At 37.0% G+C, this 72,089-nt stretch overlaps 1 protein-coding gene across 1 annotated transcript; it reads left to right on the top strand.

The window, feature by feature from the left end:
* Positions 1-37,047: 37,047 nt before the first annotated feature.
* Positions 37,048-43,023, top strand: LOC104249779 (ent-kaurenoic acid oxidase 1-like). The gene is made up of 8 exons (XM_070159751.1): positions 37,048-37,408; positions 40,170-40,647; positions 41,146-41,409; positions 41,506-41,595; positions 41,695-41,773; positions 41,862-41,968; positions 42,275-42,396; positions 42,644-43,023. Exons 1-8 carry the CDS (start codon positions 37,176-37,178, stop codon positions 42,750-42,752), a joined length of 1,482 nt encoding a protein of 493 aa, XP_070015852.1. The 5' UTR covers positions 37,048-37,175; the 3' UTR covers positions 42,753-43,023.
* Positions 43,024-72,089: the final 29,066 nt, after the last annotated feature.

Here is a 72,089-nt window from a genome sequence, read left to right as displayed (position 1 = left end):
TACTTGTTGAGTCTTCCTTAGGTAGCATATAGATGTTGCCTCATTAAAAACCTTGCTAGTAAAATTCTTCTTGGGATAAAAACCCGATCGAAGGAAAAAAGTGCAACGTATGCTTTTGGGACCTAAGGCCTTCGAGTTGGAAATCGCTTCGGCCATTTCGATCGGATAACTGCGTTCAGGTTAGTATAAAATGTAACTTTAAGGGGGAGATGACCATACCTTAGTGCTGACAGCGCTTCGAACCTTGATGTGATCCAACTGTTTGTTATGAGGACTCAGTACAGTCCTTCGTTTTGTTTAGTCGGGCGCCGAGAATGTAGCTTGTTATCTTACTGTTTGCTTATCCTTAGTCTCACTGGATGGTAGAGGTATTAGTGTTGGTGCCACATCATGTACCGTGAACATTTATTTTACTGCATGCTGCTCCCCGTAGACAGTTTTATCCCATCCTTTGTCGAGAATTTCATCATTTGATGGAGGGTGGATGGTACTGCTCTCATGCAGTGTATCCACGGACTTCCGAACAAGGTGTTGTACCTCATGTCTCCTTCGATGACATGGAATTTGGCAATTTGGGTTGTGCCAACCACATTGACTGGGAGGGTGATTTCCCCTTTTGTTGTTTCGCTCGCCATGTTGAACCCGTTGAGGACTCGAAAGGCGGACATGATTTGGTCAAGCAGTCCGAGCTTCTCTACCACCCTTGACTTGATAATGTTGGCTGAGCTACCTGGATCCACAAGTACACATTTAATTTGAAATGTATTTACAAGGGAAGATATTACCAGTGCGTCGTTGTGAGGCTGAGACAAGGTCTCGATGTCCTCGTCGCTGAATGTGATAGCATCCTCGGGTATGTAACCCCAAGTTCGCTTTTATCTAGTGATGGATATTTTTGTTCTTCTGATCATGGGTTCTTCGGGAGCATCGATGCCTCCCAAGATCATATGGATGACATGTTGTGGCTCATTTGTTTCATTCTTCTTGGTCGCCTCTCTTTCCTGGAACTGATTTTTGGCCCGGTCGCTAAGGAATTCTCGGAGGTGACCTTTGCTGAGTAGTCGGGCTACTTCTTCCCGGAGTTCGTGTTGTGGAATTCACACACTAAGTTATGGTTCTTTTGTGAAGGATCTAACTGTACAGGCCTTGGCCACCTGGTGTCTTTGATTTTACTGATGGCGAATACGATGTCTGTAACATCGACGTCGAAGTTGTATTCTGACAAGTGAGGTGCCTCCATTGGCCCTATGTGCCTATCGAATCCAGCTATGTTGACAAGTCCCCGAGGGTTCTGTCCTCGATCCATTCTTCGATCATTGCGGGGTATGTTGCGCCTCAGGGCGTTTCTTCTATCTTCACTGTATGATTGGTATCTCTTTTTATTCAGCTTCGACTCCTTCGTCGGGAGCCTGCTAGGATATACCAAGCCCGAGGGGGTTCCTAGTTGGTCGTCTTCGACCCTGATCTTTGACTGGTACCGGTTGTGGACGTCCGACTAAGTCACGGTGGGATATTCGACTAAGTTCTGCTTCAGCTGCTTCAAAGCTACCAAGCTCCGCTCGTTTAAACCTTGAGTGAAGGCCTGCACCGCCCAGTCGTCGAAGACCGGTAGTAGTTCCATTCGTTCCATTTGAAAGCGAGATACGAACTCTCGCAGCATCTCGTTCTCCCTTTGCTTGATTTTAAAGACGCCGGATTTCCTTGTAGCTACCTTGATGGCACCAGCAAGTGCCTTTATAAAAGAATCCGCCAGCATGGCAAATGAGTCTATAGAGTTAGGAGCTAGGTTGTGATACCACATCATGGCCCTTTTCGAGCATGTTTCTTCGAACTTCTTTAGCAGGACGGACTCGATCTCGTCATCCCTTAGGTCGTTGCCCTTCACTGCACAAGTGTAGGCAGTGACGTGCTCGTTGGAGTTCGAGGTTCCATTGTACTTCGGAAGCTCGAGCATTCTGAACTTCTTTGGAATGGGTTTTGGGGCCGCTTCCTGCGGGAATGGCTTTTGCACAAACTTCTTTGAATCTACATCTTTCTGAATCGGGGGTGTGCCCGGAAATTGATCGACCCTAGAATTGTAGGTCTCTACCTTCTTGTCATTGGCTTCTATCTTCTTCTCGCCCGACTCGATCCTCTTTGTGAGGTCCTCGTGTATCTTTACGATGGCGGGGTCAGCTGCCGACCCGTTGTTGCTTGATCTCTTTGGTACCTGCTCGCCTGGGGGAGCCATCCCCGGTAGTACCGTGATGGGAGTTTTCTGGTGACTTTGCAGCTGAGCAATCGCCAGCTGTTGTGCCTGTAGCATTTCAAAAATAACGTGAAGGCTAACCTCCCATTCTTCCATAGTTGGAGTTTTTTTAGCTTCTTGTTGGTCTCCTTGACGTACGCTCCTGTTAGTATGGGAGCTTATATCGATGTGTTGGGCATCGCGTGAGACCACATCTGCAGGGATTGGCTCTGGCGCGTACCCAGGGTTTAATGGCGGTGCGCCGATACCTGGAACAGCTACACCATTCTCCCCGTGGTCCTCAAGACCATTGTTTTTATATGCATTCACTGAGTTAGACATTTTGACCTGAAATCAAAGATCTTGGACAAGAAAAAGTGCGAAAGGTAACTTGAGTTATGTAGTAAAATCACCAAGAAAATTATCACTATTATTTTTAGCCCCACGGTGGGTGCCAAACTGTTTACTTTGAAAATGGTAATTACAATTAAATTTTATTTTGTGGTTCTAAAAATACATGATCTATTTTTATGCTAGTTGTTTAGGCAATAGATGCTAAGTGAGGTACTTGGAGACTAGATAAGAGCTTGAAAACAAGATAATAACCAAACCGAATGGCTGACGATCGGGGCCTCGAACTTGCTTATCGGGGTCTCGGGGCCGAGTATGATGTCTCGCTGAGGGTAGTCGATGGATGACTAACAGTTATAATAAAATCAATGATGGCTCTTTATGGACAATAATAAGCAATAAATGAATAACAATATTCTTGTGTATAAGTAATAAATACAAGTAATGATATTAAGATAATATGTTAGAAAGCAGAGAGAATGTTCTTGTGTATTCAATATTGAGCAACAGATGTTTACAAAATGAAAAGGATCTCCTCTATATACCAGGGGGAATTCCAGCATATTACAAATGCATTTATTGAAAAGATATAGGGCTGGTACAACCATTTAATGCCTTCATTCGGGTTTGAACTAGCCCTATAGGCTTTTTCATCTCTAATTACACGTCTTGCAAACTTTCCACTTTTTTGCCATAACCATCGATCTGAATTACCCCGAGGTCGGGCGGTTATAGCCCTTTGGGTGTTAATCTTGAGCCTATAGAAACGTGCTTATGAAGCGCCGTAGTGACCGAAAATTGGACCCTCTAATTTTACCTTATACATCGTCGATTGAAATTAATTTCATTGCGCATACGACAAACTCCAAGTTAAGGCAATACTACTTCAAGCATATATTCTAAAATATAAACATACCCAAAAACTTAATAAGATAAAACAAAAAATATAGAAATACAAGTCGTGTTAATATTTATTAACTCAATAAGTTAATGTTAATAAAATATATTTCCTTTGAGAGGAAGTTTTTAAAAGGGCAGGAAAAGATGGAAAAAACAGTTGGCTGAGTCCATACAAAATGCAAAACAATAAAAATACTCTTTTAAATAAAACGGTGGCCAGTTCTTGGTCAATATCTCTCTTGATTCTATCGACGGGTCTGACAGGATAAAGGGACCCGGAAGGAGCCCCAAGTTGATCGTCTTTGAAACAGATCTTTGATTGGTACCGATTAAGCACATCCGCCCAAGTAATAGCCAGGTACTCTATCAGATTCTGCTTCAACTGTTGTGAAGCTACCGAGCTTCGAATACTGAGTCCTTAGGTAAACGCTTGAACGACCCAATCATCAGCGACCTGTGGCAGGTTCTTCCGTTCCGTTTGGAATCGAGACAAGAATTCTCTGAGCATTTCGTTGTCCTTCTGCCTTACCTTGAAAAGGTCCAACTTCCTAGTCTCAACCTTGATAGCCCCGACATGTGCATTTATGAAAGAATCTACAAACATAGCAGATGAGTCAATAGAATTAGGGGTAAATTGTGCTACTATATCATAGCTCCCTTTGACAGGGTCTCTCTGAATTTCTTTAGTAAGACAGATTCAATCTCGTCATCCTCTAGATTATTCCCTTTGATGGAACTCCAGCATAATATGATGGAGTTCCGGCATAAGTACACTAGAACTCCAACATAATATACTGGAGTTCCAGTATAATATACCGGTCCAGCATAATATACTGGAGTTTGGAGCACCGGTGCTCGAGTCTCTAGTATATTATACTGGAGCCAACAAAGTATACCGGTCCAGTATAATATGTTGGAAGTTCATACACAGGTGCACCGAACTCTAGTATATTATGTTGGACCGGTCTCTGTTGCAGCAAAGTAGTGGCTATTTTTCAATGACTTGGCAAATGCTTGCTATTTTTGAATGACCAGTCCGAAAACTGGCTAAACCGTGCTATTTTACCTTTAATCTGTCTAGGCAGTGAGCCCAATTTAGCACATATACTGATTGGCCTCTCTAAATTAATGCTTAGTGAATCATAAATGCAATTCCGTTATAAGCAAAACTAAATCAATTTCACCAGTTCTATGCACCATTTGAGCCCAAACGGAAAATTCATGTAAAAATAGCACGGTATAGCCAGTTTTCGGGCTGGTTATTCAAAAATAGTCAGTGTTTACGAAGTCAATGAAAAATAGCCACTATTTTGCTGCAACAGAGACCAGTCCAGCATAATATACTGGAGTTCGGTGCACTTGTATATGAACTTCAGCATATTATGGTGGATCGGTATACTTTGCTAACTCTAGTATAATATACTGGAGACTGAAGCACCGGTGCTCCAAACTCCAGTATATTATACTGGACAATTATACTTGCTAGAACTCTAGTATATTATGTTGGAGTTCTAGTGTACTTATGCCGGAACTCCATCATATTATGGTGGAGTTCCATCATACTTATCCTGGAACTCCAGTATAATATGCTGGAGTTCAAGCATACTTATGCTAGAACTCCAGTACTCCAGTATAATATACTGGCGTATTTTTCGGGTTTTGAACAGTGTTTTCGCTCAAATTTATCTTTACATGAAAAATGGCTAAATTTCGATTATATTTGAAATTAGGCTATTTTTAAACGAACAGTTATAAATCTGGCTATTTCTGAATTTGTTGGTTACCTCAAATTCATAATTTGTCAGCTTATATCACTTTTTGTTTTATCAGAACTTTTACTAATTTATCCTAATAATTCTTTTTGTAATTCCCAAATAATCTTTTTTTCTAATTTGTCCTTTCCCAAAACAATACGTTCTAATTTTATTTTAATAGCTTTAGTGAACTTATTGTCATTTAATAAAAGCGCTTATCAACAATATCTTTTTGTCAAATACATCAATTACTTATTACTTCCTCCGGTCCACAATAAGTGACCGATTTGCTTTTTTATTTTGGTTCAAAGTAAGTGTCCATTTATATAATCAAGAAAAAAATTAATTTGTTTTTCCAAAATTACCCTTGTTTACGTATCCCTAAAAAATCATTTACTCCTCACATTTGAGAAGAGAAGTAAGTACTGCTATAACTATGGTGCAACATTTAATGAAGGGTAGTTTAGTCATACTAACTATTTTCGCCTAAAATTTAGTATTTCCTTAATGAATGTGTCAAAAGCAAATTGGTCACTTATTGTGACCGGACAGGAGTATTAGATTCAACACTTTTATCCAGATATATAATTACAAAAGGTACTTTTCAGCTATTAATATTTGTCAGCTACTTTCAATTTGTCACACTAAAAGGAGACGTTTTATTGTGTGTCTCACACAACTGACATTAGTTGTGTGAGACTCTATTTTCTCTCACAAATTTGTAAATCCTAATCTTATATTTTTGGATCTACAAAAAATTGTGTCCATAAAACTCTAAAATAAAAAAAATACATCATACAACTAGTGTTATTTGCATGAGATGCAAAATAAAATTTTCCCACAAAAAGTGCTCGAGGAACAAACGATGTGCCTTAAAGACCACAAGCTGGGCTAACTTCCAATCAGCGCATCACTTATCGATGTCACGAAAAGAAATCATTCAAATCAACATCAATAGAGGCGGGCCTAGATTTTCAAGCAACCAATTCGTTTTAATCTTCTTCTTTTCTCTCTTTTATTTGTCGATTGAAATTAATTTCATTGCGCGTTCCACAAACTCCAAGTTAAGGCAATACTACTTCAAGCATATATTCTCAAATATAAACATACCCAAAAACTTAATAAGATAAAACAAAAAAAGATAAAAATACAAGTCGTGTTAACATTTATCAACTCAATAAGTTAATGTTATTAAAATATATTTCCTTTGAGAGGAAGTTTTTAAAACGGCAGGAAAAGATGGAAAAAACAGTTGGCTGAGTCCATACAAAATGCAAAAACAAAAACAAAAATAGTCTTTTAATTAAAACGGCGGGCAGACTAAACCCCGTATGCAATAGGAAGCTTAAGTTTCTCTCTATTTTAATTTTTCCTAAACAACAGTTGAGATGTGCTGTGATTTTCCATTTTCAAGAATACGGATATACTACAAAACAGGTCTGCAAATATCTGAAAACCAGGAAAGAGACAAATTTGGTTGAATACTACTAGAAAACAATGTTTGCTTAAAAGTTTCGGCTGCCACTGGTTGGCTAGCATTAATTCTTCCATCATTTTTATTTTAGTTGTATATGCTGATATATAAATATTTTATTTACACTACAAGTCCAATTTAACATACGATAAGTAAGTTCCTAGTAAGATATTTGATAAACAAGGAAAGAGACAAGTTTGGTTGAATACTACTAGAAAACAATGTACGTATACTTTAAGTTTCGGCGGCCACTGGTTGGCTAGTATTTTTCCATCATTTTTATTTTAGTTATATATATGCTAATGTATAAGATTTTATTTACACTACAAGTGCAATTTAACATACGAAAATAATTTCTTGTTGCCAGTTACTAATATTTATCATAATAAAGATTTAGTTGTAATTACTTTAGTAGATACTTCCTTCGGTCAACTATAGTTAATTTTTTTGTTGTTTTCACACATATTAAGAAATTCACTTTTTAAATTAATAAAAAATAAAATTGATCATATTAACTGTTATTATCTCTTTAATTTATTTATTGAAAATATAATAAATACGCCGAGATTGTTTACTCCAAGAGCAACTTTTAAAAAAAATTAATTCCTTTTTGATATTTAAAATAAATAAATTTTATAGAACACAAAAAAATAAATTTTTTAATTAAAGTGGAGCGAAGGAAGTATCTGATTTGAGTAAATTTTGCAGATTTCAACAGCTACTACAGAAACCAATAGCAAATCATCCCTTATGTATGATGACTCTGCAGCAACATGTCTAGACACAATGGGCTGGCCAAATCTGACCAATAAATCTTGCAATATTTGTACATGGGTAGGAGTGGCAAACCGGCAGGTCGGGTCAGATATAGTTCGGGTCGAAAACGGGTAATAAAAAAATGGATCAATTATTTGATCCGACCCATATTTAATACGGATAAAAAACGGGTTATCCGACAGATAATATGGGTGCCGGTTATCCATGACTTATTGTATATGATCATTTTTTGGAGAATTCTTAGTCTCCCTAATTTGAGGAACCCCCGATTTGAGACTTTACAAATATAAAAGTTAGACTCATTTGTTATCCATTGGTTACTCATTGGTTATCCATTTTCTAAATTGATAATATGATTCTTATCCATATTTGATCCGTTTTTAAAAAGTTCATTATCCAATCTATTTTTAGGAGATAATATGGGTGATTAACTGTTTTCTTTTGACCAATTTGTTACCCCATACATGTGCAATATTTAAAGGGTAAAACTTGCTTGGCTTCATCTTCTTCCTTCAGGAGTAAGGATAGATAGTGATCCTTTACCATTTTCAGGTGACGTTTGAGGGGGTAAATTTTATTAACCGTTGTGTAGCTCGTTACGCTTGCACCTCGTATACCTTACATTTTGTATTGCTCCTACTACATACTCCATTTGGGGGGGAAATGGTGTCAAAAGTCTCAAAATCAAGCAGCTGCTAAACTAAACTGGCCATCTTTTGACTAGTCAGCTACTGAAACTGCTAATCAACAAAATATAGTACTAATAGTAGTTTTTTCAGGTTGGGAGAATTTCACTTACGGCAGTTTGAAATTCCAAATATTATTTTTTAACCTAACTAGTAACTCCAAATATTTTTTTTTATGTCCAAACACCTACTTATCTTCTCTAGTTTTTTTTTTTTTGGATGATACTTTTTGCATTCAATTTAACTCATATACGTTGATAGGGTAATGATGTAATTTTATTTTTTTTACACTATTAGTATATTTTAACATGTAGGAACAGGTAACATTATTTATTATTTGAAATTAGTTACTAATTCTTTATAGACACTCTTGCAGCCTAGACTAATGCAACATGCTTGCTTGCAAATATTGTAGGGAGTGCTAATAATCAGGAAACAACCAATTAGGCAAGAATACACATATCTGAATTAATCCTCTATCCAATTTGTAGTTTATGCAGAGGACAAGGGACATTGCCTTTCCTTAGAAGACTCAATGTGAATGGCTCCACTAGCACTTCTCCTCCACTAGCAAAATTCATTTTTCTAATTTTAAGTTTCTGTTTTCGCTTTGTCTTAAATATTTCAAGCTAAAAGAAAAGGGTAAAAAACTGCAAGCATAAATTATCGTATTGTTTATGGTCAATAAAATACATCTAAGTCGACATATCTTCGTGTATACATGTTCTCGCTAGAAAGCAATTGATAGAATAAAAGACATGATAGTAAACTCAGGTAGAACGACAAACATACCTTAATATTTATATATATTTAATGATTTTTTTTACTATAAAACAGGATCTAAGCAAAAATTTATCGAATTTATCCGAACCCATAAACAATGCACTAACTCCACCCCTAAACTCTACTACACCCGTGTGATTAGACCAAGTAATTGAATGATATACCGTTCTAGAGATACCCTTTGAAACTTTGTCATATTAGATCAACAACGTAACAATTACTTATCTTTGTTTTGTGAAGATAAAAGAAGTTATTTTCGACCAACAAACTTTGCCACTTTACATCAAGTACTAATTTTTTTTAATCAAAGTCAGGCTGTGTGGCCATGTGATACCCATGAAAAGCTAAATAGGGAAAGCTTTCTATCTATAGAAAAAGCAACAACATAGGTGGGGATAATATAATTTACAGTCACAATCACTAAAGCAAGATAGTAACAAAATCCTAGCAAGGATCTGAACTAGTACGAACACCCATTTTCCTGCCATTGCTTTAAGAAACAAATATTTGTGTCGCTGTGGTCGACTCTCGGTTCTAAAGATCGCAATCTTTTATAATAGAAAGAATTACCAGAAAATACACGTGACTTTACGTCATAACAAAAATAGTTTATATTTTTAAGTTTTACCCTATATAATTCATATTGTACATATTTTGAAAGTACTAGCAAATTCAAAAGTTGTGTTCTTACAATTATTGCTTTTATAAGTTATGGAGTTAAATATGTATTCTCACAACCATTGCTTTCACCCTCTCTTCTTCTCGCATCTTCTACATATGCTTCAAGGGGCCGTGTATTTTCTGCTTCTCCCCCCGTGTCACCTGGTTGCAATGTAAGAAAATTGAAAAGTAGAAGTCCACCTTTGAAGGTCATTCAAAGCTTTGCTTTCGAAAATATGATTTTTTGAGTTTGTTAGTTGTTTGGATTGGGTGTTGTTCCAATTGATTGCAAATATCAAAAGGAGTTCAAGATTTAAATTTGAAGTGATTTGGAGTAGATTTGAACAAGATTTGAGTTAAATTTCAGAAAAGACGAAAGGAAGAAGACGAAATCAGTTTTTTGTATAATAGTGTATATGAGTGTATAAATACATCTTATACACCTTTATACAAACGTATGTAAATAAACTTCTTCCACGATTTTCAGTTGCAATTCTTGTTCAAAACTAGTCCAAATCTCGATTAAATGATTTCAAATTTTATATACAACCTCCTTATATTATTTCTAACAAGTTTAAATGATACCCACTCCAAAATTCTCACGAAATCAAATTTGGAATTTAAACTCACATATTTAAGTTTGTTAAAAATCTAATTTTCACTATCCAAGTGGATTTGGTTTGTTGAACTAATATTTAAGTCACTGTTACTGATTCGAAAGTTAACTTAAAAGTTTGAGCAATCTTTTTTAAAAATTAAATAGTAATTTCGAGAACCTATTAGAGTTGAATGTTGAGTATTAGCCTATTATTTTTGGGCTAGTTGGTTGTAAATTAAAATATAGGCTATAAAATTAAAAAGTAGAGAACCGAGTTGTTCTTATGTGAAAATTTCCCTTTATAATATGACAGAAGTGTATTACTTTGAGCCCGTTAGGATTAGCTGATTATAAATAGCTGATAAGCTTGAAGTGTTAAAAAATATTTTTAAATGCTTAAATTGATTTTTTAAATAAGTATTTACGTGTTTGGATAAACGTACTAGACTGATAATAAATAATTGATGTGTTTGGTAGAAAAGTGCTGATAAGTTATTTTTTTTTATTAAAATGACTAAAATATCCTTAAAACTTTACAAAAGATCATAAATTAATTATATCTCATCAAAGTTTTAATTTTATACTATGTCCTTTTCCACCTTGTCATTATCCCACCAAAAAAGAGAAGAAAAAAAAAAAGCTTTAGAGACCAATAGGCTGGAGGAACGAAGCAAATCCCTTCAAAGCAAAACCTCAGTTGCATATAATTACTCCCAATCGTTTTTTTAACTATCCGTAATTCAGTATGTCAAAATTGAGAATTAATGGAGAGAGATTTGAGCTAAAGCTCAACTGCCATGACTGAAAGCCATAAAACTCAGAGACGGTGAGGAAGCTTTGAGAAAATTTCAGATTGAGAGAATCATTTTCATTAATTGGAAAGAAGAAGTAGTGCGCCTATATACAAGACATTATACCTGTACAACTGTCATCTTCCACTAACCGCCTAAACTATCACTAACCAATAAGCTGACATCAACTAACAACCTAACTAACCAATTGCAATAATAGCCATAGTCAATCCTAACTGTTATTGTGGCTTGAATTATTTCCTTGTATTTTTAGGAAACCTATAGTCCCTATAGGTTTAGGAAAACCCATTGTCCTAATAGATTTGGGAAAGGAAAACCTATAATCCTTGTCGAATTAGGAAACATTTCTCATATATGTTTGGGGCCTTTTGGGATCTATATATAAGGGTTGTAGTTGGGGATCCTATAGATTGTATTGTGCTTTTCTTCTCATTCATAGTGGAAAAACTCTCTCTTCTTTTGCCCCGAGGATTAGGCTTAGCCGAATCTCGTTAAATCATTGTGTTGATTTTTCTTCTCTATTTGCTTTGTGCGAGATTGTGTGCTAGTTAACCCACGATATTCCGCAATAATTGGTATCAGAGCAAGGTTCGGGTTTCTACACATAATTTAGGGTTAAGATGTCTTCATCATCTTCAACAAAGTACGAAGTAGAAAAATTTGATGGAGGTTCTAGTTTCAGTCTATGGAAGATTAGGATGAAATCATCTCTGGTGTTACAAAGATTATGGAATGCAATTGATGATGATTTTCCTGAAGATATGAAAGAGACAAAGAAGGAAGACCTAAAGGAAAGGTCTTTGAGTGCGATCTTCATGAGCATTACAGATAGCATTCTTCGGAAAATTGCTGAAGAAACTTCTGCAGCAACGGCATAGAAGAAGCTAGAAGATCTGTATTCTAAGAAATCACTGACAAACCGTCTCTACCTGAAAAAGAGGTTATACAATCTCCGTATGAACGAAGGTACACCTGTTAAAACTCACCTTGATAATTTTAATTCAATTATAATGGACCTGAAGAATGTGGATATCAAAATTGAGAGTGAGGATCAGGCCTTGATTGTGTTATGTTCTTTACCACAGTCTTATGATACTTTTGCCGATACACTGCTATATGGGAAAGATAGCATTTCACTAGAAGATGTTAGTAATGCACTAAAATCGAAAGAGTTGAAAAAAAGCTTTCTAGACAATAGAATTGAGGGCGAGGGTCTTGTGATTAGAGGAAGAACACAACAAAAGGACTTTAACAGGAAAAAGTCAACCGCAAGATCAAAATCTAGAGCAAGGAAGCAAAACTGTTATGAGTGCAGGTAGCTAGGTCACTACAAGAGAGATTGTCCTAAGCTGAAGGAGAAAAGAGGGAGGCAGAAAATAGATAATTCGGCAAATATTGTTGACACTGGAAATAATTCTGATGATAGTGATTATGTAGGGGAAGTTTGTGCTGTGAGTTCTAGTCATGGGCAAAATTCTTGGGTTTTTGATTCTGGTGCTACTTTCCACATTTGTCCACACAATAATTGGTTTGCAACTTACAAACAAATGTATGAGACTGTCTATATGGGAGATGATAATCCATTACCAGTAAAGGGGGTTGGTAACATCAAATTGAAAATGTTCGACGGAATTATCAGAAACATTGAGTGTTGGCATGTCCTCGGATAAAGAGAAATTTAATTTCTCTTTCGACTTTGGATGATCAAGGGTATAAATTTCACTCCAAGAATGGAATACTTAAAGTGTGTAAAGGCTCCATGGTACTCATGAAGGGTAAACTACATTCTAAATTGTATCATCTTCAAGCCAGTGTAGTTGAAGGGGAAGCTGCTGTAGCTTCTAGGAAAAGTGATCTGAATCAGTCTCAGTTGTGGCACTTGCGACTTGGCCATATGAGTGATAATGGATTGTGTTTGTTGAGTAAGCAGAATTTGCAGAATGGGTACAAAAATCAAGTTTTGAATTTTTGTGAGCATTGTGTGTTTGGTAAACAGACAAGGGTAAAGTTCATCAAGAAGGCCGAGCACAAGACTAGAGACAAGTTAGATTATATACACTCTGAATTGTGGGGTCCAAACAGAGTTCCCTCCAACAGTGGTGCCAGGTATTTTATGACTTTGATTGATTATTACTCAAGGATGGTGTGGGTGTATTTTCTGAAAATAAAAGATAAGGCATTTTCGACATTTGTTAAATGGAAGATGATGGTTGAGAGGCAAACAGAAAGAAAAGTTAAGCGTCTTCGAACTGACAATGGGTTGGAATTTCGCAATTCTAAGTTCGATAATTTCTACAGCAGGGAGGGCATAGTGAGACACCGCACTTGTGACGTAACACCACAATAAAATGGTGTTGCAGAACGTATGAATAGAACGCTTTGTGATAGGGCACGAAGTATGCTTTCACACTCATGTGTTAGCAAAGATTTTTGGGCTGAAGCAATCAATACAACTTGTTATTTGGTCAATAGATCTCCATCCATTGCTATTGTGTTCAAAACTCCTTTTGAGGTGTGGTCTGGTTCGCCTGTTGATTATTCAAATTTAAGGATATTTGGTTGTCCTGCTTATGCTCCTGTGAGGGATCAAAAACTTGAGCCCAGGGCAAAGAAGTGCATATTTCTAGGGTATGCAACTGGAGTGAAATGTTATAAGTTGTGGTGCACAGATCAAAAGACTCCAGGGCTAATTATCAGCAGGGATGTAACATTCAATGAATCTGCCTCACTGGACAGTCAGAGGGAGAAGGCAATAGCAGAAACAGATCGTGGTGTCAGTGACCGCATAGAGCTAGAAATTGAATTTCCACTAGCTCAGCCCAGTAGTTCTAAAGTAGAGGAAGTGCAAAATATTGATCAAGACGATAATGTTGATGCACATGCGCAATAACTATATAGCATTGCAATATGCAGAGAGAAGAGAATGATCAATCTACCACAAAGGTTTGCAAACGTAGTTGATGAGAATCTTCTTGGATATACGAATCCAGTGGGATTTGCTTTGGCAGTTGCAGAGACAGTTGATGCGTTTGAGTGTTATAGCTATCTAGAAGTTATTCCAAGTATAGAACCAAATCGACGGATTAGTGCTATGAGTAAAGAGATTGAGTCTCTTAACAAGTTTAGGTGTTTCCTAGACTTGGTTGATGCGTGCAAAAATGGATAGCGCCCTTGCGAGGGCTGAGGGCAAGGTAGAGAGACGTTGTTCCTGTTGATGAAGAGAATTCAAGCCAAGGGGAAGATTTGTTATTTGTGGCTTGAATTATTTCCTTGTATTTTTAGGAAACCCATAGTCCCTATAGGTTTAGGAAAATCCATTGTCCTAATAGATTTGGGAAAGGAAAACCAATAGTCCTTGTCAAATTGGGAAACCTTTCTCATATATGTTTGAGACATTTTGGGATCTATATATAGGGGTTGTAGTTGGGATCCTATAGATTGTATTGTATTTTTCTTCTCATTCATAGTGGAAAAACTTTCTCTTCTTTTGCCCCGAGGATTAGGCTTAGCCGAACCTCGTTAAATCCTTGTGTTTATTTTTCTTCTCTATTTGCTTTGTGTGAGATTGTGTGCTAGTTAATCCACGATATTCCGCAACACTAACAAATGTGGCTACTAGTTAAATAAATACAATACAACTTTGATCTTAACAGAGTAACTCTTCTCTCATTACACTTTTGGTCTAATTTTATGTCATTGTTATTAAAGGATCTTGTATATTCTTGATCCGTAACGAAACTTCAACTTGAATATAATTCTAACCATAATTAACATTTGAGGGGTAAAATTAGGCATTTCTTCTCGAAGAATTAGAACACGTAAAGTTGTTATATTTCTCGCTAGAGCTCGTTTAATGGTAGGGAAATTCAAGTAAATTGAGGTACATTGAACAAATGTAGACCTTTTCTCACAATTCTTTTAAACCGTGGACTGACTTTTTTTGGACAAACATGTCATGTTCTCTTAGACAAATTTTCGAATACAACAAAAAGTGAAGTAGTGTTTGAATTAAAATTCAGGTGTTGAAATTTAGACTAGAAAAATATGAATGTATCTATTATGAAAGACAACTAAGCTGGTCGCAGAAAACTTGAAAACCTTATGTCAGATGCAACAATACCTTGAACTTGGCTGCTAAACGGAGACATGAAAATGGTTAATGCATGGTTCCAATGTCATCGATTCCATGTTCCATTCTAACCACTTGATTCCCAGACTCTAGTTTCACTTTCCCAAAACAAAAACAAAAAAAGGAGAATATTAGCGGATATTTTGGTACTATAAGACAAACCGCTGTTTTATGCACTAACGGCGGCTCACAAAATCGCAGTAGATATATAATTGGCCATAAAGTCAATATGAAATCCTCATAATCAGCAATTACACAGAATAGAAGGGCTTTCCCGTCAAGTAAAATAAAATAGAGGGGTTGTTGCATCTGCGATGATTTTAACTGTCGCAACTATGCCTAAAGTTTGTTGGACTTTAAGCCATTGGGCTTTAAAGTAGAAGAAGTGCGAATTAGAAATGGAGGGAAATAAAATGGAGGGAAAATGAAAATTTGAAGAAGTGAACTTTTGTCTTGCACTTTGTCCCTCATTGGTGAGGGACAATCACATTTGTGTGATTATATATAGATTCACTTCTTAAAGCTCTTAAAAGGAGTTGAAGAGAATGAACCCTCGCGCCGTCGCTCGCTCAGCTCAGCTTCGGCTTCAGAATAATTAATTAAATGCCAAGTCACTGCTGAAAATACGCCAGAATCGCGATTCTGCCGTGGTCCACCGCGACAGGTTTATTCAGAGAGCCTCTCTAACTGCGGTTCTGCCGCGGTCGCGGTGGAACCGCGGCAGGTTTATTCAGAGAGCCTCTCTGACCGTGGTTCTGCCACGGTCGCGGTAGAACCGCGGCAGGCCGTGTATTTTCTGAAAAGGCACCTTTCCAGATACCTCTTCTGATATTTGCCTATAAATTCCGAGGCAAGGCTGCATCTTCAAGACATGAAAAAACTCCAGAACTTCTTTCTTTCTGAATAAACTGCATCCTAATTCGCAATCTCTTTCTCTCAAATTCGTAAGTGTAATTTTGCTCCGTTCTTTGAGTTCGTTGGTATACTGCAGTTTGTATTGCCACTGTTACAGGAAGGTTTATTCCGCTTAATCCTGGGAGGATTTAATCCATTACCTTAGCAACGTTGAGAGGGTTAAAATTCCTTAAGGACACACAAGAAAATTGTGGACTCGGAATAATTTTGATTCTTTATTGTTTTTTCTAGATTTCTTTATTATTCTAACAGTTTTGTTTTCTGATTTTTTAACACAGTAACGCTCACAAGCTTAAGGAATTTTACATTACTAACGTTTCTGTGTTGATTATTAAACTATTTTCTATATACTTTGTTGGAGACTAAAGCCTTGTTGCTTTCTACTCCTATAATTGTTTCTGTCCGGTTTAAAGTACATAAAAACTTTTTCGGAATAATAAACGTACGGATTTGAAGTATATAAAAACTTCACCATTATTACGTGTTGTATGGTTGGTTTGGTATTCAGTTTGAAGATATCAAAACTTCACTGATTTAACAAGTTCTGTATTGTTTTCAACTTTACAGAAATATGACGAATGAAAACCAAACTAATGGAAGTGTTGCGGGAACGGTTGCTACTGTTACGAGTGCTACTGCCTCGTCAAGCCATTCTACTCCTGCTCATGCTATGGCACCGGCAGAAAAACCCGGAAAGTTTTCCGGTATTGACTTCAAACGCTGGCAAATGAAGATGCTCTTCTATCTTACAACGTTGAGTTTGCAACGTTTCATCAAGGAGGATCCTCCGGTCATAGCTGAAAATACTCCGGATGATGAACGACTTGTTGTAACTGAAGCATGGAAACATTCTAATTTCTTGTGCAAAAACTACATATTGAGGTGTTTGGAAGATGGCTTGTACAATGTCTATAGTGTCATGGAAACTTCAAAAGCGTTATGGAATGTGCTTGAGAAGAAGTACGAGACTGAGGATGCCGGACTTAAGAAGTTCGTGGCTGCAAGGTTTTTGGATTTCAAGATGATTGAAACTAGGTCAATCATAACTCAAGTCCAAGAATTACAAGTCATTGTGCATGACCTCCTTGCTGAAGGTATGACCCGAGTCAATAATTTTATTAATAAGATTTATCTTATTACTAATTATGAGTTTTTTATTGAAGGTATGGTCATAAATGAGGCCTTTCAAGTCGCTGCTTTCATTGAGAAATTACCTCCGTTGTGGAAGGATTTTTAGAACTATCTTAAACACAAGCGGAAGGAAATGACACTAGAAGACTTGATTGTTCGTCTGAGGATAGAAGAAGACAACAAAAATGCTGAAAAGAAGTCACGTGGAAACTCAACAATTGTGGGGGAAAACATTGTTGAGGAGGCACCACAAAAAAAGAAAAGGAAGAAGGCTTCTGGACCAAAGAATTACCCAAGCAAGAAGAAGTTCAAGGGTAATTGCCACAACTATGGAAGATCTGGGCATAAGGCCGTGGATTGTCGTGCGCCCAAGAATGATAAGAAGAAAAAGAATCAAGCTAACATGGTTGAAGATGAAAGGGAGGACTTATGTGCCATGTTGTCTGAATACAGTATGGTAGGAAATCCAAAAGAATGGTGGATAGATTCTGGAGCCACCCGCTATGTTTGTGCTAACAAGGAGTTATTTTCTTCTTATGCCCCCGCAGGACCCGATGAGACAATCTTCATGGGAAATTCATCTACGACCAAAATTGAAGGAGTTGGTAAGATTACGTTGAAGATGACGTCGGGAAAAATAGTGACTCTAAATCAAGTCCTCCATGTTCCAGAAATTCGCAAGAATCTTGTGTCTACCTGACTTATTGTCAAGAATGGATTCAAATGTATTTTTGTTTCTAATAGTGTTGTACTTAGTAAGAACGATGTATATGTAGGAAAAGGTTACCTAAATGAGGGCCTTTTTAAGCTAAATGTAATAACAGTTCCTATCAATAAAGTGAATGTTTCTTCTTACTTACTTGAGTCAAACACTTTATGGCATTCGCGTTTAGGTCACGTAAACTTCAAAACATTGCGGAAGATGATAAATCTAGAAGTATTGCCAAAATTTGATTGCATTAATTCCAAATGTCAAATATGTGTGGAATCAAAGTATGCTAAGCATCCTTATAAGTCCGTTGAAAGGAATTCAAGTCCTTTAGACTTAATTCACACAGATATTTGCGACATGAAGTCAACACCATCTCGCGGTGGGAAAAAGTATTTTATTACTTTTATTGACGATAGCACGAGATACTGCTATGTTTATTTACTTAATAGTAAAGATGAGGCAATTGATGCTTTCAAGCAATACAAGAGTGAAGTTGAAACGCAACTAAACAAAAAGATCAAAATGATAAGAAGTGATAGGGGTGGCGAATATGAATCTCCTTTTGAAGAAATTTGTTTGGAAAATGGCATTATTCACCAAACAACTGCCCCTTACTCTCCACAATCTAATGGAATTGCGGAGAGGAAGAATCGAACATTGAAGGAGATGATGAATGCATTGCTAATAAGTTCTGGCTTACCACAGAACTTGTGGGGGAAGCTATACTTACAGCTAACCGAATAATCAACCGTGTACCTCATAGTACAACACAGTCCATTCCTTATGAGAAGTGGAAAGGAAGGAAGCCTAGCTTTAAATACTTCAAAGTGTAGAGGTGTTTAGCTAAGGTACAAGTACCTAAACCTAAAAGGGTTAAAATAGGTCCAAAAATGGTTGATTGTGTGTTTATTGGATATGTAACCAATAGCAAGACATATCGTTTTCTGGTTCATAAATCAGAAAATCCTGAGATTCACATTAATACGATAATAGAATTAGATAATGCTGAATTCTTTGAAACTATTTATCCGTATAAAAAGGGAAGTGAAGTGATCTGCCAAAAGTCAAAACGACCTTGGGAGGAAACAACATATGGTATGCCTAATGAAGAAAATCCGAGAAGAAGTAAACGTCAAAGGACATCTACTTCATTTGGTCCAGATTTTCTGACTTTCTTGTTAGAAAATGAGCCTCGTACCTTCAAGGAAGCAATGTCTTCCTCAGAGGCACAATATTGGAAAGAAGCTGTCAATAGTGAAATAGAGTCCATATTGAGCAACCATACTTGGGAATTGGTTGATCTTCCTCCGGGTAACAAAACGTTGGGTTCTAAATGGATTTTCAAGAAGAAAATGAAAGACGATGGTACTATTGACAAATACAAGGCAAGACTTGTTGTCAAAGGATTTAGACAACGAGAAGGTCTTGACTATTTTGACACATACTCGCCGGTAACAAGAATTACATCTATTCGGATGCTAATAGCGTTAGCCGCCTTGTATGGTCTTCAAATCCATCAAATGGATGTAAAAACAACCTTCTTAAACGGTGATCTTGAGGAAGAAATTTACATGAACCAACCTGAAGGGTTTGTAGTTCCGGGAAAAGAAAAGAAGGTGTGTAGACTTGTTAAGTCTCTTTATGGACTAAAACAAGCACCCAAGCAATGACATGCGAAATTTGACCAAACAATGTTGTCAAATGGTTTTAAGATTAATGAATGTGATAAATGTGTTTACATTAAGAACGTTCCAAATCATATAGTCATTGTTTGCTTATATGTTGATGATATGCTAATAATGAGCAAAGACATTGCCGACATTCAAGCTACTAAACGTATGCTTGCTAGTAAGTTTGATATGAAAGACTTAGGAGTTGCCGATGTAATTCTAGGAATTAAAATCCAGAGGACTCCTCAAGGTCTAGCTTTGTCTCAGTCACAGTACGTGAAAATGGTACTGGAAAAATTCAAACACTTGGAATTTAGAAGTGCAAGAACTCAAATTGACTTAAACCATCATCTTATAAAGAATAAAGGTGAAAATACGTCTCAATTGGAGTATGCTCGTGTGTTGGGAAGCTTAATGTACATCATGAACTGTACACGACCTGATATAGCTTGTGCAATAAGTAAACTTAGTCAATTCACAAGTAATCCCAACAAACATCACTGGGTGGCAATGAAACGAGTTATGGGATACTTGGAGTATACCCAAGACTAAGCTTTGCACTACAATAAATATCCTGCGGTTATTGAAGGATATAGTGATGCAAATTGGATAATCGACTCAACAGAAACAAAGTCCACAAGTGGATATGTTTTTACTGTTGGTGGAGGAGCAGTATCTTGGAAATCTTCCAAACAGACGTGTATCACTCGTTCTACAATGGAATCAGAGTTTATAGCTTTAGATAAAGACGGTGAAGAAGCTGAATGACTTCGAAATTTCTTAGAAGACGTTCCGTTCTGGCCAAAGCCTTTGGCTCCTATTTGCATACATTGTGATAGTGAGGCTGCCATAGGACGGGCAGGGAGCGTTATGTACAACGGAAAGTCTCGTCATATACGACGAAAACATAACACCGTTAGACAACTACTTTCTAGTGGAATTATCACCATTGATTATGTAAGATCAAAGGATAATGTGGCGGATCCGCTTACAAAAGGCTTATCTAGAGAGGGAGTTGAGAAATCATCTAAGGGAATGGGACTATGGCCGAGGACAAGTCAACATGGCGGTAACTCTACCTAGAATTTTGGATGTTCCGAGATCTAGGTTCAAGGAGCTCAAACAAAGTTGTGATTGACCGGTTCAACATTGTCAAAATAAAATCTTTGGTCCATTCTCGTGATGAAGACAATGTTCAGTAACAAGGATAGAACTTTACACGTTCTTTAATGATTACCAAAGTTTGATGAGGTATCTATCAAATAGTGTCTATCTAAAGGATTACACGTTTAGAAATCACCTACGTAAGTGTGAAGTGTAAGTCGATTCAAGGAGAATTCTGTAAGGCCAATTCTCTACGCACTTATAAGACCAGGCGGTGTTCATGGCTAAAACGAACACAACAATGAGAACCAAAAGACGGTTAAGGGTTGGTTGTGTGACATATGGTTGTCTAGGTATACACTAAAGTTCGACGGTTCAAAGATATCAAATCTACCGATTGACCGAGTATATCCGACATATGTTCACTACGGAAAGTTCAAAGGGAAACCTACTTATCCAGATGCAATTAATCCTTACTTGCAAAATCACATAGCTTTCATCTATGATCTTTCTTGATACAACCATTCCCATTCATGTGGGGGATTGTTGGACTTTAAGCCATTGGGCTTTAAAGTAGAAGAAGTGTGAATTGGAAATGGAGGGAAATAAAATGGAGGGAAAATGAAAATTTGAAGAAGTGAACTTTTGTCTTGCACTTTGTCCCTCATTGGTGAGGGACAATCACATTTGTGTGCTTATATATAGATTCACTTCTTAAAGCTCTTAAAAGGAGTTGAAGAGAATGAACCCTCGCGCCGTCGTCGTCGCTCGCTCGGCTTGACTTCTGCTTTGGATTTGTCAAATGATCGATCGATGAGATTATTTTTTGGACAAAATTTATTTAATTATTTAATAATTAATTAAATGTCAAGTCACTGCTAAAAATACGCCAGAATCGCGATTCTGCCGTGGTCCACCGCGGCAGGTTTATTCAGAGAGCCTCTCTGACCACGGTTCTGCCGCGGTCGCGGTGGAACCGCGACAGGTTTATTCAGAGAGCCTCTCTGACCGCGGTTCTGCCGCGGTCGCGGTAGAACCGCGGCAGGCCGCGTATTTTCTGAAAAGGCACCTTTCCAGACACCTCTTCTGATATTTGCCTATAAATTCTGAGGCAAGGCTGCATCTTTAAGACATGAAAAGACACCAGAACTTCTTTCTTTCTGAATAAACTGCATCCTAATTCGCAATCTCTCTCTCTCAAATTCGTAAGTGTGATTTTGCTCCGTTCTTTGAGTTCGTTGGTATCCTGCAGTTTGTATTGCCACTGTTGCAGGAAGGTTTATTCCGCTTTATCCTGGGAGGATTTAATCCATTACCTTGGCAACGTTGAGGGGGTTAAAATTCCTTAAGGACACACAAGAAAATTGTGGACTCGGAATAATTTTGATTCTTTATTGTTTTTTCTAGATTTCTTTATTATTCTAACAGTTTTGTTTTCTGATTTTTTAACACAGTAACACTCACAAAGTTGCCCTCAACGAATTCAAATAAATAGTATTTCAAATAAAAAATTTGTAGAATTATTTCTACTTTAATTTAAAAAATAGTGCAACATAAGATGTTGTGTTTTGTGTTTTAATTTAAATTTCAATTTAGTGGATTCATGGTCGAGGACAGTTCACGTGGACATGAAGTCGATTTACAATTGTGTTTTGTTATTTTAGTGTGGTTCAATCTGGAGAGTTTGTGTCTGGTCGGATTGATGATGTTGTCAGCCGCAATCTCTTGGCTAAGAATCGGTTGACCTTTTTATAAGGAAGCTAATCTGATTAGTTGATGATTTAATTAAGTTGACCTTAAGTCAAGAGTCTCGTTTTGAATAACGTATATTTATGTGTCTTATAGCATATTTTTGTATGTTGCTGGAGATATTATTGGTCACACCCTTACTTAATTTCCACGTAGTTTTTGTTTCTCTTTCGAAAGAAATAATAATAATAATAACGAGGAATATTGTGAAGAAGACGACCATGATAATGAAGAAGAAGAAGAAGAAGAAGAAGAAGAAGAAGAAGAAGAAGAAGAAGAAGAAGAAGAAGAAGAAACACATAGCAGGTTACATAAGCATAGGGAAAGGGCCTGCACTGGACAAAGTGATTATATATGCTCAACTAAATTTTATCAGGAAAGCTATATTATTGGCTAGTTGTGACTTGTGAGTTGTGAGCTTATCATGAATTCCTTCATTTTCATATTTTTAGTTGTAATTCTTTTTCTTGTTTCACTTTTTATTAATTCATTCGCACATTTAATGTATCTCTTTTACCTGGATTGACAGAATTGCAAACAATTAAGAGCTTGTTTGGAAAGCGACCTTGGAAATGGATTTAGGTGTAATTGGGTGTAATTACACAGTTTGACATATTTATTTGGCCAAGTAATTACTTGGTCAACATGGAATTGGATGTAATTGGAGGGGTGTAATTACACTCTCCAATTCTCAAGGGGGAGGTGAGAATTGGTGGTAATTACACTGTGTAATTACAAGATTGCTTTTTAGTTTCTTTCCTTTTTGTTTTTATTTTAATTTATTTTCTTTATAACTTTTTATTTCTATTTGTTTAATTTTTTAATTTTATTTTTACTTTTTAATTTCTTTTGATATTTTAAAATATATTTTTCTTTGTACATTATTTATCTTTTATTTCTCTATCTTTACTTCTTGTGATTCCATGTAATTGCTTACTATATTTTATTTTTTATTTATTTTATTATTCTATTTTTTAAAATTACACCTCCTAATATTAGAAATAATGAGTCATTAACAAACTTGGCATATAATGAGTGATGCAATTAAAGTGAAATTTCATTGTTGAATGTGGTTATAAACTTATCATGTTTCCTAATTATTAAGTTTCACTGGAACTTACTATTATTATATTGAAATTTGATATATATTAAACTGTTTTATTTTTTTGAATTTTAAAATTGTGTTATATTTCATGATTCAAATTTACTTGTTTTAGTAGCATTGACTCACATTGCATGCTGTTCATTTTTTAGTTAGAATTGATAGATTAGTTTTATCAAACATTTGAATAGTGTTATGACATTATATTTGTAAATATTAATTTATTTTATCAAACATGAATTCCATGATGTTCTTACAAAACATATATTTTTTTTTATTTTTGTAAGTATCTAAACTAAATATTATCAATTTAAAATATATATATAAATTATTTTTACAATATTAGTTATAAATATATGATTACTAAATTAATGTATAGGCATATATTTATTATATACATCTTAAATACAAAATATAATATCATTTATACTTATAAAAATTTATAGGCATATATTTATTATATTAACTTTTAAGTTTTGATAATTACTTAATTTAAAATTTAATCTAACTATGTAATTACACTTGTGCAACCAAACAGTAAACTTGTAATTACACTATGATAAACAAATAGATAGTCGTAATTACACAACTGTTTAATTACTAGGTTGTGTAATTATTACCCTAGTAATTACACCAATTCCAATTACAAGGTGACTTTCCAAACAAACTCTAAGTGATTGGGTTATTATTATTATTATTATTATTATTATTATTATTATTATTATTATTATTATTATTATTATTATTATTATTATTATTATTATTATTATTATTATTATTATTATTATTATTATTATTATTATTATTATTATTATTATTATTATTATTATTATTATTATTATTATTATTATTATTATTATTATTATTATTATTATTATTATTATTATTATTATTATTATTATTATTATTATTATTATTATTATTATTATTAAAAAGAAATAATTTAACATTTTTTTGTCTCGGATGAAATTTGAATCCAAATTGTATATGGTTAAAATCGGGCCTCTCTAACTTCGCATGGCTAATCGAAACTGGGGTGGCAAACCAAGGCCTGGCCTCGCCTTGCATCAGACCATGACACAGAGATGGATCGCTAAGATCACGAGTCGATGATCGATCAAGATCGAGACCAGCCGTGATCGAGATTGAAGCAAGACGGGGACTGAGCGTGATCGAAGAAAGCCTATTAAATCGAAAAACATGACACCGAGATATCCACGACCGGGCAAGGATTGTGGCAGAAATCTCGGCTATATCAAGTCAAGACCGAAAATTTAGCCAATTATGGGATTTCCTTCTGTATTTAGAATTGTACCATAAGTAGGATTCATCTACTATATAAAGAGGGTGCTAATCATTTTGTAAGCATCACATTCACGCATAATAAAGTACTACATTACTTTTTCTCTCAAGCTCTATTGTTCAGTTCATACTTTTTATAGCATACACTGTTGGTTCAAGAGCGATCTAGCTCGAAGGCCACAACCATTCATTATATTGGTTTGCTTTATTTTATAGTTAATTTCTAATATTAATTCTCATATTTTTCAGTTTGTGTCAAGTGAAACCACATATCCTTAAAATCACTTATAAGTTTAATTGTTATCCAATTTTAAGGGTAAACAGTTTGGTGCCCACCGTGGGACTAAGGATAATAGTGATTACCTGGTACAAATTTCGTAATACACGCACTATTTTACGCTTGTTCTTCGAAGTGTCTTTGGTTACAGGATTAAAAGATGTCAAACTCTCAATCAACACCTCAACATATTGACAATGATCTCATCCACCATGGCAAAAATGAGAACATTGCACTAGGAAATGTTGCACCCCCTACTGGCCTCGAAGGAGTTCCGACTGCAGACCCAATCAATGTCAGTTTGCATATAGCCATCAATGGAAATGTAGCCGTTGATCCTGAAAGCAGCGTTCATGGGGGTACCCGATCAGCTACTCAGAGCGCGTATGGAGGGGTTAGCATGCAGGTAATCTTCAAAATGTTGCATTCCCAGCAGGCAGCAATAGCTCAGCTCCAGAATCAGAACCACACGTCGAGCAGGGTCGAACTCGAGCCGTCCCAAGAAATTGTACACATGGTCGAATCGAGTTCAAGAAAATCGAATGAGAAGGAATCAGAGACAAATCCTGCTATCCTAAATATGCTCGAAGAGTTGACGATGTGGATCGAGACATGAGAAAAGAATATCGAGGAAACTGATAAGAAGATGAAAACCTATAACTGCAGGGTAGACCAAATCCCGGGGGCACCTCCGACATTGAAAGGACTATATTCTAAAAAGTTTGTGCAAAAACCCTTCCCTCAAGTGCGGCTCCGAAGCCAATCCCCAAGAAGTTCTGTATGACCGAGATTCCTAAGTATAACGGGACGACCGATCCGAATAAACACATCAACTTGTATACGTGTGCCATCAAAGGAAATGACTTGGAAGATGATGAAATTCAATCCGTATTGCTGAAGAAATTTGGGGAGACTCTATCAAAGGGTGCCATGATATGGTATCATAATTTACCGCCCAATTCTATTGATTAGTTTGCTATGTTTGCAGATTCCTTTGTAAAGGCGCACACCAGAGCCATTAGGGTTGTAACAAGAAAGGCGAACCTATTTAAGGTAAGGCAGAAAGATAACGAGATGTTCAGGAAATTCGTATCTCGGTTCCAAACAGAGAGAATGGATTTGGCACCGGTCACCGATGATTGGGGTATTCAAGCCTTCACTCAAGGTCTCAACGTTCGAAGTTCCATAGCTTCACAGCAGTTGAAGCAAAATTTGATCGAGTATCCAGCTGTCACTTGGGCCGATGTACACAATCGATAATAGTCGAAGATCAGGGTCGAGGATGATAAATTGGGGACTCCTTCCGGGTCCGTTTATCCTAGCAGGCCCATGGATAGAATCAAGAAGTATATCGGTCGAGAGCTAAGGCCGAGTAGAGATCGATATCAACCGTAAAACGAAGACCGAAGAAACAGCGGGTCTAGATGAAACTTTGCACGGAATAAGAGAAGAAATGAACAAGGTTAAAGTTCACGGGGACTCATGAGCAAGGGTGGTTTTGACAGGGATGTCGGGCCTAAAAAAGCTCCTCGATTATAGATGCATTAGCCATCGTATCAGCCCTCGGACATATAAACGATACTAGATGGCCTCGACCTCTGCAAACCGATCTGGCTTAGAGAAATCCCAACCAATATGCAAGTATCATGGCACACATGGTCATAAAATAGAATATTGCAGGCAGCTAAGGGAGGAAGTAGCCCGATTATTCAACGAGGGGCATCTTCGAGAATTCTTGAGCGATCGAACTAAGAATCACTTCAAAAACAGAGATTCTAGTAGGCAAAACGAGCAGGAGAAGCCACAGTACGTGATTCACATGATCGTTGAAGGGGTTGATATTCCCCAAGGACCAGTATTTAAACGCACAAAGGTATCAATCATAAGGGAAAAGCGAGCATAGGACTACTTACTAGAGGGGACCTTATCTTTCAATGACGAGGATGCAGAAGGGATCAAACAACCCCATAACGACACACTGGTAATAGCTGTCCTAATGAGTAAAATTCAAGTTAAACGTGTTTTGGTTGATCCAGGTAGCTCGACCAACATTATTCGTCAAGGGTCGTAGAACAACTCGGCCTACAAAACCAAATTGTGCCCGCAACCCGAGTACTTAACGACTTCAACATGGCAATCGAAACCACCAAAGGTGAAATTATTTTTACAGTAAACGTGGTCGGGACCATCCAAGAAACAAAGTTCTATGTGATCGAGGGTGACATGAGGTACAACGCACTGCTCGGAAGGCCTTGGATCCATAACATGAGGGCAATACCTTCGACCCTTCACCAAGTTCTGAAGTTCCCGACATCGGAGGGAGTCAAAACAGTGTATCGCGAACAATATACCGCCAAGGAGATGTTTGCAATCGATGAAGTAATACCTGTATCGGCACTTTCATCAGCAAAGGGATCAGATTCAAAGGGAAAATAGGAGGAAAAATAGTAATCACAACCTCTAGCCTCGACCCAACCGGAGGAGCAAGGAACTTACAAGGATGATGATTATATGATACCTCGATCCTTCATAATCCCTGATGATTCTGACGCCACAAAATCAACGGTCGAAGAGCTAGAACAAATCATACTGATCGAGCATCTCCCGATCGAAAGGTGTACCTGGACACAGGGTTAACTCCTAAGCTCAGGAAAAAACTTATTCAATTTTGTAAAGCTAATATGGATTGTTTTGCATGGTTCCATCTCGATTTGACATGGATCCCACCGGAGATCACTACTTATAAACTAAGCTTTAAACTGAAGTTCTACCAAGTGAAACAAAAGAGGAGGCCTCAGTCTGAGGTAAAATACGCTTTCATCAAAGATGAGGTAACCAAATTTCTCAAAATAGGATCCATCCGGTTAGCGAATGTAATAGTAATCCCTAAGAAGGGAAACAAACTTAGAATGTGTGTAGATTATAAAAACCCGAATAAAGCATACCCCAAGGATTCCTTTCCTTTGCCTAACATCAATCGTATGATTGATGCCATGCCCGACCACGAGACTCTCAGTTTTCTCGATGCCTACTTCGGGTACAACCAAATAAAAATGAACCCGGAGAACCAGGAAAAGACCTCGTTTATCACTAAGTATGGCACCTACTGCTATAATGTAATGCCATTCGGATTAAAAAATGCTGGGGCAACTTATCAACGCCTCGTAAATCAAATGTTCGAACAACAAATAGAGAAATTTATGGAAGTTTATATTAATGACATGCTAGTTAAGTCTCTGCGAGCAGATGACCATTTGAAGTATTTGTAGGAGACTTTCGATATATTGAGGAAGTATAATATGAATCTCAACCCAGAAAAGTGCGCGTTCGGGGTTGGCTCGGGCAAGTTTTTTGGCTTCATGGCGTCCAATCGAGGAATCTAGATCAACCCCGATAAAATCAAAACTATCGAGGATATCACAGTCGTGGATAATGTAAAGGTCGTGCAGAGGTTAGTAGGGCACATAGCCGCCCTAGGGAGATTCATTTAGAGATCCTCATATAGGAGTCATCGATTTTTCTCACTACTTAAGAAGAAGTTTTGCATGGACCCCGGAATGCCAACAGGCCTTGGAGGAACTAAAGCGGTATTTATCGAGCCCACCACTGCTTCATACCACGAAAGTTGATGAACAACTTTACTTGTATTTGACAGTCGTGGAGATAACGGTAAGTGGATTCCTTGTCTGAGAAGAACAAGGTATGCAATTCGCTGTCTATTATATTAGCCGGACCTTAGGTGAGGCCGAAACTAAGTATCCTCATTTAGAAAAGTTAGCACTCACTTTTATAAGCACCTCTAGGAAATTAAAACCATATCTTTAATATCATCCCATATGTGTTGTAACAATTTATCCCCGACTCGTCCTCACTATTATGAAGGTCTTAGAATACCTGCTCGGCCATCTTAGCATGCTCATCTCGAGCCGCTACCAAGTCTACCTAAAGCTTCTCACTGAAAAGCTTGTAAGTATCGCATTTCTCAGTGAGGCCCTGGACCTCAACCTTGCGTTCCTCTCGAATTCAAAAAAAGGCCTCATGATGCAACACCGAAGCCTACAATAAAGGAAGAAAACGTTAGAAATATCTACGATTCAAAGTTATAAAGAGATAATGGAATGACCCTCGAACTTACCTAATTCAAAGCATGCTGGGCCTCGTTGAACAAGCAAGCAACTTCCACTTCATCCATCTTGGCTTGGTCCTCTTCAGTGACCAAGCATCAGAGATAGCTAGCCACCCCCACGGGGGCAGAGAAAACTCGAGCATCCTCCGGGACCGAGATGATAAATGGCTACTTACGCTCAGAATCGACACTGGGGGCCGGGAATTGATTGGTCAGTTTAAAGCTCGAGGAAGCCTCACTCGAGCTCTTCCTCGGTACATCCAAGTCACCCAGACCGGTGACATCTTCTACCTCAGCAAAATAACCACAAAAATAATCTTCCTCTCTGTGGGCTCCTTCCCCATGACAAGTCTCCACAGCCTGAGCGTCACGTATCATCGAATCAAAAACTGGAGGGAACGAAGGGGAATCCCCGATCTCTATTTCCCCAAGTGTGTTTTTCGAGGCATCGCCTCCGTTCTAGGAAGCCTCGAGCCTGGTTTCTACACCAGCTTCGACCACCTCCTCAGTAGCCTCCCCACCTCAGTGAAGCACCTTCGGCTTTTTCTAGCTCGGGGACCTCATCAAGACGAGGCAAAACACTTTTGGCCCCTATCGGCCCAATAGTTCTTTGAGTTTTGATGTTAGTTCGCACACGGGTCACCAGCCCGGAGTCTTCTTCTTCTTCGTCCTCTTTAGCCTCATCCCTTAGCTATTTGACTGACTCCATACTTAGGCGGATGATGTTCCCCTTGGGTTTACAGGGCCTCTTCGGCTTTTTCTTTTTCAGGCCCGGAGAGCTCGGAGCCCCTTTTCTCTTCTTCTCCTTGGTCTGCTTCGGGGCAGGTGGAGGGGAAAGCGCCTCTTCTTCAGCAGAGGGGGGTCTCATTGGTACATCTTTCCCTAGGCCTACAAAAGGAAAAAGATGAGTAAATACAATGCAAAGTCTGAATGGAAATTGTTCTAAAAAGAGAAGATTACCATGGTTACGGGACTCCCATTGGCCCTTCGATATTTCTATCCAAGCACGCTCGCAATATGACCTCTGCGACACTAGGCCCCTAACCCACTGCTCAAGATTGGGGATCACCTCTGGAACAACGGCCACAACTACAACACAAAGGCTTAGATGAGGAAGGAAGATAAGAGGCAAAATGGAAAAGTTAGATATTCAAGGTGAAGCAATACTTAGGATTCATGCTCCATTTTTCAGGGAACGACATGTCTTCGGCAGGGATTAGGTCCGAAATCTTTATTCGGACTAATCAACCCATCCAAACTCAGTCTCGGGTCTCGTCTACGCTCGAAAACAGGGGTTTGGTGGCTCAGCGGTAAAGCTTGATCATGCCTCCAAGATAAAGCCAGGGGCTGTAGAGACGCATAAGGTGATCGAGGGTAAAGGGATGCCCCTCGATCTTGCTTACAAAAAATTGAAGGAGGATCACGATCCTCCAGAATAATTGATGGATTTGGATAAGAGTGACGTCGTACCTCTTGCAAAAACGACGATGATAGGGTATAAGGGACCTACCATGAAGGGGTAAATATAGACACTTAGATACCCCTCCACGTGAGTTGTGATGGATTCCTCGGGGGTAGGAACTACTACATCTTTGCCTACCCAGTTGCACTCCTCTTTCACCTTCTCGAGGAGATCTTCTATAACAGTACATATGTACCTCGACATCGGTTCGCATCGACCCGGTGTCGAGGGTGTATTCTCCACCTTAAAATCAGCAGCAGTGGCACACTTTGTCAGAACGAAGTCCTCAAGGGAATGCTCCGCCGCGACTACGACACCGGCGGGATTTGATGAGGAAGCATTTTCCTTGTATGGGACAGTTTTTGAGGTCTTCACCATTTTGTATCAAGGATCGTGGCATAATTCTCGGCACGTATCAAGTCAAGACAGGACATTTAGCAATTCATAAGATTTCCTTCCGTATTAGAATTGTACCATAAGTAGGATTCCTCTACTATATAAAGAGGGTGCTAATAATTTTGTAAGCATCACATTCACGGATAACAAAGTACTACATTACATTTTCTCTCAATCTATGTTGTTCAGTTTATACTTTTTATAGCATACACTGTTGGTTCAAGGGCGATCTAGCTCGAATGCCATAACCGCTTATTATATTGGTTTACTTTATTTTATAGTTAATTTTTAACATTAATTCTCATATTTCTCAGTTCCAAGTGAAACAACGTATCCTTAAAATCGTTTATAAGTTTAATTGCTATATAATTTTAAGGGTAAACATTAACTTTTCATAAATTACACTAAGATATGCATTAATGACCCAACATCCTTGAATAAATCGTATACTTCTGATTAGTATTGATATTGGTTAAACTTTGTGAAAGAAGGAATCTTTGTTACGCTGCATCTTTGTGCCCTCAGCTTGTCCCATTTGGTGCTTTTATTATATGTTTCACTCATTTAGTTATATGTTGTACCTTACTTTGCTTAAATTGATAGATGGAAGAATACAAGAACGTTAGGCTAAACCAGGAAAGGAAGCGGACGTGTTCAGAAATATAGCTGACCGTTTTGCAAATTATTTTGTTTCATCATCTGTCACATTTAAGTTATTTCAGTTAGGTTCATTTTCATTACCTTTAGGCGCAACAACATTAGACGGAATATTTTGAGCATAAATATATTCTAAACTATGACCTAGTTCAAATAATTTTAGCGTAATCATTTGTAAAGCTTTGTGTTTTTATCCTCTAATACATCGTACAATATAATTTGCGTAGTTTCACCTCGCTCTCGTATTTCTAGGAATGGACAAATAAGCGACTAATTGTCCGTTTACATATATAGTTACAAATTTAATTCATACTTATTATATTTCTTGTTTTATAGGGAGCAAATATTTCATAAGATTTTCTTTTGATTAAGTAGCAAATATAGATGACTTTAGACATCAGAGGCGGATCCAACAGGTTTTAAACTCTAGATCTATTGGTTTAATTTTTAAAGCTTTTAGCATTAAACTCATTAAACCTTTAAAGTTATAGGTTCAAATTTATAATTTATTGCAATTTTAGTGGATTAACGTATAAATTTATATTACGCATAAAAAATATTGGGTTATGATGAACCTGCTACGCTAATACTAGATCCGCCCCTGACCTTCGTTCCCACAGCAGGTATTTTTCCTTCGTCAAGCGTACGTACATAGACCAAAGGTGTATGGCTAGATATTTGAATTGACTTTGTCTATTTTATTTTTGAAATTTATATAATTTTCATATAATTACCTATTTTTCTTCTTAATATAATTAAATCTGTTTTCAAAATTTAAAAAATAAAATAAAAAATACACGGGGTTTAGGGTCTCTGGGATAATAAAACATCCTAGATTCTGTGTGTCGTTTATTGAACGGTAACCAATCTGATAAAGAGATGAAGATCCTTAGGTAGGATGTCTTAATTTATTATAATGAGGAAATGTTGTATTGAATTCTTTTTCTTCATGTAACGTATTTAAATATCTACTTCAAGACCATTTATTAACTTTTTCATTTTATGGGCACCAGCTAAAAGGAGGAGAAAATAATGATCAACTCGCCTCTAGATGATGGAGCTGGAGTGAAAGTCGACAATAAATTAATGGATGCCATCTCTGCCGACTTGCAATCGGGGTTTAGTTTTAATTAAACGTGTAAATGTGTTAGCGGGGTTGTTTTATTTTAAAGAATAGGTGAGTTTTAATTTGACCATGATATTATACGCTTATAAAGTGTTAAAGTTGCTATTTTAAATTTCAAAAATTGGTCAGGGTCATATTCAAGTCAGAAGAAAATTGAGGGTATTTATGGATTAAAAGGATAACGGAAGGTATTTGTGACCATATTCAATACTTTAAGGGTATTTTTTGACTTTTTTTTCCCCTTTTCTTTATAAGCATTTGGGGTGGGCATAGTTTGGGCAAATCCAAAATCCAAATCCAAATCCGAATTTTTTAAATTTTCGGTTTGGATTTTCGGATTACGGTTTGAATTTTGGATTTAATTTTTAAAAATTTTGGATTTCGGATTGGGTATTAGATTTGGTAGTTCAATTTTTGGATATCCGAAAATCCAAAATTTTTATACTTTATATTTACTCCATTATCTATATGTTAATAGTAATAAGTTCAATACCCTACCTGTTTGAGCAAAAAAAGTATGAGACCTTTTTTTGTTAAACTAATTAAATAAGAAGATGAAGGGTAAATCCTAGTTAAGGATAATTAATCCTAGATCCGAAATAAATAATATGAATAGAAAAACATAGATGAGTATAAGTGTTGACAGTGATTATGGCCAGATTTAATAGCATAAAGAGAGATGCATTAAGTAACATTAAATGATAATAAAATGTAAATAAAGGAAAAGAGTCACCCAATCTTAAGTGAAGCAGATTCTCTTTCATTTGATAAAGACGAATGATAGACAAATATAAGAACCTTAGGACCCCTTTTTGGATCTCCTCAAGGTGTGGGATCACAGATCCTCTAATCTCTTTTAAGAGGAATGTTTACATGTTTTCTAGAGAGGGGGAGAGAGAGCCCCTTTTTGAGAAGTCTTCTCTTCCTATTTATAATGGGTATCCATAGAAAATCCTAAAAAAGTACAATTAGAGGGAATATTCAATTTGAGGATTCCAAAGCAAAATAGTTGTTTCGTCACTGCCCGACCTCGACCTTATTGATGATTGTCCGACCTCGACCTTATTGATGACTGTCCGACCTCGACCTTATTGATGATTGTCTGACCTTGGCCTTATTGTCTCCGCGTGCTGAATTTCTCTAATCTAATTTTGACCCATACACTACCCATAAGATATTATCTCATATATTCAACATTAATTACTAAGTTACTGTTAGAATACTTTCTATTTGAACATAATTTTATTATTGCTACTTCTTATCAGCCGTATTAGTGTTTCTGTTGAATTTTTTAATAATAATTTCATTATTTGAATATTTTATTTTGATGATTGTGGCAAGAATGAGGAACTTTTCAGGTAATTTAATATGAGTACTTCATTTGGATATTTATTTTTTGTAAAAGTAGAAACATCTCAACTAATACGCTCAAAATAAAAAATCCATAATATCCAAACCGATTAATCTGAAACTGAATTTAAAAAATCCGATCCAATCCGAATTTATTTGGATTGGTTTTGGATTGTTATTTCTTCAATCCGAAAATTGAAATTCTCATGTGCAATTCGAAACGCCCACCTTTAATAAGCATCATCACACCGACCCTTTTCCGTTAATTTATAACTTTAGAATAATGAAAAAAATTGAATGCCTATCCGTAATACGACCCATCTTTTAATCCAAAGTAATCTGATTAAAGCTAAGAAGTGTAGTCGTCATAATTTTAATGTCCATATGTCGTTTGAGGTCTTTTTTACTAATATGCACATTCACTTTTAAGTTGGTGATTAATCATTACACGACTTACCTGCTTTTGTGGGTTATCGAAATACTCACTACAGTATTGCAATCTCAACCAGCTATGAATGTGCTTTCTTCGCTAAATTATTTTATTTTTGTTCAATCACTCGATGTTCTAAATTTACGGGACTCAATTAATTCGAATTTTTGTCAGTAAACTCATTAAGTGGATTAAGCACATTTAATGCGAAAGGTTCTTTATTAACTATGAAGTGAAGCCTTTTTATTATTAACTCTATGTATTTTTTCTAAATTATCAAACATAGATATTTGAAGACAAAGAATCACGCTCAATCTCACTTCCACTAAGTTTAGGGAAGTTGAGGTTCTGAGGGTAGAAATGACATAATGTAGCCATTTTAGATGGCTGCTATTTAGAAATTAATCAATGTATCATTAATTTCAGTTTTTTAATTTTATTGTTCAGGACACAATTAGTTCAAATTTTCAGAAAAAATAAGTATTAGCCAGTGGCGGAGCCGCATGCACCCTTGACTTCTTGGTGAATTTGTTTCTTTATATTTTGACTCCCCTTAATAAAAATTCTGACTTCGACCACTAATATTAGCTAATCGCTAATTAGCAACCCAAAAAAAAAAATGACTATTTGAGTTCTTCCCCAGAAGGACAACAGTATGATGTAGCCAAAGTTGGCAAGGTAAAACACTTCTTTTTTTAAAATAAAAAAAATATTTTATAACTATATGATATTCGTAATTAATTGATTCAATTAATTCAATTCGTACCGTTGAGAAGTGTTATCTAGGGGTGTACATAGGTCGGGTTGTTCGGATTTTACAATTACTCAACCAAACCAATTGTGTCGGGTTATTAAATTTAAAGACCAAACCAAACTAATAAAACTCGAATTTTTCACTCTCGGGTTTTCGGGTTTTTTTCCCGGTAAAATCTTCGTAGAACAAAACATATAAATTATGCTCAAAATATTTCTTTAATCCTAGCAAGATACAACTATATAAAGTATTTTCCAAGAAAATAATACAAAATATGAGATGTGTCATGGCATTATCCTAAAATATTCAACAATAAAGACAATAAAATTATGTAATATAAATATTGGTAATTAAAAAGCCATAATAAAAATCAACATAATCTAAAAGTACTAAGTCGTGCTAAAATAAGTAGACTAATAAGGGAGTATTAATTACATCATGACTAAACATTAAAGAAAAAATAAAAATAGGTTATGCATTTTTATCTAAATTATTGCAAAACAAAAAATAGATATTCAATATATTCCCGTTCGTAGTATTGAATTGAATATCTTTTGTTAGCATTAATATTGATTTAATTTGGTTTGAGCTTTGTTAGCATTATTTAATTTATTAATGTTAATGGCTATAAAACTTATTGGAACATTCAAAAGTTCTAAGTTCAACCTTGAAATAATACCTTAAAAGATAAATTATGAAAAATTTAAAGAAATGTTTATAAATTACATGACAATAAGTATATTTATATATTAAATATATCTAAAATTTATATATATGTAATGTCGGGTCGGTTTGGTTTCGGTTTGACTTTCTTTAGTTAAAACCAAACCAAACCAATTATGGTCGGGTTTTTTTTTCAACACCAAACCATAGTCGTTTTCTCGGTTTGACTCGAATTATCGGGTTGGTGCGGTTTCCTTTGTACACCCCTTACCGCTTGAAGTAAAAATAAATTGAAATAAGAAATTTCATTCATCCGATATAAAATTCCACGCTTAAGTGGCAAACTCATAAGTTCCTATATTCAAAGTAGAAATAAAGAAGATAGAAAGTAGAGCAAGCTAATGACAAGACGACAACACTGAGTAGAAAATAGGCCGGCAAGAAAGTCCTCCTCCAAACACTTCCATTGTCGTCTTCTATATATTGAGGCTGTATTTCGTAAATTTTTCTTCAAATAATTATTTTTCACCCAATCGGAAAATGACTATTAATTCTATAATTTTCTTTTACAAACTATTATTAGTTAATTATTACTTTATTGTCAGTTTTTTTAATCAAACACCTTTTTTCATATTAAATTATACGATCATTTTATCTAAAAGTTTAAATAATTTAAAATAGTACATTTTTCATTTTAAATAATTATTGTGTCTTCGTCACGTCTCCTCACGTACTATCTTCTTTTTATACCATATTTCTCTTCATATTCTACCAATCAACTTGTTGATATTTTGTTATAAATTGTAAAAAGATGAAACTTCAGATTTTCTTATCGCATTTAAATGACTTTTGACACGCACTAAAAGAAATTACGAAAAAGATAAATCCCAAAAGTCATTTTTGTAATGTTAGAAATCCCCCTTGTCATGTACACTTATATATAGATGCAACATAGGGACCAACATGATGAGAGGGATATGTCTTTGAATCTCACACTAATTCTTTCTTTTCTCTCAACCACCACCTCCTTTCTCAGCCTTTGAAAAGGAATAAAGAAAAAAGTAAACTCCATTATAGTTCTCTCTCCAAGTTATTAGAATGGCCTTTGGATTGATCATGTTGGGGAGCATATTGTGTGTGATTTTGGGGTTGAAATGGCTTCTTGGAAGTGTAAATGTTTGGTACTATGAAAAATTAAAGTTAGGTGACAAGAAGAGTTTATCATTGCCACCAGGTGATTTAGGTTGGCCTTTCATTGGTACTATGTGGTCCTTCCTCAGAGCTTTCAAGTCCAGCAATCCTGATTCTTTCATCTCTTCCTTTGTTTCCAGGTCATCTCTCTCTCTCTTCCAAATTTCAAAACCTCTCTATAACAATATTAGTCAAGTTTTTTCGGAATCGTTATTTATGTTATGTTATAATATATATTCTTTATAACAACACTTCACTGTAGCAGCCAAAATATATCGAAACAATCGAGGCTGTTACAGAGAGATTTGACTCTAGTGGATGTACATTTCAAAATTCACGTTTAAATTCTAAATTCGTCATTGAATAATACAACCTTTTTTTTTCTTCTCTAGACCAAGGAAATTAAACTCCACTCATAAATTCAGAAGTCTTGAATCTGAATCATCAGAGAGATTATTTCCTTTTGGAACTCTTTATAGAATTTTATAAAATGTTAAACTAATCATATATCTCGTGAATTCATCATATTAGTAAAGCTTGTCCATTTCCTGTAATTCTCATTGGTAAAAACCATTTGTCTCTATTCTAATGTCATCTAGTAAGAGACAATAGTCAAAGGGAAACAAACAAAAGAAGAAGAAAAAGAAAACTATTGCAAGCTTTTCATTAAATCGAGAAAAGAGGCAGAGGCAACATTTTGTCATTTTACCTGTCACTTTTCTTTGGCCTTGCAACAAGAAAACGACATTCTCTATAATTTAATTTCTCTCCTTTTCCCTTTTCACTATTGTCCAATTCTCACAATTAAAGTTTGGTTACAACTAGGAGTGTACAAAGGTCCGACAAATCACACTAACCCGATAGTCCGAATCAAATCAAGAAAAAAATTCGGCTATGATTTGATTTTATTTAGTTTGGCGTTAGAAAAAAAACTCGACCATAATTGGTTTGGTTTGATTTTAACTAAAGAAAGTCAAATCGAAACCAAACCAACCCGACATTACATATATAGAAATTTTAGATATATTTAATATATAAATATACTTATTGTGATGTAATTTGTAAATATTTCTTAAAAAAATTCATAATTTTATCTTTTAAGGTATTATTTCAAGGTTGGACTTAGAACTTTTGAATGCTCCAATAAGTTTTATAACCATTAATATTAGTAAATTAAATAATGCTAATAAAAGCCCAAACCAAAATCAAACCAATATTAATGTTAACAAGAGACATTCAATTCAATATTACGAACGGGAATGTATTGAATATCTATTTTTTATTTTGCAATAGTTTAGATAAAAATGCATAACCTATTTATTTTTCTTTAGCGTTTAGTCATGTAATTAACACTCCCTTATTAGTCTATTTATTTTAACATGAATTAGTATTTTTAGTTTATGTTTATTTTTATTATGGTTTTTTAATTAGCAATATTTATATTACATAATTTTATTGTCTTTATTGTTGAATATTTTAGGATAATGCCATGACACATCTTATATTTTATATTATTTTCTTGGAAAATACTTTATATAGTTGTATCTTACTAGGATTAAAGAAATATTTCGAGCATACGTTATATGTTTTGTTCTAGGAAGATTTTACCGAAAAAACCCCGGAAAACCCGAGAAAAATCGAGTTTGAAAAACCCGAGTTTTATTGGTTTGGTTTGGTCTTTAGATTTAATAACCCGACACAACTAGTTTGATTTGGTAATTGTAAAATTTGAACCAACTCGGCCTATGTACACTCCCTAGTTACAACTGTAAAGTAGTAGTTACTAGTAAAGAAAAACACATTCTTAGAACTTAAAAAAAAAGTGAGCGAAAAAAAAGAAGAAAAGACTTGTTTGATTTTGGTATTAATTATCTTATTATTTATGTCAAAACTTTTCAACCCATTGAATTTTGAATTTCCATCAACATATTTTGACGTTCTCTTTTATTAGACCATTATTTTTATCATAGTCGAATTTATACGATCCATATCCACTATTTGGATCTCGAGAAGATAAGAATAACTGTACATTTTCATGTTTTAGTATTCCAGTAATAGACATCCTGGGATTGGAAAAAGAAATATCTATTTGATAAAAATATTCGAACATACGATTTCTCAATAAACTCTCACTTAATTTTTCCTGTTGAAAAACACTAAAATCTTATCTTTGAACAACAATCACACAAGTATAGTCTATTCGTTAGTTAGTTTCCACTACTTTGGTGGACAACTTTACAAGATAACAAAGTGCATGTTACATAGATAGGGTATGAACACCTGCTCCCACTAAGCCATTTGCTTTTTGAATACCTCGGAAAAAAGGATTCTTGTATTCTTTTGATTTTACACTATTAAAAACCAGTTTGGTGCACTAACATGGGTCTATTGTACACACCATTAACCTTCGTTTCTGCATGAGACTGTTTCAGTATTAATATATTAAGTATATATCGTAGCACGTATCCTGATTTATTTTTTAAAAATTACTAATCCTATTTATTGTAGACCGTTAGTTGGAGTTACTTTTTATGTGAGATTATTTTTAAACTATCAATCTAATTCACCAAAGAAAAAAAAAACTCCTTTATAGTAGAATCCTCAATTTGAAAATAAAAAGCTAATGCATTGATGTTCTTATAGTTCATTTTTAGGTCATTCCGGTGTGAATTCCAATTCATCTTTTTGCAGGGCCGAAACTATATGATTCAAAGGAGTTCAGTATCACTTTCATCGGAAAATTATATTGTGCATATAAATAATAATCTTATATATATTTATATATTGTTAAATTTTCCGTAGTGTAATAGCAAAAGTGATTCACAAATGCAGCTTTCTAGCAATTTTCTTTTTGACACCCCTGTTAAAATTCCTGACTCTGCCGCTAATTGTATATTGTAGATTCGGACGAACAGGAATGTACAAGACATTGATGTTTGGTAGTCCAAGTGTTATTGTCACAACACCAGAAGCTTGCAGGAGAGTTTTAACCGATGATGAAGCCTTCAAGCCAGGATGGCCTACTTCTACAATGAAACTCATTGGGAAAAAATCGTTTATTGGCATTTCATATGAAGAACACAAATGGTTAAGGAAACTAACTGCAGCACCTGTTAACGGGCACGAGGCATTGTCAATGTACATAAAATATATTGAAGAAAATGTAATATCAGCATTGGATAAATGGGCATCCATGGGACAGATTGAGTTCTTAACACAATTACGAAAGCTAACTTTTCGGATTATTATGCACATTTTCCTTAGCTCTGGAAGTGAACAAGTTATGGATGCCTTAGAAAGGGAATACACAACTCTCAATTATGGTGTTAGAGCTATGGCTATCAATTTGCCAGGATTTGCTTATCATAAAGCACTCAAGGTACCCTTTTTTCTATCTTTAAATAATATTAGAAAATGTCCCTAACTTTTTCACATTGACAATTGTCTCGTAAATGATAAATGTTTTGCGGGAAAAATCATCTATTTGTTAAAACATTCTTTGTACCAGTGTTGTCAAAGGCTCATTTAAGGTGCGCTTGACCTCTTAAGCTTAGAAAAGCTCAAGGAGGGCGCTTCGGCTTAAGTTGCGCTTCAGTGTAGGCAAGGCACTAAAGCGTGCACCTCAATGCCCATGAGTTCTATCTTAAACTGGACAGTACTAAATAACAAATATTATCATCAAATAAGTGTATTAGCTGTTGTGGAAAACATTAAGAGTAAATTTGTTTCTTTTTCTTTAATTACATATGTATTTTTATTTTTTTTTCCTTAGTTATGCTTTTTTTTTATAAAATCCGTACTTTATTTGCGCTTAAACCTGGAGCTACTTTTGGAGCTTTGCGCTTTTGATAACACTGCTTTGTACTATCTATTTCAGGCGCGTAAAAAGCTTGTCGAAATCTTCCAATCGATCGTGGATGACAGAAGGGAGAGGAGGGAAAAAAGAGGGCCAGGAGAGAAGAAAGACATGATGGATATTCTTTTAGAAGTTGAAGATGAGAATGGAAGGAAATTGAATGATGAGGAGATTATTGATGTTTTGGTAATGTATCTTAATGCTGGTCATGAATCTTCTGGTCATATTACAATGTGGGCTACCTATTTTCTTCAAAAACATCCTGAAATCTTCAGAAAAGCTAAGGTAGCTAAAAGTTTCCATTTTTGGAAACATTTTTCAATTTTCACATTGAAAGTGTTTTCTGTTTCCTAAGAAGTCATATTTTGGATTCAAAAACAGGCAGAGCAAGAGGCTATTGTGAAAAATAGGCCATCTGATCAAAAAGGTGTGACACTCAAAGAAATTAGGCAGATGGACTACCTTTCAAAGGTAATTCTTGTGTTTTCCTTTTTACATTCTTGGATATAAGCTCTGATTTCTCAAGCCAATCTGTTAATGTAATGAAACCATTTTGTTGCTCCTTTATAGGTGATCGACGAAACGCTTCGTGTGGTTACCTTTTCCTTTGTAGTCTTCAGGGAAGCAAAGAAAGATTTCATGATTAATGGTTAGTTATTATACATCATTTCCTGATATGTTTTTGTTCAAGTATAATCAATTTATGGCTAACACAACTTAACTGTCTTGTTTTCCAGGTTATACCATTCCCAAAGGATGGAAAGTTTTGGTGTGGTTTAGGTCTGTTCATTTAGATCCTGAAACCTATGATGATCCATTGGAGTTTAATCCTTCTAGATGGGATGTAAGTTTGAAAAACCCTTCTGCTTTACCTAAATGCCACCACCTCTGGGGAAAAAACTTATCCACACTCGATGTTTGTGTTTACAACAATCTTATGAATTTATGACATGTGTTTTTACATACATTTGTTATCACTTAAAGTACACTTCTTTACCTGAAATTTATACTTAAATATGTAAACTAATATGGTTTGGCATAAACACCGAGTGTCGATAAATTTTTGACCATTCCTCCGAAAAAGAAGAGCGTTTTAACTTGATTTAACTATCATACATTCTTTAAAAATGTATGCCTTGTGAATCTTTAGGATCTTACACCAAAGGCAGGAACATTCCTTCCTTTTGGAGCAGGAAGCAGATTGTGCCCAGGAAATGACCTTGCCAAGCTTGAAATATCTATTTTTCTTCATTATTTCCTTCTAGATTATGAGTGAGTTAAATCTTCTTCCTTTCCTTTTTTTTCCCTTTTATTTCCCCTTCAAATCTGGTTTTGAGCTATATTGCTCGAACTCTCCGAAAACGTCACCGGGTGCCTGTCTGATCCGCCAAAAGCAGTGTAGTTTTGGAGGATCCGACACAGGTGTGGCAATATTTTGGAGAGTCCGCAACATAGGTTTTGACCACTTAAAAATCTTTTTGGTTGATTATTGATTGGTGATTTGCTGTTTTTGTTGCAGGCTTGAAAGGGAAAATCCTTCTTGCCCCTTGATGTATTTGCCTCATTGTAGGCCTAAAGATAACTGCTTGGGCAGAGTAAAAAGAGTCTTATCAACTAGAAATGCATAGGTCCAACATTGAACAAGAAAACCACATTTCTCTCCCTCTCTGTTATTTAGAATTTTTGCTGGATGTGGAAAACTACACCAGCAAAGCAAATGCTTGAAAATAGTTAGGAACCAAAAAAAAGGGAAGTCCAAAGAAATTCAGTCATTTTTCCTTTCTTCCACATTTCTTGCTCAGTAGAATTTTGTATACATTTTAGCAAGAAGATCATATAGATAGTGTACATGATCTTCCATTTTATTAAGAATGAATAAATGCAGAAGAAAAGTTGGTCACATTTGCTGGACTAATTCCTTCTTTGGTAATACTGATAACAATTAGTGTATATATATATATATATATATATATATATATATATATATATTGCTTTCTATAGCACAACAAAACTCAGGAGTCTTTTTTGAGCATATTGTTGAATGGCAGAAATCCCACATTGGTGAAGTACCAATTTTGGTTGGTACTTCACCCGATAAAAGAAGGCCTAATGTTTAGGATTTAAATACACCTCTCATTTGCCTTTTTATTTTCTTAAGGCATTTGTATCTTCTCTCTTTAGTATTATTTCACTTGTTATTTTGGAGTGGAATAAAATATTGGTTGTGTCCGAGGAGTAGGCAAAATTGGCTGAACCTCGTAAATTCTGGTGTTTCTTTTATTATTGCTTTATTGTCTTATTTATTATTTGGTGGCTGTCATAATTTTTGGTATAGTAGTTGTGACTTATTCACACTATATACATTTGGCTTCCGCAACAATTGGTATCAGAGCCAAGGTACTGTCTAAGTATGCTCTGTGGTTGCAGCATAGTCTGATCTTCCACATCAGAAAAGATTTATCTTGGTAACTGAGTCAAGGTTCTGTCTGAGTATGCTCTGTGGTTGCAGCTTAGTCTGATCTTCCACACCAGAAAGGAAATAATCTTGATTTGTGTCGTCAGCTATTAAATAATATTTGTGTCAAAGATGGGAGACAATAAACAAGAAGAATCTACATCAAGTGTCAACAATACGTCATCATTGGCATCTTCGCTTATGACAAGAATTGTGTCAAATGCGAAATTTGCGGTAGAAATTTTTGACGGGTCCGGACATTTTGGGATGTGGCAAGGCGAGGTTCTAGATGTCCTTTTTCAACAAGGGCTAGATCTGGCCATTGAAGAAAAGAAACCAGATGTTATTGGAGAAGAAGATTGGAGAATTATCAACCGTGTTGCTTGCGGTACCATTCGATCCTACCTTGCTAGAGAGCAGAAATATCCATACACAAAGGAAACTTCTGCAAGTAAATTATGGAAAGCACTAGAGGATAAATTTTTGAAGAAAAAGAGTCAAAATAAATTGTACATGAAGAAGAGACTGTTTCGCTTCACCTATGTTCCTGGTACCACAATGAACGAACATATCACCAGTTTCAATAAGTTGGTCACAGATTTGCAAAATATGGATGCAACTTTTGATGATGGTGACTTAGCCTTGATGTTATTGGGGTCACTTCCTGATGAGTACGAGCACCTTGAAACTACTCTACTCCATGGGAATGACGAAATTTCTCTCAGAGAAGTTTGTTCGGCTTTGTATAACTATGAACAAAGAAAGGGAGAAAAACAAAAGGGCGGAGAAGGAGAATCACTGGTTGTGAGGAGTCGTCCTCAAAATCAAATGAGGAAAAAGAAGGGAAGATCCAAGTCAAGATCTAAACCCAGCAAAGATGAATGTGCCTTTTGTCGAGAAAAGGGGCACTGGAAGAAAGACTGTCCGAAGTTGAAGAATAAGGCCAAACATAACAATGGAAAGGCCATTATGGATTCAAATGTAGCTGATTGTGATGATTCAGACTTCTCATTAGTTACAACAGAGTCATCAACATCATCAGACATATGGTTGATGGACTCGGCTTGTAGCTATCATATGTGTCCCAACATGGACTGGTTTGTGGAATTTCAAGAAGGAGAATATGGAGTCATCCACACAGCGGATAACAACCCTCTTACCTCATATGGCATTGGTTCAATACGATTAAGGAACCATGATGGAATGATCAGAACATTAACAGATGTTCGATATGTACCGGATTTGAAGAAGAATCTCATCTCTGTGGGAGCCCTAGAATCAAAAGGGTTCAAAATCATTGCAGAAAATGGAGTGATGAGAGTATGCTCCGGTGCACTAGTGGTAATGAAGGCTAATCGGAAGAATAATAATATGTACCGCTATCGTGGCAGTACAATTATTGGGACAGCGACAGTAACATCCAGTGACGACAAAAGAGGCAGAAGCAACCAGGCTATGGCACATGTGCTTGGGATATGCTGGAGGAAAATCCTTGAAAACTTTATCAGATCAAGGATTGTTAAAGGGAGTAAAGGCTTGCAACTTGGAGTTTTGCGAGCATTGTGTCAAAGGGAAACAGACAAGGGTTAAATTTGGTACAACGATCCATAATACTAAAGGCATTTTGGATTATGTACACTCTGATGTTTGGGGTCCTTCCAAAACACCTTCATTGGGTGGGAAGCACTATTTTGTAACCTTTGTTGATGATTTTTCCCGAAGAGTGTGGGTGTATACAATGAAAAACAAAGATGAAGTGCTGGGAATTTTTCTCAAATGGAAGACGATGGTGGAGAATCAAACAGGCAGGAGGATCAAGTGTATTCGCACAGACAATGGAGGTGAATACAAAAATGATCATTTCAATAAGGTCTGTGAAAATGATGGCATCGTCCGACACTTCACTGTTAGACATACACCACAACAGAATGGAGTGGCAGAACGTATGAACCGGACCTTGCTGGAGAAGGTACGGTGTATGTTGTCCAATGCTGGCTTGGGCAAAGAATTTTGGGCTGAGGCAATTACATATGCATGCCACCTCATTAATCGTCTACCATCTGCTGCTATTGATGGCAAGACACCATTTGAAAAATGGTATGGAAAGCCTGCTGTAGATTATGACTCTTTGCACGTGTTTGGCTCAACTGCATATTATCATGTGACAGAGTCAAAATTGGATCCAAGGGCAAAGAAGGCTATTTTTATGGGAATTACTTCTGGAGTCAAAGGATATCGCTTATGGTGTCCTATGACAAAGAAAGTAATATTCAGCAGAGATGTTACCTTTGATGAATTTGCTATGGTAAATAAGGTAACAGAAGATACCAAACAAAATGAAGGTGCTTCTAAGCAGGTGGAGTTTGAGGGAAAATTTATTTTTCCTACACAAGAAGCAGAGGAGGAAACAAATGAAGATTACCCTCTGGAAGGAGAGCCAGTAGAGGAGATTCCAACTCAGGAATCTCAACAACAACTTGAATCAATAGCAACCAGCAGGCCAAAAAGGACAATAACGAAACCTGTTCGTCTCATAGAGACGGTTGCTTGTGTAACCTCAATTGTAGCTGATGATGTTCCTACCACTTATAAAGACGCAGTCCAAAGTTCAGAAGAAGATAAGTGGAGGATTGCCATGAATGATGAAATACAGTCCCTTCATCAGAATCATACATGGAGATTGGCCAATCTCCCGAAGGGAAAGAAAGCAATTGGGTGCAAATGGGTATTTGCAAAGAAGGAAGGATTTCCTAACCAAGTAGATGTTCGCTACAAAGCAAGATTGGTGGCCAAAGGATATGCTCAAAAGGAGGGAATTGATTACAATGAAGTGTTTTCTCCAGTTGTAAAACATTCCTCCATTAGAATTATGTTGGCTTTGGTAGCACAGTTGGATTTGGAACTAGTTCAGATGGATGTAAAAACTGCGTTTTTACATGGAATCTTGGAGGAGGAAATCTACATGACTCAGCCAGAAGGATTCAAAGTTGTTGGAAAAGAAAATATGGTGTGCAAACTTGAAAAATCGTTGTACGGATTGAAACAATCTTCTAGACAATGGTACAAGCGATTTGACGAGTTTATGTTGCGGCAAGGGTACAAGAGAAGCAAATACGATCATTGTGTATATTTGCGCAAGCTTAAAGATGGTTCCTTTGTATATCTTCTCCTATATGTTGATGATATATTGATAGCTTTGAAGAATTTGGAAGAAATTGATAAGTTGAAAATTCAACTGAAGAAGGAGTTCGAGATGAAGGATTTGAGTGAGGCAAAGAAAATTCTTGGCATGGAGATAATAAGATATAGACGTTCAAAGAAACTCTGTTTATCTCAGAAAGAATATTTGAAAAGAGTACTGCAACGTTTTGGCATAGATGAAAAGACTAAGCCAGTTAGTACTCCACTTGCTCCCCATTTTAAGCTAAGTAATACTATGTCGCCAAAGGATGAAGCTGAACGAGAGTATATGTCAAAGGTACCATACGCAAATGTTGTTGGTAGATGGATGTATGCAATGGTTTGCACAAGGCCTGACATTTCACAAGCTGTTGGAGTTATTAGCAGATATATGCACAATCCAGGGAAGGAGCATTGGCAAGCTGTGAAGTGGATTCTACGGTATATTCATAATACTGTAGATGTCGGGTTAGTTTTTGAGCAGGAAGACAATCAGTCTGTAGTTGGATATTGTGACTCAGATTTTGCGGGTGATCTGGACAAACGAAGATCAACTACTGGTTATGTGTTTACTTTTGCAAAGGCACCAGTTAGTTGGAAGTCTACTTTGCAGTCAACAGTTGCTTTGTCTACAACAGAGGCAGAGTACATGGCTATTACAGAGGCTGTGAAAGAGGCAATTTGGCTTCAAGGATTGCTAAAGGAGCTTGGTGTTGAACAAAAAGGTATCACAATTTTTTGTGATAGTCAAAGTGCTATTCAATTAGCGAAGAACCAAGTTTATCATGCAAGGACGAAGCACATTGATGTTCGGTATCATTTCGTACGAGAAATCATAGAAGAAGGTGGAGTCACGGTGAAGAAAATTCATACTACAGAGAATCCTGCTGATATGCTGACAAAGGTGGTGACTGCGGTCAAGTTTCAACATTGTTTGGATTTGATCAACATTGTTGAACACTGAAGATTGAAGATGAAGACACAACCAAAATTTGTTATTGAGAGAGAATTGAAAATGTGGAATTTTGCCAAGGTGGAGATTTGTTGAAGTTTGGCAAAATGCCAAAGTCCCACATTGGTTGGGAGTTAAGTTTGGGGGGGATTTTTCCCCTATAAAAGAAGGCCTAATGTTTAGGATTGAAACACACCTCTCATTTGCCTTCTCATCTGTTTAAGGCATTTGTATCTTCTCTCTTTAGTATTATTTCACTTGTATTTTTGGAGTGGAATAAAATATTGGTTGTGTCCGAGGAGTAGGCAAAATTAGCCGAACCTCGTAAATTCTGGTGTTCCCTTTATTGTTGCTTTATTGTCTTATTTATTATTTGGTGGCTGTCATAATTTTTGGTATAGTAGTTGTGACTTATTCACACTATATACATTTGGCTTCCGCAACAATTGGTATCAGAGCCAAGGTACTGTCTAAGTATGCTCTGTGGTTGCAGCATAGTCTGATCTTCCACATCAGAAAAGATTTATCTTGGTAACTGAGTCAAGGTTCTGTCTGAGTATGCTCTGTAGTTGCAGCTTAGTCTGATCTTCTACATCAGAAAGGAAATAATCTTGATTTGTGTCGTCAGCTATTAAATAATATTTGTGTCAAATATGGGGGACAATAAACAAGAAGAATCTACATCAAGTGTCAACAATACGTCATCATTGGCATCTTCGCTTATGACAAGAATTGTGTCAAATGCGAAATTTGCGGTAGAAATTTTTGACGGGTCCGGACATTTTGGGATGTGGCAAGGCGAGGTTCTAGATGTCCTTTTTCAACAAGGGCTAGATCTGGCCATTGAAGAAAAGAAACCAGATGTTATTGGAGAAGAAGATTGGAGAATTATCAACCGTGTTGCTTGCGGTACCATTCGATCCTACCTTGCTAGAGAGCAGAAATATCCATACACAAAGGAAACTTCTGCAAGTAAATTATGGAAAGCACTGGAGGATAAATTTTTGAAGAAAAACAGTCAAAATAAATTGTACATGAAGAAGAGACTGTTTCACTTCACCTATGTTCCTGGTACCACGATGAATGAACATATCACCAGTTTCAATAAGTTGGTCACAGATTTGCAAAATATGGATACAACTTATGATGATGGTGACTTGGCCTTGATGTTGTTGGCGTCACTTCCTGATGAGTACGAGCACCTTGAAACTACTCTACTCCATGGAAAGCGAAGATGATTGCTAATTATCGAGGCTAATTAAATGAATAATATAGGATATTTGATTTGCCTTAAATCTAAACATTGCACATCTAAACCTAAATGATATTGCAATACAACGTAGTGATAGTACCTAAAAAGGGAAATAAACGGAGAATGTGTATAGATTATAAGGACCTAAACAAAGCATGCCCAAAGAATTCTTTCCCTTTGACTAATGATCGACACAATGGTCGGGCAAGAGATACTCAGCTTTCTCGATGCCTACTTCGGGTACAACCAAATTCGGATGATCAAGAAAAGACTTATTTTATAACAATGTTTAGCACCTACTACTATAACGTAATGTCGTTCGGATAAAAGAACACTGATGCCACCTACCAACGCCTAGTAAATCGGATGTTCGATGAACAAATAGGAAAATCGATAGAAGTTTATATTGATGATATGTTGGTCAAGTCCCTGCGAGCAGAGGACCATTTGAAATATTTGCAAGAAACCTTCGACATATTAAGGAAGTACAACATGAAGCTAAACCTGGAGAAGTGCGCATTTTGGGTCGGTTCGGGCAAGTTTCTCAGATTCATGGTATCTAATTGAGGGATAGAGATCAACCCCGACAAAATAAAGGCCATAGATGACATCACCCTAGTCGACAACATCAAGGTGATTCAAAGACTGACCAGGTGGATAGTCGCATTGTGTTGGTTCATCTCGAGATTGTCAGATAGAGCCATCGATTCTTCTCACTACTAAAAAAGAAGAAGAATGTTTCTTGGACTCCAAAATTCCAGCAAGATTTAGAAGACCTCCAGTGATACCTGTCGAGCCCCCCTTTTCTACACACTCTGAAGGCAGACGAACAACTGTACTTTTACTTGGCGGTTTCCGTGGTGTCCTAGTCCGAGAGGAAGAAGGTATATAATTTTCTATTTATTATTTTAGTAGAACCTTAGGCGATGCCTAAACAATGTATCCTCACCAAGAAAAGTTAGCGCTCGCCTTGCTAAGCTCTTCCAGGAAACCAAAATTATACTTTCAATGCCACCCCATATGTGTCGTGACCTCTTACTTGTTGAGGAATGTCATGCATAATCCTGAGCTCTCAGGATGGCTGGACAAATAGGCCGTAAAGATCAGTGATCGCAGCGGACTCAACCTAAGGAAGAGTGGACGCTAATACTTTTACCCAATTGTGGTATCGGGGTCAATTTTCCACAGGGAGCTTCAATTTGGAGTTGAGTGTTTGTATGGTCTAGGACTATGTTTTAGCTCCTAATTGATCTTCCAACATTTTTTGTTTTCTTTTGATTATCAACTACAAGTTTAAAGCTAAGTTAGGCTAAGATGTTGATTCTAAGTTGTATGCAATATAGAGAAAGGCACTAGGGTCGTGGCATGTACCTAGGTGGTCAACTAACGGGTAGAGATTCCTAATGCAAGAATGATGAATATGGGACTTATGCTATAACCGTTGCACTTTTGCACCCACTCTCACACCTCTCGGTAGAGAGAGTGATTTTGCCCAATTGACTCTCTCGAGACCAATTGGGTAGGCCAATTTGCCCAAGCAACTTATGGTTCAAGTTGGGTAATTACTCTCTCGAGGTTTAACCCGTTAATTGGGACTACCATTCTCATGGGTCCATCCCAATTCCTTGTTGGAATTAATCTTGGGGTCATAGACTCTCTTTCTCAAGAAGAGTCAAGACTCACTACGCTAGACTTAGTGTTTGCAACCACCAAACCTTAATGAAAACATAAGATTAATCCAAATAACAAATACCCAACATCATTCATGTACTAAACAATCACATCCATTAATTACCCACACTAGGGACCCTAGCTAATGGGTTTAGCTAGGCATAATAGAAACAGAAATTGAAGAAATAGTAGATAAAATTGACATAATAATTAACTATAATGTTAATCTACTCAAATCCACGTTAATACTAGAAGAAATTGCCCAAAATAGGCTAAAACTATGAAGTCTCGAGTTCAGCTGCTATCTGATAAAAACCAAAAAAAAACTCTTCCTCTAAAAAGTAAAATGTCCTATTTATACTACACAGGAAAAACCGGACAAAAATACCCCTGAGGGTCTGGCGCGGACCGCGCACAAATGACGCGCGGCCGCGTAGGGGTTTGGGTCTTCATATCTTGCTTATGACACTAGGGACGCGGACCGTACAAATGTGACGCGTGGCCGTGTAGGGTGTTTTAGTCCAAATTCACCCTCTCTGAACTTCATCCACGTGGACCGCACTGATTAGGTGTGCGGCCGCGTGGGATTTTGCCTTAAATGACTAAGTCTCTGACACTCTTGGGCGCGGACCGCGCATCTTGACTTGGAAATTGCATGGTCTCTGAACTATCCTGCGTGGCCGCGTGGCAAAGTAGTGCGGACCGCACAGGTTGACCTTGAAATAACCCAGCCTCTGAACTCTCCTGTGCGGCCGCGTGACACATCAGTGCGGACCGCACAGGTCATTTTGTTCCCCACTTCAGTTGTCTTTTGACACTTGGTAGATTTCACTCCTTTTTGAGCCGATCTTTGGTTTTTGTCATCTTGTCGCTCAAACCTGCAATCAAGCGCAACTTTTAAGCATTTTGGGACTAATTTATGGCAGTTAATGCACAAAGCTTAGGTAAGAATGGGTATAAAACATGTAGAAATCACAGTTATCAACTCTCCCAAACTTAAACCTTTACTTGTCCTCAAGCAAATAAAATGAGACTTACCCCTCAATGGAAAACACCCAAGTAATTCCTGTTTATCCTAGGGTAACCTCAACAAGCATCAATTGGGACTAACAATTGCCCTCAATGCGAATGCATCATTAACACATTTAAACTTTGAAAACTTCTGGATCAAGTGTGACACAAGAGCATCAAGAGTTGACACATTTCATCAAGGAACCTTTCTCAATTTCTTTGGTCATTGTGGAACCCAAACTCACACATCCTCGACTTTCCCTAAGTGAACCTCACCTTTTTAGAGTATTTGCACACAAATCGAGGTGAATGGACTTCTCTCTCATCTCTCACAAAGAAAAGGCCCTAAGTCCGGCTCTAAGTACCATATGCTTGCCCCTTATGTAAGTATCCACTAATGTAGGCTTCCCTCAACTCAAGATCATATAGGGCTTTTGAGGAGTCATTGTGAAGGCTTTGGGTAAAGGTAGGACATGTTTTTGTTCAAATGAGTTCAATCTTCTCTTAAACACTTCTTTTGATTTATTTTGGCACACTTTTTTGACTCAATTGAGTAATTCACTTCTTTCAAGGGGTTAGAGAGACGCATTATCACTCTTTCTTTTGCAATTCAAACCCTTTCTCCTTTTTACCACTTTTCCACACCTTTTTCACTTTTTTGTTGTCCTTGGATTCCCTTTTTGGTTCTTATTCATTTTTGTCTTTCTTTTTGTCTTTTTCTCTTTTTCATTGCCTTCCTTTTCTTTTGCTTTTGCGCCTTTTTACCACATTGATGCCTTTCTTGTCTCTCCCCCCCCCAAACTTAGACATTTGCCATTTACTTAAGGGAAGATTTGGGTGCCAAGAGAAGGTCTCATTAAGAACGGGTATAGGCTTGTAGCTTGGTTCATAAAAGAAAAAGGTTTAAGGCTCAAAAGGGGTGAACTAGGGATTATTTCATTGGTAGGTCATGGAAATTGTTCAAATTTTGCATTTTGGATCAAGGAGAGCCTATAATCACGTCTTAAGTCAAGTTCCACCTATGATTTCGCCTCAACAAATATTCAGGGCAAGTTCTAGGCCATCGGCTCGGTACTTGGGCTCACAATTCGAATTCTCACTACACACACTCAAGGATTGCCAAAGACTGAGTCGAGAGCCCACAACAACCTTAGATATGATTCAAGCGCACAATGGCCCAATATGACCACATGATGATTGTTTGGTCAACACAAGAGTCTCAAGGCCACAACTTTCACCATCCTAAACACAACATAATGTCTTTGACCATAGGATCAAAGGCAAATGTGCTAGGCCCAAGTGAAGCTTTGCCTGAGATACCCTTAACTACTAAAACTTGAAAATCAAAAAGAAAAATCAAAAACGGACTCAAACCCTTAAGAAGGTTGTCACGCCATCTATCATTGGGAAGAGCCACCCGGTTCGCACAATATTCTATCCTTGGAAAGAACCGTGGCATTAAGAAAACCAAGGGCTTATTACAAACGGCAAAACAAAACAAAAAGGCTACGAGCCTAACTTTGCAACTAAAATGAAATTTTTTTAACGAAAAATAGAAAACCAAAATGAAAACCGAATGAATATGTACGAAAGGGGAGTAGAATATACAATTACGGGAAATGAATATATACATAGAGTTTAAGAGCATCTAGAATGAACAGTTATATACAAGCCATTCTACAACTACGAATGTGCTGAAAGTAAAAGAATATATACAGTAATCCAACAGTCAATCAAAATAGTAGGGTCACACCCCCACGAATAAAAGCTAGCATTGTCCCCAATGCTAACTATCAAAATAAGCACCAAAATGAAAGAAAGGATATAGAAAGGCCCCTCAAGCCTCATTCGTCACCCTGTGATGGTCAGTGGCTCCTAAGTCCTCTGTACTGGCGGGGACCTCAGACTGGTCCCCGGCCTGCTGCTGCTATGCTGCTGGGACAGGTGCCTGCTCAAGAACTGGCTCATCAACTGGTGGGGCAGTGAAGGGACTCTTCTGAACCGATGCTACCTCAATCACAACTCCCTTAATGCTAGGGAGTTTCCTTTTTTTCCTCGGCCTCTGCTCCTCCTCCTGTACCTGTGCTACTGCTGGCTCTACAGCCGGATCCCCAAATAGTAGGTCAATTGGCAACTGATCCGCCATGAGCTTGTCCACATCCACTCTAAACTGTGTCACTGACTCCTTGGAAGCCTTCTGCTTCCTCAGCTTCTTGTGCTCCCAAGTTTCTCCAACGCTTTGCCATGTGTCCCAACCGCCTTAGTCAAGGCATCCTGAGTCACCATCATCTTTTACTGTGAGGTTCATCATCTCTTAACCAGAGTCACGCGGACCGCGCACAAATGTTGTGCGGCCGTGTAGGGCTAATTTAACTGAGCCGGGTGTTTGTTCAATTAAATCCAATTTTTGTTCACCTTTTTGGGTCCTAAGTGTCCTTACTCAGTTATTTAACAAGATTCCATGCCCATGATTAAACTAAAACACACAAAAATCTAAGCTAACAGTTAAACTAAGAAGAAAAAGACGAAAGTAAGAAGTTACACTAGTAGAGAAAGCAATTAAACGAAACAAAAATTAGACTATGATTGAAATGAATGAGAGTTGTTACCAATGATTAATGAATGTGTACAATTAGTCTTGATGAACAGTGAAAACAATAGCTCAGGTGTAAATTTGGCGAAAAGGTTAAAATGAGGCCCAAGGCCTCTATTTATAGAGAAGCCCTGGGACACAGTGCCTACCTACCAGCGCGGTCGCACAAAAAGGGACGCGGACCGCGTTGGATTTTGCATCCTACACATTAGCTGTTCAATCCACGCGGACCGCACTGTTTTGGTGCGCGGCCGCGTGGAAGTCTTCAGAGACTTGGTACTTTCAGCCATCCCAGCGCGGACCACACTGCTTTGGTGCGCGGCCGCGTGGGAACTTTGTCAGAGAGCATGTAATTCTGGGTCCTCCAGCGCGGACCGCACAGAAATGTCACGCGGCCGTGCTGGGTCTTCTGGGCCTTAACCCTTCAACTGTTCAAACCTACGCGGACCGCACTGTTTTGCTGCGCGGTCGCGTAGGCAATATTCAAAGACTGACCATTTTGCACTTTTGCCCTGCACTGGTTCAACATTATCCCTGCAACACTTCATAAACTATCAGCTCAAAAATCCTACTCTACAACAGAAAAACAAAGAAAAAGAAAAAGACATGGGTTGCCTCCCAAGAAGCGCCTGATTTAACGTAGCGGCACGACGCATGTTACCATCACAGTCATTTCAAATGAATGAGTGCCACCACATGGCTGTCATCAATCTTGCCCAAATAGTGCTTGACACGATGCCCATTGACCCGGAAAACTTCACCATTCTTATTTTTGAGATCAATGGAACCAAAAGGAGTTACACCAACCACTTCAAATGGGCCGCTCCACTTAGATTTCAGCTTGCCCGGAAATAACCTCAATCGGGAGTTGAAAAGAAGAACCATGTCACCAACTTTGAATTCCTTCCCTCGGCCATACTTGTCGTGAAGGTACTTCATCTTGTCCTTATACAAGGACGAGCTGGAGTAAGCATGAAACCTAAACTCATCAAGTTCATTCAATTGCTCAACCCGGAAATTTGCAGCGACATCCCATTTTAAGTTCAACTTTTTCAGGGACCACATAGCCTTATGTTCCAATTCTACCGGAAGATGACAAGCCTTCCCAAACACCAACCGATACGGCGACATACCAATCAGAGTCTTGAAAGCTGTACGATAAGCCCAAAGAGCATCATCCAATTTCTTCGACCAGTCGGTCCTATTTGCATTGACAGTCTTGGACAAAATACTCTTGATCTCACGGTTGGACACCTCAACTTGACCACTCTCTTGAGGATGATAAGGAGTGGTTACCTTTTGATTTACCCCGTACTTGGCTAGCAAAGAGTCAAAAGCCCGATTGCAAAAATGAGAACCCCCGTCACTGATGATAGCACGTGGAGTGCCAAACCTCGTGAAGATACTCTTTTTCAAGAACGCCACCACACTTCGAGCTTCATTATTCGGCAAAGCTATGGCCTCAACCCATTTCGACATATAATCAGCCGCTACCAAGATGTAGGTGTTGCCATAAGAACTTACGAATGGTCCTATAAAGTCTATCCCCCAAACATCAAAAATGTCAACCTCTAGAATCGTGTTAAGGTGCATCTCATCTTTTTTCGAAATCCCTCCGGCACGTTGGCATTCATCACATCTTTTCACAAAGTCACCGGCATCCTTGAACAAAAAAGGCCAATAGAAACCACAACTCAACATTTTAGACGCCGTCCTCGCCCCGCCATGATGGCCACCATAGGGCGAAGAGTGACAAGCTTCCACAATATTCAATTGATCTTCTTTGGGCACACACCGGTGAATTACACCATCGGTGCAAATTTTGAAAAGATACGGCTCATCCCAATAGTAGTCCAAACAATCCCGCTTGAGATTCTTCCTTTGGTTTGAAGAGAGCTCATACGGAACCACACCGGTAACAAGATAATTGGCAATGTTGGCAAACCATGGCATGTCTAGCATTGAAACCGAGAGGAGTTATTCATCCGGAAAAGCATCATTTATCTCAAGTCCGTCCAAAGGCCTCCCTTCCTCCTCCAATCGAGACAAGTGGTCCGCCACTTGATTTTTACTACCCTTTCTATCAACAATCTTCAAATCAAATTCTTGAAGAAGAAGCACCCATATCATTAACCTCGCTTTTGAATCTTTCTTCGTCATCAAGTACCTAAGGGCAGCGTGATCAGTATGAATAATCACTTTGGCCCCCATAAGGTATGGGCGAAACTTCTCCATGGCAAAAACAATGGCAAGCAATTCCTTCTCGGTGACCGTGTAGTTCCTTTGAGCTTCATTCATTGTCTTACTTGAGTAGTACACCGGATGGAACATTTTGTTGATTCTTTGGCCCAAAACCGCCCCCACCGCAACATCACTAGCGTTGCACATGAGCTCAAAGGGCAAGCTCTAATTTGGTGCGGTAATGATGGGGGTAGTCGTCAACTTTTGCTTTAGAAGATCGAAAGCCTCCATACATCTCTCATCGAACACATATTTGCCATCTTTCTCTAGCAATTTACACAACGGGTTAACTACCTTAGAGAAGTCTTTGATGAATCTTCGGTAGAAACCCGCATGTCCAAGAAAACTCCTCACCCCTTTGACAGAAGTAGGGGGAGGGAGCCTTGATATAACCTCAATTTTCGCCTTATCAACCTCAATCCCTCTTTTTGAAATTTTGTGACCCAACACAATTCCTTCTTCTACCATAAAATGGCATTTCTCCCAATTGAGAACCAAGTTTTTGTCTTCGCATCGGGCCAACACACGATCCAAGTTTTGCAAGCATTCAACAAATGAGTCCCCAACCACACTAAAATCATCCATGAAGACCTCCAATATGTCCTCCACCATGTCGGTGAAGATTGCCATCATACATCGTTGGAAGGTCGCCGGTGCATTACATAATCCAAATGGCATTGGAGAGAAGGCGAATGTGCCATAAGGACATGTGAAGGTTGTCTTTTCTTGGTCTTCCGGGGCAATGAGAATTTGGTTATAGCCTGAATTCCCATCCAGAAAATAATAGAAAGCCCGACCCGCAAGACGATCAAGCATTTAGTCCAAGAACGACAATGGGAAATGATCCTTTCTAGTCACCTTGTTCAACTTCCGGTAGTCCATGCATACCCTCCAACCCGTCACAGTACGAGTCGGAATAAGTTCATTGTTGTCATTGGTCACCACCGTCATTCCTCCCTTCTTTGGCACACATTGTACCGGAGAAGTCCACGAACTGTCAAAAATTGGATACACCACACGGGTGTCAAGCCACTTGATGACTTCCTTTTTGACCACCTCTTGCATGGCCTCATTGAGTCTCCTTTGATGTTCAAGAGATGGCCTAGCATCCTCCTCCAATATTATCTTGTGCATGCAAAACGCGGGGCTAATACCCCGAATATCCGCCAAGGTCCATCCAATCGCCCGTTTGCGCTTTTGAAGAACCACCAAAGTGGCGTCAACCTGCACGTTAGTCAAGCAAGAAGAAAGAATAACCGGCAAAGTGAAAGCATAGATTCATTTTGGTTACAATTGATTACTTCACCAAGTGGGTGGAGGCCGTCACTTTCAAAGCAGTCACCAAGAAAGCAGTGGTAGATTTCGTTCACTCCAACATCATTTGTCGCTTTGGTATCCCAAAGATCATTATCACTGACAATGCAACTAATCTAAATAGTCATTTGATGAAGGAGGTATGCGAACAATTTAAAATCATGCATCGCCATTCTACCCCTTACCGACCAAAAGCCAATGGAGCCGTTGAAGCGGCAAACAAGAATATCAAGAAGATTCTTCGGAAGATGATCCAAGGTTCCAGGCAATGGCATGAAAAGCTGCCTTTTGCTCTTTTGGGATACCGCACGACTGTCCGCACATCTGTTGGTGCAACTTCGTATCTGCTTGTATATGGAACTGAAGTTGTAATACCCGCTGAAGTCGAAATTCCCTCTCTCTGAATTATTATGGAATCAGAGATTGAAGACACTGAGTGGGTCAAGACCCGATTAGAACAACTGATGTTGATCGATGAAAAACGGCTAGCAGCAGTGTGTTTTGGCCAGTTGTACCAGCAAAGAATGGCACGCGCTTACAATAAGAAAGTGTGCCCAAGGCAGTTTGAGGTAGGCCAGCTGGTGTTGAAATGCATCCTTCCGCACCAGGTGGAAGCTAAAGGAAAGTTTGCCCCGAACTGGCAAGGACCCTACATCATCAAGAAAGTGTTACCAAAAGGGACCTTGCACTTGGTAGATGAAAAAGGACAGGTACCAGGCATGACTATTAACGCAGATGCAGTCAAAAGATATTATGTCTGATATATACCCACTGTAGAATTTCACGTATTGATTTTCTCATATTGAAGTGATAAAGGCTATCATTTGCTCGCTACTCCAAATAGGTGTCACCCTTTTGTTAAGCCTTTTGATCCGTATTTGTCTACCTGTGTACTTGGGAAAAAAAAGCAAAAAAGCCAAAAAAAAATCCTTGCATTGAACTACGTAAGACCTAATTCTGAAAGGATACGTAGGCAGCCTTACCTTGGGTTCGGTCCCATCAGAACAAAAAACCCATATTTCTAGTACTCCAAAACTGGGGCAGAAGTTTGTTTTATTTCACGTTTTTTCTAAAAAACGGTTTCCAAAAGTTGTAATTCGTTTCAAGGTTCATTTCATCTTTTTACCTTTCAAGAGCTTCTGATCAATGTGTTTGAGAATGTTTGAAGTTCACATGCCAAGGGCGTTGGGTAACCTCCCTCATGCAGTATCTTAGTCAAAAAAAAAAAAAGAGTCTTATCAGTGAAAACCCGTACGGGCACTATAAGGCAACAGTGAACAAAGAGATGAGAGAGTCTTATTGGTGAAAACCCAGATGGGCACCATAAGGCGACGAGTAGTAGAGAAATGAGAGAGGTTAGTTAGCGAAAACCTGCAAAGGGCGCTAGTAGCCGAATAGGGTCTTCGATTCTCCGGCATGAGCACAACCAAGACAAATTCAAGATGAGCATTTGCGGCAGATTTTGAGAATTAGACAGCTTAGACAGATCAGGCGTCCAGCCCAAAATGCATGTCATCATTGAAGTCAGTACATACCTCCAGATAAGTCTCCATATTCCTTTCCCCGAAAGGGACACATTTTTTTTAAGCACAGTTCTTTTTCGCTTCCAATTATTATTCTATTTTTACCCATAATTTTTTCTTTGAGTCCCTTTCGGTCTAATCCTGTATCAAAATCGAACCAAAGAAAGGGCTGCAAAACTGGATACAGTTCCCTGTAATGTCAAGCACAATTTGGGGCATATATGGCATTGACGAAGGCACAAATCCATCTGTGATATAATTTGATAAGGCGAACAAAGTGTCTCAAAGAAACTGAAAAGGTCGCCTAAGCAAAACCTGCTTCATAAGAAAAGTTGATAAGCACTACGGACACAAACTGATACTGGGTGCAAGACAACTGAGCTTGATTTTAAAGAAAAAATAGCCTTTCCTTAGAGACAAGGGTAGCGGTACCATGGACATCTCGGTACCACGCTGACAGAATAGGTTCTTCGATAGCAGTGGCCGTGAACCAAGCTACTCAGGGCATCGAGGACACAAACCAACCACCACTTTGAAAACTCACAAATTTTTCTTTGTTTGAAGCAGGAACAATGCATGCAGAATGGTGATTCTAAAAGAACGAATGTCACCAAACGTAAGTTCCTTAAAATCTCCATTTTTCTTTTACTTTTGGCATACGTCACTATTTTTATTTAGCTTAACCCAGGTAGAACCTTTTCGCCTAGGGGGATCCAGCTCATAGTTTAGGTTATTTTTATGTAGCTTAACCCAAGTAGAACCTTTTTCACCTAGGGGGATCCAGCTCATAGTTCCGGGTAGAAGTACTCTTCGCTCAGGTTGTTTTACATTAGCTTAACCCAGGTAGAACCTTTTCGCCTAGAGGGATCCAACTCATATTTCCGGGTAGAAGTACTCTTCGCTCAGGTTGTTTTTACATTAGCTTAACCCAGGTAGAACCTTTTCGCCTAGGGGGATCCAGCTTATAGTTCCGGGTAGAAGTACTCTTCGCTTAGGTTATTTTTACATTAGCTTAACCCAGGTAGAACCTTTTTGCCTAGGGGGATCCAGCTTATAGTTCCGGGTAGAAGTACTCTTCGCTGAGGTTGTTTTACATTAGATTAACCCAGGTAGAACCTTTTCGCCTAGGGGGATCCAGCTCATAGTTCAGGTTATTTTTATGTAGCTTAACCCAGGTAGAACCTTTTCGCCTAGGGGATCCAGCTCATAGTTCCGGGTAGAAGTACTCTTCGCTCAGGTTGTTTTACATTAGCTTAACCCATGTAGAACCTTTTTGCCTAGGGAGATCCAGCTCATAGTTTTCGGGTAGAAGTACTCTTCCCCCAGATTTGCTTTTGTTAGTTTAACCCAGGTAGAACTTTATCACCCAGGGGGATTCAACATTTTTTTTGGGGTCATAATACAGGGTGCCAACCCCTAGTTACCTTTCCTTTTCAATAATACATGGCACCAACCCCTAGTTACATTTCCTTTTCAGTAATACAGGGTGCCAACCCCTGGTTACATTTCCTTTTCAGTAATACATGGCACCAACCCCGGGTTACATTTCCTTTACCAGTATAGGGTACGCTAATCCCTAGCTGAGCTTTCCAACATAGGGTCTCCACTCCCTAGTAGACTTTTAGTATAGATATAGGGCCCACTCCCCAATCCTTTTTTCTCAAGGATACACAATCATGAATTTATTGCTTTCAATAAAGAAGTAGTTTAGAATTTTGTTACAATAACTCACGAAATTTTCCTAGTGAAAATTGGGGCAGAAAAATTTTGTTCGTTTGTTTGCTTTGGTGTCTGAGCAGGTTTTACCTCGAGGCACAGAGTTCGATATGCCCAAAGAATGAGTCTCAATCCAGAATAAAGAAAAAGGAAAAGAAGTGAATCCAAAGTGCAGAAGCGAAGGAAAGATGTGGATTGCTCAAGACATAGTTGAAGTTAAGCTCTGCATGTTCCGTTTTGATCTGAAAAGCTGAAGAAGAATGAACCAGCGGTTGCAGCTAACGAGCGTCAAGATTCAGATCAGAGTCTGCAGGAAGAACCATCCAAGACTCAAGATCAAGCTTCAGAAGACTCATAGATAGGAATCTTATAACTCATAGCTGATAGGCTTGTTCAGTTCTTTTTTTTTATGTAATAACAGACTTACGGACTGGAGCCTCGACGGAACCTCACTCGACTTTTCAACTCATCATTCCACAGTTCTCCTTGAACTACACGCGACCTGATTCCTTTATAACCCGGGATATGTAGGTTGCCCAAAATCAAGACTCGGTTGCACCCTTTCTCTTTTCTCTTATCCTTATTTCTTCCCTTTTGAATAAAGATATGTTCAAAAATTAGTTACATGGCTCACCTTATCTTTGCTCGAAAACTCTTCATGTTTCCAAGCAAAGAGGAGCAATTGTGAGCACCTAATTTTTGACAATATTTAATTTTTTGTCACTTCTTCTATGTAAATATTTTAGGGATTTTAACCTACAATTTTTAGCTTTGTTACACTTTTTATTATAGGGTAAAAATACAAAATTTTAAAAGGTGAATTATTAATATTACTATTATTTTATTTTTTATTTTTATTTTTAAAATAATAAAAAAAATCCGAAAAATATTAAATTGTTTTTTTTTTTAATTTTCGGGTGAGATATAAAAAATAAGAAAAAGGGAAGTATGGAATAAAAAAAATAAAAGTAAAAGTGGGTGGAATTCTCTTTTAAAAAGTAAAAGAAAGTGGAAAATTAAAAGTAAAGTTTTGTGAAAATTTTAAAAAAATAAAAAGTAAAAAAGTTGGAATTAAAAAATAAATATAAAGGAAGCTGAAAATTAAAAAAAAATAAAGTAAAAGAAAGTAAAATTTTTATAAGAAAAGTAAAAGAAAATGGATTGTTTTTTTAAGAAAAGTAAAATAAGTGGAATCCTCTTTTGAAAGTAAAAAAAAGTGAGATTTTAAATAAGATAAAAGAAATTAAAGTTGAAATTTAAAAAATAAAAGTAAATAAAGGTGGGATTTCTTTTTATAAAAAAGAAAAGCAAATTGTAAGTGAGATTTCTTTTAATTAAAAAAATAATAAAATATTTTTAAAAAAAATAAAAATAAATCTGAAAAATTTCGAAAATTTTGCTATAAATAGAAGAGAAAATCTGAGAAGAACAAAAGAAAAGGAGAGAAAAGAGAGGGGAGAATTGAGAGAAATAAATTTCTTTCTTCTTCTACGCTACGACAATTTCTATTCGTGTTATTCTTTCTTCCTCTTTCTTTCGAAAATTTTCAGCAATTCAACACCCCAAAACCCAACAAAAAATACTTCAAAATATCCCCTTTTACACGCCAAAGAGTGGTGTTAACAGTCGAGGTCGAGGATTCCGTTGGAGTTCTGTTCACCAGCTTTGATGATCATCTTTGCTTATGCTTGTTCGGCGTTCGTCTGAGTTATTACATATTCTTGGAGACTCATTTAATTAGAAATCTTGCATTAAAAGATTTATTCTTCTCTTTTTTTTAATCTTATTTTATGTGATTTTATTTATTTATCTTTAAACTTTATAAATAATAATGTAAATCAATCCTTAAATGTTATATGTTTAATCATGTTTCTGAAAATATAGTATTTAAACTTGCTAAAAGTTTGGAAGATTTGGACACTAATAAGTTTAGGCTTCAATTGTTGGGATGTAGGGTATTGGTATATGATAATTTATTTATTCAAATATCTAAAATCATACACTTTTTTCACAAATAATTCCATAACTTTTGGCCTTACAATAATCTTAAATTAGTTTAGGAAAATACTTCAAGTGCGCTAGTTTATTTAGGTGCGCTTTAAATAATTAAATATCATGGTTATGTGTATGGTCTCCGTGGCATAATTGTGATATGTAACAAAATAAGTATTAGAACGCGTAACTTATTTCAAGATAACTTTTTTCATAATTTTAATCAAGCAATAAAGCGAACATAGGTAAAAGATGAGAACCAATAAAACACAAGTTATCCAAAAAATAGTATAAGCCAAATATAGTCAATAAAGCGACCGTGCTAGAACCACGGGACTCGGGGAATGCCTTACACCTTCTCCCCGGTTAACAGAATTCCTTACCCGGACTTTGTTTTCGCAGATCAATAATAAAAGAGTCAAACTTTCCTTTGAATAGGGATCAAAAAAAAGGTGACTTGGAATACCCAAAAATCAATTCCAAGTGGCGACTCTGAATAACAAAATAATGCCTATTTCAAATTTGTCACTTTAATTGGAAAAAACTCTTTAACCCACGATTCATAACACACATTATCTTTTGGAGGGGTAGAAAAGGGGTGTGACACCGTGGACTAACTTTTTTTGGACAAACATGTCATGTTCTCTTAGACAAATTTTCGAATACAACAAAAAGTGAAGTAGTGTTTGAATTAAAATTCAGGTGTTGAAATTTAGACTAGAAAAATATGAATGTATCTATTATGAAAGACAACTAAGCTGGTCGCAGAAAACTTGAAAACCTTATGTCAAATTCAACAATACCTTGAACTTGGCTGCTAAACGGAGACATGAAAATGGTTAATGCATGGTTCCAATGTCATCGATTCCATGTTCCATTCTAACCACTTGATTTCCCAGACTCTATTTCACTTTCCCAAAACAAAAACAAAAAAAGGAGAATATTAGCGGATATTTTGGTACTATAAGACAAACCGTTGTTTTATGCACTAACGGCGGCTCACAAAATCGCAGTAGATATATAATTGGCCATAAAGTCAATACGAAATCCTCATAATCAGCAATTACACAGAATAGAAGGGTTTTCCCGTCAAGTAAAATAAAATAGAGGGGTTGTTGCATCTGCGATGATTTTAACTGTCGCAACTATGCCTAAAGTTTGTTGGACTTTAAGCCATTGGGCTTTAAAGTAGAAGAAGTGTGAATTGGAAATGGAGGAAAATAAAATGGAGGGAAAATGAAAATTTGAAGAAGTGAACTTTTGTCTTGCACTTTGTCCCTCATTGGTGAGGGACAATCACATTTGTGTGCTTATATATAGATTCACTTCTTAAAGCTCTTAAAAGGAGTTGAAGAGAATGAACCCTCGCGCCGTCGTCGTAGCTCGCGAAGCTCGGCTTCAGCTTCGGCTTCGGCTTCAGAATAATTAATTAAATGCCAAGTCACTGCTGAAAATACGCCAGAATCGCGATTCTGCCGTGGTCCACCACGGCAGGTTTATTCAGAGAGCCTCTCTGACCGCGGTTCTGCCGCGGTCGCGGTGGAACCGCGACAGGTTTATTCAGAGAGCCTCTCTGACCGCGGTTCTGCCACGGTCGCGGTAGAACCGCGGCAGGCCGTGTATTTTCTGAAAAGGCACCTTTCCAGATACCTCTTCTGATATTTGCCTATAAATTCTGAGGCAAGGCTGCATCTTCAAGACATGAAAAGACTCCAGAACTTCTTTCTTTCTGAATAAACTGCATCCTAATTCGCAATCTCTTTCTCTCAAATTCGTAAGTGTGATTTTGCTTCGTACTTTGAGTTCGTTGGTATCCTGCAGTTTGTATTGCCACTGTTACAGGAAGGTTTATTCCGCTTTATCCTGGGAGGATTTAATCCATTACCTTGGCAACGTTGAGAGGGTTAAAATTCCTTAAGGACACACAAGAAAATTGTGGACTCGGAATAATTTTGATTCTTTATTGTTTTTTCTAGATTTCTTTATTATTCTAACAGTTTTGTTTTCTGATTTTTTTAACACAGTAACGCTCACAAGCTTAAGGAATTTTACATTACTATCGTTTCTGTGTTGATTATTAAACTGTTTTCTATATACTTTGTTGGAGACTAAAGCCTTGTTGCTTTCTACTCCTATAATTATTTCTGTCCGGTTTAAAGTACATAAAAACTTTGCCGAAATAATAAACGTACGGGTTTGAAGTATATAAAAACTTCACCATTATTACGTGTTGTATGGTTGGTTTGGTATTCAGTTTGAAGATATCAAAACTTCACTGATTTAACAAGTTCTGTATTGTTTTCAACTTTACAGAAATATGACGAATGAAAACCAAACTAATGGAAGTGTTGCGGGAACGATTGCTACTGTTACGAGTGCTGCTGCCTCGTCAAGCCGTTCTACTCCTGCTCATGCTATGGCACCGGCAGAAAAACCCGGAGAGTTTTCCGGTATTGACTTCAAACGCTGGCAAATGAAGATGCTCTTCTATCTTACAACGTTGAGTTTGCAACGTTTCATCAAGGAGGATCCTCCGGTCATGGCTGAAAATACTCCGGATGATGAACGACTTGTTGTAACTAAAGCATGGAAACATTCTGATTTCTTGTGCAAAAACTACATATTGAGGTGTTTGTAACAGAGTAACTCTTCTCTCATTACACTTTTGGTCTAATTTTATGTCATTGTTATTAAAGGATCTTGTATATTCTTGATCCGTAACGAAACTTCAACTTGAATATAATTCTAACCATAATTAACATTTGAGGGGTAAAATTAGGCATTTCTTCTCGAAGAATTAGAACACGTAAAGTTGTTATATTTCTCGCAGAGCTCGTTTAATGGTAGGGAAATTCAAGTAAATTGAGGTACATTGAACAAATGTAGACCTTTTCTCACAATTCTTTTAAACCGTGGACTGACTTTTTTTGGACAAACATGTCATGTTCTCTTAGACAAATTTTCGAATACAACAAAAAGTGAAGTAGTGTTTGAATTAAAATTCAGGTGTTGAAATTTAGACTAGAAAAATATGAATGTATCTGTTATGAAAGACAACTAAGCTGGTCGCAGAAAACTTGAAAACCTTATGTCAAATGCAACAATACCTTGAACTCGGCTGCTAAACGGAGACATGAAAATGGTTAATGCATGGTTCCAATGTCATCGATTTCATGTTCCATTCTAACCACTTGATTTCCTAGACTCTAGTTTCACTTTCCCAAAACAAAAACCAAAAAAGGAGATTATTAGCGGATATTTTGGTACTATAAGACAAACCGCTGTTTTATGCACTAACGGCGGCTCACAAAATCGCAGTAGATATATAATTGGCCATAAAGTCAATACGAAATCCTCATAATCAGCAATTACACAGAATAGAAGGGCTTTCCCGTCAAGTAAAATAAAATAGAGGGGTTGTTGCATCTGCGATGATTTTAACTGTCGCAACTATGCGTAAAGTTGCCCTCAACGAATTCAAATAAATAGTATTTCAAATAAAAAATTTGTAGAATTATTTCTACTTTAATTTAAAAAATAGTGCAACATAAGATGTTGTGTTTTGTGTTTTAATTTAAATTTCAATTTAGTGGATTCATGGTCGAGGACAGTTCACGTGGACATGAAGTCGATTTACAATTGTGTTTTGTTATTTTAGTGTGGTTCAATCTGGAGAGTTTGTGTCTGGTCGGATTGATGATGTTGTCAGCCGCAATCTCTTGGCTAAGAATCGGATGACCTTTTTATAAGGAAGCTAATCTCATAGTTGATGATTTAATTAAGTTGACCTTAAGTCAAGAGTCTCGTTTTGAATAACATATATTTACGTGTCTTATAGCATATTTTTGTATGTTGCTGGAGATATTATTGTTCACACCCTTACTTAATTTCCACGTAGTTTTTGTTTCTCTTTTGAAAAATAATAATAATAATAATAATAATAATAATAATAATAATAATAATAATAATAATAATAAGAAGAAGAAGAAGAAGAAGAAGAAGAAGAAGAAGAAGAAGAAGAAGAAGAAGAAGAAGAAACACATATCAGGTTACATAAGCATAGGGAAAGGGCCTGCACTGGACAGAGTGATTATATATGCTCAACTAAATTTTATCAGGAAAGATATATTATTGGCTAGTTGTGACTTGTGAGTTGTGAGCTTATCATGAATTCCTTCATTTTCATATTTTTAGTTGTAATTCTTTTTCTTGTTTCACTTTTTATTAATTCATTCTCACATTTAATGTATCTCTTTTACCTGGATTGACAGAATTGCAAACAATTAAGAGCTTGTTTGGAAAGGGACCATGGAAATGGATTTAGGTGTAATTGGGTGTAATTACACAGTTTGACATATTTATTTGGCCAAGTAATTACTTGGTCAACATGGATTGGATGTAATTGGAGGGGTGTAATTACACTCTCCAATTCTCAAGGGGAGGTGAGAATTGGTGGTAATTACACTGTGTAATTACAAGGTTGCTTTTTAGTTTCTTTCCTTTTTGTTTTTATTTTAATTTATTTTCTTTATAACTTTTTATTTCTATTATTTTAATTTTTTAATTTTATTTTTACTTTTTAATTTCTTTTGATATTTTAAAATATATTTTTCTTTGTACATTATTTATCTTTTATTTCTCTATCTTTACTTCTTGTGATTCCATGTAATTGCTTACTATATTTTATTTTTTATTTATTTTATTATTCTATTTTTTTAAATTACACCTCCTAATATTAGAAATAATGAGTCATTAACAAACTTGGCATATAATGAGTGATGCAATTAAAGTGAAATTTCATTGTTGAATGTGGTTATAAACTTATCATGTTTCCTAATTATTAAGTTGCATTGGAACTTACTATTATTATATTGAAATTTGACATATATTAAACTGTTTTATTTTTTTGAATTTTAAAATTGTGTTATATTCATGATTCAAATTTACTTGTTTTAGTAGCATTGACTTACATTGCATGCTGTTCATTTTTTAGTTAGAATTGATAGATTAGTTTTGTCAAACATTTGAATAATGTTATGACATTATATTTGTAAATATTAATTTATTTTATCAAACATGAATTCCATGATGTTCTTACAAAACATATATTTTTTTTATTTTTGTAAGTATCTAAACTAAATATTATTAATTTAAAATATATATATATATATATATAAATTATTTTTACAATATTAGTTATAAATATATGATTACTAAATTAATGTATATGCATATATTTATCATATACATCTTAAATACAAAATATAATATCATTTATACTTATAAAAATTTATAGGCATATATTTATTATATTAACTTTTAAGTTTTGATAATTACTTAATTTAAAATTTAATCTAACTGTGTAATTACACTTGTGCAACCAAACAGTAAACTTGTAATTACACTATGATAAACAAATAGATAGTCGTAATTACACAACTGTTTAATTACTAGGTTGTGTAATTATTACCCTAGTAATTACACCAATTCCAATTACAGGGTGACTTTCCAAACAAACTCTAAGTGATTGGGTGATATTATTATTATTATTATTATTATTATTATTATTATTATTATTATTATTATTATTATTATTATTATTATTATTATTATTATTATTATTATTATTATTATTATTATTATTATTATTATTATTATTATTATTATTATTATTATTATTATTATTATTATTATTATTATTATTTGTTCTAACAGGTGTTTGCTACCTCCCATATGTATAAATTCTGAGTAATTCTATCTACAATGACTAAACAGGTAAAAAGAAATAACTTAACATTTATTTGTCCCGGATGAAATTTGAATCCAAATTATATACGGTTGAAATCGGGCCTCTCTAACTTCGCATGGCTAATCGAAACTGGGGTGGCAAACCAAGGCCTGGCCTCGCCTTGCATCAGACCATGACACAGAGATGGATCGCTAAGATCACGAGTCGATGATCGATCAAGATCGAGACCAGCCGTGATCGAGACCGAAGCAAGACGGGGACTGAGCGTGATCAAAGAAAGCCTGCTAAATCGAATAACATGACGCCGAGATATCCATGACCGGGCAAGGATTGTGGCAGAAATCTCGGCTATATTAAGTCAAGACCGAAAATTTAGCCAATTATGGGATTTCCTTCTGTATTTAGAATTGTACCATAAGTAGGATTCCTCTACTATATAAATAGGGTGCTAATCATTTTGTAAGCATCACATTCACGCATAATAAAGTACTACATTACCTTTTCTCTCAAGCTCTGTTGTTCAGTTCATACTTTTTATAGCATACATTGTTGGTTCAAGAGCGATCTAGCTCGAAGGCCACAACCACTCATTATATTGGTTTGCTTTATTTTATAGTTAATTTCTAATATTAATTCTCATATTTTTCAGTTTGTGTCAAGTGAAACCACATATCTTTAAAATCACTTATAAGTTTAATTGTTATCTAATTTTAAGGGTAAACAGTTTGGTGCCCACCGTGGGGCTAAGGATAATAGTGATTACCTGGTACAAATTTTCGTAATACACGCACTATTTTACGCTTGTTCTTCGAAGTGTCTTTGATTACAGGATTAAAAGATGTCAAACTCTCAATCAACACCTCAACACATTGACAATGATCTCATCCACCATGGCAAAAATGAGAATATTGCACCAGGAAATGTTGCACCCCCTACTGGCCTCGAAGGAGTTTCGGCTACAGACCTAATCAATGTCAGTTTGTATATAGCCATCAATGGAAATGTGGCCGTTGATCCTGAAAGCAGCGTTCATGGGTGTACCCGATCAGCTACTCAGAGTGCGTATGGCGGGGTTAGCATGCAGGTAATCTTCAAAATGTTGTATGCCCAGCAGGCAGCAATAGGTCAGCTCCAGAATCAGAACCACACGTCGAGCAGGGTCGAACTCGAGCCGTCCCCAGAAATTGTACACATGGTCGAATCGAGTTCAAGAAAATCTAATGAGAAGGAATCATAGATAAATCCTGCTATCCTAAAAATGCTCGAAGAGTTGACGATGTGGATCGAGACAGGAGAAAAGAAGATCGAGGAAACTGATAAGAAGATGAAAACCTATAACTGCAGGGTAGACCAAATCCCGGGGGCACCTCCGACATTGAAAGGACTATATTCTAAAAAGTTTGTGCAAAAACCCTTCCCTCAAGTGCGGCTCCGAAGCCAATCCCCAAGAAGTTCTGTATGCCCGAGATTCCTAAGTATAACGGGACGACCGATCCGAATAAACACATCAACTTGTATATGTGTGCCAGAAAAGGAAATGACTTGGAAGATGATGAAATTCAATCCGTATTGCTGAAGAAATTTGGGGAGACTCTATCAAAGGGTGCCATGATATGGTATCATAATTTACCGCCCAATTCTATTGATTAGTTTGCTATGTTTGCAGATTCCTTTGTAAAGGCGCACACCAGAGCCATTAGGGTTGTAACAAGAAAGGCAAACCTATTTAAGGTAAGGCAGAAAGATAACGAGATGCTCGGGAAATTCGTATCTCGGTTCCAAACAGAGAGAATGGATTTGGCACCGGTCACCGACGATTGGGGTGTTCAAGCCTTCACTCAAGGTTTCAACGTTCGAAGTTCCATAGCTTCACAGCAGTTGAAGCAAAATTTGATCGAGTATCCAGCTGTCACTTGGGCCGATGTACACAATCGATAACAGCAGAAGATCAGGGTCGAGGACGATAAATTCGGGACTCCTTCCGGGTCCGTTTATCCTAGAAGGCCCATGGATAGAATCAAGAAGTATATCGGTTGAGAGCTAAGGCCAAATAGAGATCGATATCAACCGTAAAATGAAGTCCGAAGAAACAGCGGGTCTAGACGAAACTTTGCATGGAATAAAAGAATAAATGAACGAGGTTAAAGTTCACGGGGACTCATGAGCAAGGGTGGTTTTGACAGGGATGGCGGGCCCAAAGAAGCTCCACGATTATAGATGCATTAGCCATCGTATCAGCCCTCGGACATGTAAAGGATACTGGATGGCCTCGACCTCTGCAAACCGATCTGGCTTAGAGAAATCCCAACCAATATGCAAGTATCATGGCACACATGGTCATAAAATAGAATATTGCAGGCAGCTAAGGGATGAAGTAACCCGATTATTCAACGAGGGGCATCTTTGAGAATTCTTGAGCGATCGGACTAAGAATCACTTCAAAAATAGAGATTCCAGTAGGCAGAACGAGCAGGAGAAGCCACAACACATGATCCACATGATCGTTGAAGGGGTTGATATTCCCCAAGGACCAGTATTTAAACGCACAAATGTGTCAATCATAAGGGAAAAGCGAACATAGGACTACTTACTAGAGGGGACCTTGTCTTTCAATGACGAGGATGCAGAAGGGATCAAACAACCCCATAACGACACACTGGTAATAGCTGTCCTAATGAGTAAAATTCAAGTTAAATGTGTTTTGGTTGATCCAGGTAGCTCGACCAACATTATTCGTCAAGGGTCGTAGAACAACTCGGCCTACAAGACCAAATTGTGCCCGCAACCCGAGTACTTAACGACTTCAACATGGCAATCGAAACCACCAAAGGTGAAATTATTTTTACAGTAAACGTGGTCGGGACCATCCAAGAAACAAAGTTCTATGTGATCGAGGGTGACATGAGGTACAACGCACTGCTCGGAAGGCCTTGGATCCATAACATGAGGGCAATACTTTCGACCCTTCACCAAGTTCTGAAGTTCCCGACATCGGAGGGAGTCAAAATAGTGTACCGCGAACAACATACCACCAAAGAGATGTTTGCAATCGATGAAGTAATACCTGTATTGGCACTTTCATCAGCAAAGGGATCAGATTCAAAGGGAAAATAGGAGGCAAAATAGTAATCACAGCCTCTAGCCTCGACCTAACCGGAGGAGCAAGGAACTTACAAGGATGATGATTATATGATACCTCGATCCTTCATAATCCCTAATGATTCTGACGCCACAAAATCAACGGTCGAAGAGCTAGAACAAATCATACTGATCGAGCATCTGGATTGTTTTGTAAAAACTTATTCAATATGACAAG

The sequence above is a fragment of the Nicotiana sylvestris genome, chromosome 1 (assembly GCF_000393655.2).
Source record: "Nicotiana sylvestris chromosome 1, ASM39365v2, whole genome shotgun sequence".
NCBI classification, from domain to species: Eukaryota; Viridiplantae; Streptophyta; class Magnoliopsida; order Solanales; family Solanaceae; genus Nicotiana; species Nicotiana sylvestris.
The sequence above is the reverse complement of the archived record's forward strand: the minus strand, read 5'-3'. Positions and strand labels throughout refer to the sequence as shown.

Coding starts and splice junctions, on each gene's coding strand:
- LOC104249779 (XM_070159751.1), top strand. CDS start 37,176: ATGGCCTTTGGATTGATCATGTTGGGGAGCATATTGTGTGTGATTTTG. Junction 40,648..41,145: donor CTTATCATAAAGCACTCAAG/GTACCCTTTTTT, acceptor TATCTATTTCAG/GCGCGTAAAAAGCTTGTCGA. Junction 41,774..41,861: donor GAAAGATTTCATGATTAATG/GTTAGTTATTAT, acceptor CTTGTTTTCCAG/GTTATACCATTCCCAAAGGA.